Source organism: Zingiber officinale, chromosome 4A, assembly GCF_018446385.1.
Source record: "Zingiber officinale cultivar Zhangliang chromosome 4A, Zo_v1.1, whole genome shotgun sequence".
Classification (NCBI taxonomy): domain Eukaryota; kingdom Viridiplantae; phylum Streptophyta; class Magnoliopsida; order Zingiberales; family Zingiberaceae; genus Zingiber; species Zingiber officinale.
The window spans coordinates 97,014,685-97,077,132 of NC_055992.1; the positions used below are offsets into that span (position 1 = coordinate 97,014,685).

General features: G+C 37.6%; 2 protein-coding genes across 2 annotated transcripts; one reads left to right on the plus strand and one right to left on the minus strand.

Moving 5' to 3' along the window:
- Positions 1-18,186: 18,186 nt before the first annotated feature.
- On the plus strand, positions 18,187-60,373 carry LOC121970268 (transformation/transcription domain-associated protein-like). The gene is made up of 36 exons (XM_042520864.1): positions 18,187-18,382; positions 18,490-19,295; positions 19,383-19,508; positions 19,592-19,677; positions 25,215-25,323; positions 36,357-36,452; positions 36,580-36,642; positions 36,739-36,798; positions 37,925-37,993; positions 38,450-38,531; positions 40,751-40,803; positions 40,882-40,980; positions 41,044-42,276; positions 43,259-44,257; positions 44,337-44,672; positions 44,814-45,072; positions 45,151-45,373; positions 45,464-45,827; positions 46,970-47,119; positions 47,199-47,420; positions 47,516-47,737; positions 48,453-49,103; positions 50,213-50,479; positions 50,554-50,910; positions 52,679-53,085; positions 53,162-53,588; positions 53,728-55,023; positions 55,099-55,359; positions 55,429-55,719; positions 55,820-56,290; positions 58,001-58,432; positions 58,534-58,812; positions 58,995-59,397; positions 59,485-59,633; positions 59,731-59,937; positions 60,033-60,373. The coding sequence occupies exons 1-36, from the start codon at positions 18,325-18,327 to the stop codon at positions 60,150-60,152; spliced, it is 11,733 nt and encodes a 3,910-aa protein (XP_042376798.1). The 5' UTR covers positions 18,187-18,324; the 3' UTR covers positions 60,153-60,373.
- Positions 21,596-23,962, minus strand: LOC121970269. Its single transcript, XM_042520865.1, has 2 exons — positions 22,183-23,962; positions 21,596-22,096 (listed from the first exon to the last, which is right to left on the minus strand). The coding sequence occupies exons 1-2, from the start codon at positions 23,697-23,699 to the stop codon at positions 21,676-21,678; spliced, it is 1,938 nt and encodes a 645-aa protein (XP_042376799.1). The 5' UTR covers positions 23,700-23,962; the 3' UTR covers positions 21,596-21,675.
- Positions 60,374-62,448: the final 2,075 nt, after the last annotated feature.

The window sequence follows — 62,448 nt, forward strand, 5'->3', positions numbered from 1 at the left end:
AATCTATCTAAGTATCCTTAATTCTTAGCTATACCTTAAAATTAAATCCTAGATTGCCCAATTTCATCAAGAAAGTGCCAAACCCAATTTTGACATGTCTTTTTCCCTTTCTAAATTTGTGCCATTTTTAAATTAAACAAATTCCTCAAAGTATGACACATTGTATTCTTTCAAAGAGTATATGAAATCAAATTAAGGCTTAGATTCACCTTTAACCTTCTAAGAAAATGCCAAAACCCCCAACTTGGCATTTCTTATCCTTTTCCAAATGTATCAATTTAAATTAGATTTAACTCCTCAAATTTTGACACATTTTTGCTCTTCAAGGCTTTAAGCACATTTGATTAAAGCATGGGTTTTCTCTTAATTCCTTAAGAAAGTATCAAAATTTTAACTTGATTTTTCTTATACTTTTCTTAAGTGTGCCAAGTTAGATTAAGTTCAACTATTCAAATTTTGGCACATATATTACTCTCTCAAAGAGTAACCCAATAACCTTTTTCTTTTTCAAAGGTTAACAATAACCTTGAAAATGCTCTCAAGTGTCAACTTTACAAAGTTTGGGTTAACTACCTTTCCAATTGGAGTTGACACTCTCTAACCTATCTAGAGTGTAGAGAATATGCTCCTAGGAACCCAAAACCTATTGGTGCTCCTTGGATGCTCTAGGTACTCACTAGGGATGACTTCCATAGATACCTTCCTAAGGACCTTTCTAGGCTTCTTAGAAGCCTTGGTCACTTCCACTAGGTCACTTCTAGGGCTAACTCCCCTTGTAACCTTATTTGTGACTTTGTTTGGCCTTTTTGGAGCCTTAGTCACCTTTACTAAGTCAACTCTAGGGATGCCCTCCCTTGTGACCTTCTTTGTGACATTATTAGACTTCTTAGAAGTCTTAGTCACATTGGTCTTTGCAAAAGTACTCTTAGGGACAACTTCCCTTGTACTTTTAGCTTGACCACTAAACCTAGTGTTGGTCCCATAACTATATGGAACCCTATGAAAGGAAGTCACATCCTTCTTGGCTTTAGGTTTGTATCCCAAACCTATATAGCCATTGGATGGCTCTTGTCTAGCTTTTCCTAGGTTATGCTCATTTTGACCCCTAAGAATATTTTCCATTCTTGCTAGGGTTCTTTCTAAATTATCAAGTCTTGACCTCAAGACTTGGTTTTCCGTCATTGAATCCATAGACTTGGATTTTTCTTGACCCCTATAAGCATTTCTATATCTAGGCATATATCTATAATCCTTAGAGTTATTGCCTAAATTGTTATTTACCTTCCGAGCCTTAGGTGTGATAAATCTAGCATGAGGAGGGATATATTTATCCTTAGATTTATCATGCATTCTATTTTCATGATAAATAACATTATAACGATTTAAATTTGAACTAGCATTCAAGTTAGGGTTTACCTCCCTTACCCTTGAAGCTCTCTTCTTCTCCCACTTCTTCAAATGCACCAATTTCTTGAGCTCTCCTCTCCTTAGGCACTTTGTGTGGTAGTGACCCCACTCACCACATGTAAAGCACCTAATGTGCTTCTTCTCCTCCTTCTTCTTCTTCCTACAACTTACATTAGTTTCTAAATTAACTTTAGTGAGTTTAGGGTTTACCTCCTTTACCTTCTTGAGTGAAGGACACCTACTCTTGTAGTGCCCCATCTTACCACACTCAAAGCATTTGATGTGGTCCTTTGTGCTCTTCTTGGTAGTTGAGGTGGAGGGTTGAGCTTCCAAGATCTCCTCTTCCTTGGATTGCTCTTCTTCCTCTTCACTTGAAGATGTCGTTGATTCCACTTCTTCCTCCCTTGAAGATGTGGATGATACCTCCACATCTTCCTTCTCCTCCTCGGATGTTGACCTTATGTCAACATCGGATTGGTCCTTCTCTTCTTAGACCAATGAGCCCTTCTCCTTGGACTCCTCTACTCCTTGGAATTGTGACGGGTCTTCATGATAGGCAATGATCTTTTTCCAAAGATCACATGCACTTGTGCATTCACCTACACTCACAATGATATTAGAAGGTAGTAAATTATGCAAAATTCTCGTTACCTCCTTGTCCGCCTCCGATTGCTCTCGTTGCTCTTCGGTCCAATGCCGAGGTCGGAGGCGTTTACCCTTCTTGTCCGTAGGAGCTTCAAATGGGTCACTCAAGACAACCCATTTCTTCCAATCCATTTGGAACCATGTCTCCAACCGCTTCCTCCAATAATTGAAGTCTTCTTTGTCATACGGAGGTGGAATTCGGATATCCCATCCGAGCGGTCCTTCGGACTCCATCTTCTTCTTCCTCTAGCTTCTTGCTCTCTTGGCGGTTAGTCCGTAGAAGAGCGACCTCGCTCTGATACCAATTGTTGGAGGATCGGTGGCCGCTAGAGGGGGGGTGAATAGCGTCTCACCCAAATCGATGGCTTCCTACGTATTCGTTAGTGCGCAAGCGGAATAATACAATACAAATTACGAATATGAAAGCTAAAGATAAAGAAAAGAACAAGCAAATCAATGCACGTCGATATAACGTGGTTCGGAGATGATGTTCCTACTCCACGGCTGTCCGTAAGGTGGACGATCCCTCAATCCGTCGGTGGATTAGTCCCCGGAAACTCCGGCTAGCTCAAACCGCTCCTTGTGGTGGAGAAACCTCACCACAATTTCAACCAAGAACACTTGGACACAAGAGATCCTTGATCACTTTGGTGACTACTAATTAGGCTTTAACCAAGTCTAATTTCGTCACCTTGGCCGGCCATACCAAGCTTCTTCTTATAGAGCTTGGAACAAATCAGAACCTGATTTGCCCGTTACCAGTCGACTGGTCCTTGCACCAGTCGACTGGTGCCAGCCCAACGACTATCTCAACGGCTCTGCTACAGTGCATCAGTCGACTGATCCATCACCAGTCGACTGCTATAGTGCGCTACAGTAACTGCTACAGTACGCTACAGTGGCTGCTGCAGTGCCGCTACAGTAAAACCCTAAAACTAAGATTTTGCTCCGAGTACAATCTCTCATGCACTCGTACCCTCACGACTCATTTGACTCTTCTTTGCAACCTTGACCTTTTGCCTTTAAGCCTACTTCCTTTGGCTCTCGTCCCTCGGATGCATCCAAGCCCGCGACTTGTCCCCAATGCCATCCTTCGCGTATGCCTCGAAGTCGCTTCCCTCGACCATTGTCCTTGCTGCCTTGTCCACGGTCCCTCGGATGCTCCATCCTTCACCAGACCCGAAGCCGTCAACCTGAGTCATATGTGTCACCTGCAGTCCTACACAATTCAAATACACATATCAAATAACAAGGGTAAACCTAACTTAAACCCTTTGCCCAAACACCAAAACACATGGTCCCATGGACCATTGGGATTGCTCCAACAATCTCCCCCTTTTTGGTGTTTGGCAATACGTTTAAGTTAGGGAAAACAAATAGCAAATAAACATGCTAATACAATGGACTTACGATGCCAAGGCTACACACTTGGACTTACTCCGCCGAATGGACTTACGATGCCAAGGCTACACACTTGGACTTACTCCGCCGAATGGACTTACGATGCCAAGGCTACACACTTGGACTTATAATGCCGAATGGACTTACGATGCCAAGACTACACACTTGGGCTTACAACGCCGAATGGACTTACATTGCCAAGGCTACACACTTGGCAACCGCCGAATGGACTTACATTGCCAAGACTACACACTTGGACTTACACCACCAAGACTTATCCTTGGACTTTCCTCCTTTGCCAAGATCACACTTGGACTTACGTTGCCAAGACTACATGATTGGACTTACACCGCCAAGACTCACCCTTGGACTTTCCTTGTTGTACCTGTATCCTGCACACTCACAATGCATATCAAATACAACAATAAACCTAACTTAAACCTTTGCCCAAACATCAAAACTTAGGGCACCTAGATTGCTCCAACACATTAGGCGTCGATCCGACCTAGATCCATTTCGGATATCTAAGTCAAGATGGTGACTAGATTCCGGTCTCGAGGAGATGGAACCTAATTACTACTCTATTTCTTTAACTGTGCTAACACTTTATTTTGCAGGGTAGTTTGCATTTTTGCCTTGGACTAACTCTTTTTTGCAGGTTGCTGAAAAGTGGAGGTCCGAGCGCTCGGAAGGGATCCAGGCGCTTGGAGGTCCGGGCGCCCGGAATGCAAAATCTATCTCCAACGAGCTTCACCACGTGGAGCGCCCTGGTTGGCTCAGCTACGTCATATTCAGGGCGCCCAAAGGGATCCAGGCGCCCTGAACCTCCTATATAAGGAGAGTAAAGGTTAGAGTCCAAGATCAACAACCACGAGATCTTCCAAGCTTGCTCTGCTATGTTGTACTCCTGCGACACTGCGAGGCTACTCCGACAAAGCACTCCCTTTTTGTATTCCTTACTTTTGTCGGTATATTTTTGTTATTAGCATTCTTGTAACTCGATTGTGTAATCATTTCGAATTGCTAGTGATTTGCTTAACGAAAGCACTCAACGAGTGCGAGCCTTGGAGTAGGAGTCGACAAAGGCTCCGAACCAAGTAAATTGACCCTTGTTAGCATTGTTTTTCGCTTATTCCGTTGCGTATTTACTCGCTTAAATTTTTAAGTCGATATTCACCCCCCTCTATCGAATTCACGATCCAATAGCTACTACTCTAATCAAATGTTGATGATCTACAACACTTCTTAAATTGTTCGGTATATTTTTTATTTAGCTTGCTTTGTACTTAATTTCAAGTAAGATAGTAGGTTGTTACTATCTTATATATTTCATTGTATGAATTGCTTCTTTTTGGAAATTTCGAAAAGAAGGGTTTTAGTGAATTGCCCAACTGTGCGATAATGGATCGCGGGGCTTAGAGTAGGAGTTGACCTAGGCTCTAAACCAAGTAACCGAAATGAGTTTTTTATTTTCCACTGCACTACTTGTGTCTTAAACGTTTCAAAAGAAAAGTTTTTAAAAAACGATATTCACCCTCTCCCTCTATCACATCTTTCGATCCTTCAATTTGCATAGACGAATCATCATAAGGGTTGTACTGGGCTATACTAGGCTGTAGCCCAGCCCAGTTGCCTAGCCAACTCTGTTACCCAATCCATTTTCTTAATAATGTTTTAGGTTTTTTTTCCCTTCGCCGCTTTCTCTCCACAACGTACCTATGATAAAGGGTGACAACAAGCGAGCAACGACAACGATCTCCACAGCGAGTTGATGACAATGAATCTAGATCTCAAGTAGTTCTTCGATTCTCTCTAGACTATAGTTTTCTTCTGTTCTCAGTTGTTCTGTTAAGACTTAAAATCATGTATCAGTAGATCACCATTCACCTCTGTCCTCTTAGCCTCTCTCGCGGATGGACGACTCTTGCGAAAAGAATAGTTAGTTGCCAATTGCTAGACTATGAAACTACCAAAGGCCCAACTAGTATCATTTTAATGATGGTTTTAAATTTCGATTGGCTGCTTTGTTTGTTGTTTTTCCATACTTGAAATAGAACTCAGAAAGCTTCATATTTTCTTTTTTTATGCAAAAAATCTTCACCTTTTCTATTTGATGTCCAATTGCCTATCTTTTATTTTCGTATGTTTGCTTCTATTCACTTTTGACCAATTAACTAATCAACTATTAATTTCTAGAACGTATTATTAAAGAGCATGATTATTATAGAGTTTGTTTTACCAATTAAATCCTAAAAATCTACTCTCATTGTCGAGTAATCTATTAAATGAATAAGAGACGCTGACACTTTTTTTTACTGTACTTAGTGGAGTTGTTACCCAAAAAAAAACTGAATTGAAATTATTAGTATGCCTTATTGTCTACTTGAATTTTTGTTTCTTGCACTCATCTTTGTCTCTTGTATTGTAGATTTAAAATTATAAACATTAGTGTGATCTTAATTTGGCATCGAGATATTCTTACTTTAGATGTTAACCTCAAGAAAGCAAGTTCTTTTATCTTTTTCATCCATTGTTTGTAATTTTGTTATTTTCTAGTATGAGTTGTAATCAATTATTATTTTAAAGTTGCTCTCTTGGTAGATTATGTTATTTTTTTAGCTCTATAACTTTAGGGTTTTATTGATGTAAAAAATTGTAATTTATAATTTATCTTAAGATATGCGTATACAATTCATTGTACTTTGATTTATTACTTGTTTATTTATATGATTGTTATTTTATTACTTATTTAGGGATATACCTTGAACTATTTTAAAACAGAACATCAATCTGCTGCAAAGAAAGGAAAGATATCCTCTTTTTTTTTAAGAGGAGAGATTGTCAAACTAGTGAAAACACTTCAATTCCTATCGTCTCTAAAATGCAACTTTAATATAGTGAAAGTCTTCCAATTTTTAGTATCCAAATTCCTACTATTTCCTCTCCTAGTAATGACCATTAGTCATCCTCTATTTGTATTTAACGAGATCCAGGAAAAAGAAAGCAGATATGTGAATATAATGTTAATGTACGAGATGAGATAAGACGCTCGTATCTAAAGACGGAGCCTTATCAACTAGACATGTTAGAGTATCTGGCTATAAAATTTGGAAGTCAAAATCGTCGATTTAAAAAAAAAATGTTCCAAAAATTTTATTGGTTAGAATATTCGCCTTCAACAAATAAGACATATTGCTTTTATTGTTTTCTTTTTTTGAATGATGTTACCTCGTCTAATATCTCAGCATTGCTCAATGAAAGATTTGACAATTAGAAAAGGGTAAATAAAAAAAACATGTGCATTTCTTGCCCATATTGGTTCTGCAACCTCTTCGCCTCATACTATGTGTGAGAGAAGGGTTGAAAATTTGATGAAGCCCTCGCAACATATTGATAGTGTGATGCATGCCCAATCTCAAGAGGAAAAGGAGAAAAATCGTTTGCGTTTAAAGACCTTAATTATAACTGTTCGTTGGCTAGCACTTCAAGATTATGCTTTTAGAGGTAATGATGAATCTCTATCTTCATCTAATCATGGAAAATTTCTTTAATTGGTGAAGGCTTTTGCAAAAATAAGTACACAAATTGATGAAGTTATACTTGAGAATGCTCCAAAAAATGCTCAATATATCGCTCCAGAAATTTAAAAAGAAATTTTACATATTATGGTCAATAGAGTACAAAAGATGGTTCGTGAAGAAGTTGAAGATAAATGCTTATGTTTTCTTGTTGATGAAGCACGAGATATATCTAAACGGGAGCAAATGACCATTATCTTGAGGTTTGTGAACAATCATGGGATTTTGATAGAAAGATTTTTACCATCAAAAGTATTAGTGATACTACCTCATTGAATCTTAAAAAAGGGATACTGAATGTTCTTGTTCATCATGACCTCTATGTTAAGAAAATTAGAGACTAAGGATATGATGGTGCTAGCAATATGCATGGCCCATGGAATGAACTTCAGACATTATTTCTCAGAGATTGTCCATATGCATATCATATTTACTATTTTGGCCATCGATTACAACTAATATTGGTTTCTGCACCTAATTCGGCGGGAAGAGCAGGGGACCCCGTTCTGTGGAGTCAACGCCACGTGGGAGTCAAAAGGGCAGGTGGCCGGCCGGAGAGAGAGATGGGTCGACCGGCCGACCGGCCGGCCGGCCGGTATCTAGTTTATGGTTAAAGGCACCCTGACGAAAGTCAGGGTTTCGGCGCTCATCGGACAATATCACAAAGCCGAGCGGATGACACGCTTGGCCGAATACATGAGGTAGCCTACTGCTAACAGTCCCCATAAAGCACATGATTGAGAATCTCCCAAGTAAACCATCATATATGTCCGGCCGGATGTCGGTGGAGGTTGGCCGGCCGGACGCCCGGCAGGGAGTAAAGGCAAAAGGACAAGGGACATTTTTTTCTAACAGCCGTCAAGTCCTGCGACTAGGCCATACTCCAAATCTGGCGGCAAGGTGTTCTGCTGTCCCATCGAAGACGTGCCGGGACTGTAGCGGTATGGTGTCAGGTAAGCTCTCTGACAAACACCTACCGATGTATGGGCTAGGGACACGTATTTACCTCGGTAGGTGTGCGTGAGCTCTTTCACCGCTCTATATAAGGAGCCCTATACTTCGCCGGAGGTACGCATTCTACGATTCTTGGAGCCACTTTCTGGTTGAGCTTTGCCTGACAAACATACAGGGGTCGTCGCCGAGAACCCCTTCCCGGCCTGACTTCTGTGCAGGTTCACCGGAGGTCCGTGCGGACAGTCAGGAGATCGACGTCAGCCGTTTGGAGAGCGCCACGTGCCCAGCGTCCGTTGATTCAGTTTTCGGACAGGATCAGCACCTAAGGATGTCAGTATTATTTAGTAATTCTTTTCTCATTTGGATAATATTATTAATATTGTCACTTCGCTACTAAGCACATTGTTGAGTTACATGTTGCACAGAAAAATGAAATTGAGTATATGTTGGCAATTGGAGAATGTGTTTCTGGAAGTCAGGCCAATCAGATTGGTAATTTATAACGAGTAGGAACTACTCATTGGAGTTCTCACTATGACTTAGTAAAATACTTGATAGGTATGCATGCTGCAACTTGTAAAATTTTTGAAATTCTTAGTGAACATTCTTTAAATAGAAGAGCTAAGACTGAAGTTCAGAGGATTTACAGAAATATGGCAAGCTTTGAATTTGTGCTCATTTTACACTTAATGCATAAAATTATGAGAACAACATATACTCTTTGTCAATTTCTTTAAAGAAAATCTCAAGATATTTTGACTGCTATTGCATTTGTCTCTACTACGAAAACTATCCTTTAAGAACTTAGAAAATATAGATGGGAAGAATTTTTTTTATGAAGTAAAAAGTTTTTTGTTCGAGAAATGAAATTGATATAGCTAACCTTGATTGTCCATATAAGATCGGTCGTTTTCATCAGCAAACTACAATTGAACATCATTACTACTTTGATGTTTTTAATGTAGCAATAGATTTCATCTTAATGGAGTTAAATGCTCAGTTCAATGAGTCATTAGTGAAACTTCTTTCTCTTAGTGCAGCTTTAAATTTGAAAAATTCATTTGAATCAATTAATAGTGATGATATTTGTAAACTTGCAAAGAAATTTTATCCTGAAGATTTCACAGATCAAGACATCATTTTTTTTAGTATGACTTAGCACATTATAAACTTGATGTGATGAATAATTTGAAGGTTTATACACTTGTTGAGTTATATTAGCAATTGACTGAGAATGGACAGTCAAAAGTTTATGTTATATTAAATAGATTGATTCATCTTATTTTAATATTACATGTTTCTATTGCCACTACTAAGAGAGCCTTTTCAGCAATGAAATATGTGGAAACTGTCACGCCTCGAGAGGAGTCCCTACCGATAAAATTTTGGCAGTATCTCCCCTGTATCAATGACAATATGAAATATAAGTACATATAACCACATACATACTCATCAGCAGAATACAACAGCCCACACAGCTGGATAAATAACACAACCACGCAATTTTAATAGTAGCCCACACGGCTGAAACATAACACAGCGGAAATCACAAAACAAGGAACATAAAACAACAGAACAACTAACTGCGAGTCGGCTTAGCTTGACACAATATTAACATACCAAATACAAGATACCACAAACGATACTCCAAATAACAGAATACACAAGTACAAGAACAAGTACAAAACCAAATACAAATAGCGTAAGGAATACCAAAATCATAAGATTGTCCTCGAATGTGACGTGGGATTGGCGGACAGGTTCTCCATGCGACTCCATGAATCATTTACCTGCTACTTGGTGAAATAACCAATTTACGGGGTGGTGAGTATAAACACTCAATGGGTAATAGACAGATGGTGCATGAGTATAATAAAGAACTAGAGATACAAAGGTATACAGTCTCGTAGGAAAAATAACAGATACTACAGTGATAACCTAATAAGTGTCCATACCTGAAGTCATATCCTAGGCTAGTAATAGAAGGTAAGGTGTAGCAAAGACCTGCTACAGTATTGCTCATATCTACATGGGTAACATGTGAGGTATATACATAATAATCATAGGTAAGCCAATGTCTAAACACATATCACAGGTATAGATCTCAACCTATGTAAGCATAACAGTATAAGTAAGCAACAACAACATAAATAAGCAATAACAGCATAAGTAAACAGCAGTAACAGCATATATAATAATAACAACGTATGCACGGATGGTCACCCCACCCACCTCTCTGCACCACGACCCCTGTATGGTTGAGAGGCTGGTACAATGACAGACTGTACACCACTCCAGCTACCACTGCTCTCGAGTGACCGAGGGGATAATTGCATAGTAGCTGAATAGCTACGTCTGTGACGGGGGTCCCTGCTGCTCGCGACTCCAGCTATCACTACCCATGAGTGTGCGAGTGGGGGGTAAGACAGGACAAGCGACACGCTCCAACTACCACTACCCATGAGTGGCAGAGCATGCGACCCAGGCTAACGACCATCTTAACCACAAGGGAGCCAAAGTCGCCGACAATGCATGCAATGACATGATGCAAATAATGTAACAGTCATCATATATATAAATGCTACATAAAGCCAGCATGCTCAATAAGAAACAGATATAAAATAGCAGTCAAAGTAAGTAAGCATGGTATCTGATATCTATATATCCAGTATCTGGTATCTGGTGTCTAGTATCTGCTAAATATCATATGGACAACAACGAGAAACTGTATAGATACAAAAATGAGTAGCTCAAAGATTGAGTGGATGTATCAAACGCAGGAAAAATAAGAGTGGAGTCAAGATGAACACAGTAACTATCTGAATATAAAGCTCATGCACTAGGGTCAAAGTGTTGGAACTCATTTTGATGTGATCAAACAAGTTAAGTTAGGTTATGTTTGTTTTAACCCTTGTGTCTAAATGTACAGGAGATTAGGAACACAGGAAGTCAAGTGGAAGACGCGGCTAGCGAGAAGGACGGCACGGGGAGAGAGCTGACGGGCTCGGTGCATCCGAGGGACGAGGTGACCGCAGAAGAGTACACCGGTGGATAAGAAGAACGTACACGACATTCGATGGATGAGAAACCAGGGAGGAAGGCTATTCGAAGAGAAGGTCGGAACTTGGGTTCGGGTGAGTCCTATTTCGGATGGCCGAGATCACCCAAGCTAGTGGAGCCGGAGCGAAAGACCCAGACCAAGACGAGCTGAACCGGAGCAGAGGTCCCAAACCGAGAAAAGTCAACATTGTTGACTTTCCTAGTCCGGGCGCCCAGGATATTTCTGGGCGCTCGGACCCGACTTTTGACCAGATCGAGTTTTAACTCAATCTAAACGTTGGAGGATAAAGTTTATCCCCCCAGGGCACCCGAAACCCTTCGGGGTGCCCCGAATAATGCTATAAATAGATCACTGATTTCCACAGTTTAGAACAACAACTTGTAATCCAGTTCTTTCATTTCTGCTTTTTCTTTTGTGCTGTCAACGCTGTAAGAAGCTACTCCGCCCAAAGGAGATCATCAGATACTGTGCCATATTTTCCTTGGATTAACAATCCTCTGATTGTAACTCAAGTAAATCCTCTGTATCTGTTTGCTTTTTATTAGTCTTTTTATTTTGACTACAAGTTTTATTATTAGTTGAAAATCCGAAAAAAGTTGTTTTATTTTTTTCAGGGCAATTCACCTCTCCTCTCTTACCGGCCTCCAAAGGGACCAACAAGTGGTATCAGAGCAAGGACGCTTCAGGAGGACTAATCGCCGATCGAAGCAATGAGATGGTCGGACCAAGCATCGTTCCACCAAAATTCGAGGGGGGCTTCGCACACTGGAAGCGTCGTATGGAGGTATTTCTGAAAATCGATTTCGAAATTTCTCTAATTATAAAATATGATTTTGTAGCTCCTACTAATCAAAATGGAGAAGAAAAAGAAGAGAGTCTCTGGACGAAGAAGGAGCAAAATGATTCCGTAGTGAACAACCGAGCGGAGTATCACCTACTGAGTGTGCTGCCGCCTCAAGAAGTCAACCACGTCGGAAGCTACTCGTCGATCAAAGAACTCTGGGAAAAATTCCTGGAGTTCATGAAGGCACGTTCGAAGCCAAACTAGCAAGAAGAGACATCCTTCAGAACAAACTGACGAACATCCGTTTGGAAAAAGGTGAGAAGGTAGCCGATCTACACGCGAAGGTAAAGTAATTAATTATCGATCTAGAGAACCTCGGTGAAACGGTAACCAACCGGGACACCATACACTATGCACTCAACGCGTTTCCTAGAACTCCAGAATGGACGTCAATCATCGACGTCTACTACATTTCAAAAGACCTGGAGGTAAGTACCTTAGAAGAGTTATTTTCTACTTTTGAATTACATGAAACCAGATGTGCAGGGACAACAAAGGAATCAAGCTAGATTATGGCGCTACGCACAACAAAAAAGGATAAACCCGAGTCAGACTCAGAAGAAGATCAAGAAGCGTATATGGTAAGAAACTTTAGAAAATTCTTTCGATCTAATAAATTTAAAGAAATGCAGAATAAGAAGAATCCGAGAAATAGAAGAAGGGTTCGTTGCTACCAGTGTCAAAAGGAATGACACTTAAAAGAAGATTGTCAATAATTAAAGAAGGATAAAGACAAGATACCAAAGAAGCACAAGATACTAAAAGCCACTTGGGACAACACTTCATCATCTGAATCTGAAGCACAAAAATATGCCGGACTAGCACTGATGGCGAGCTATGAAGGGCAAAGTACATCGGAACCCAACATCAATGAAGGGGGAGTGACTTCAGACGAATACAGCGAAACAGGGGAAGAGTCAGGCTTCAAGTCTGATATGGTAAGTGAGGTATGCCTCTTACCTCCTGATCAGCTTTACTTTGGTATTAAGGCTATGACAAAATCCATGTACAAATTAGAAAATCAAAATACCAAATTAAAAAATAAAATTTTAGAAATAAAAAGAATTTTGGCAAAATCCTGTCTAATAGAAGACATTGATAAAATAAAATTTAAAAATGTTAAATTAAAAGAAGAAATAGAAAATTTGAAAAAGCCTACCTATTCAAATATTTCTGTTTTTAAAAATTATAGAGGATTAAACTGGTACTATATGTTTCATCAAAATTAAATCAGAAAAATATCAAAAGCCTATGTGCCTAGAAAATACTTAATTAAGCCTGTAGGAAGGAACCTCTATTATGTTCCAAAAACTTGTTTAATTTAAAAATCAAAATTAGACTTGAGATTTTCAGTAAGAAAATTAAACATTTAATTTCTTTATGCGACTTTGTCTAAAAAAGTGGTTGTTGCTTCAATAACCAAGAAGACCTAGTGTCTCGCCACTGCCTGGAAGCCAAGTATCGAAATAAGAGTTTAATTGACTAACTGAAAAAACATTAAATTTTTTTAAATACTTTAAAGGGCTACTCAATTTGTTTTGAAAAATATTTTTTAAAAAATATTTAAAATTTTTGGAAACTCTTCCAAATGCTTAAACATTTTTCATTTTAAAAATTCAATAGTTTCTATTAAAATATTTTTGCCTTAGAAATTTTGCCTTAGACATTTTTTTTATTTAGAAATTCTTTTTCAACACTTATGAAAATTTCTTCTGTTGAAAATATGTTTCTAACTTAGAAATTTAACATAGAATTTTTTTTGAAAGTTACTTCGACCTTGAATATTAAATTTTATTTTTTTACTTAAAATTATTTTTAAATTTTTTTAAAAAGTTAACCTTAGACCTGTTAAGGAACCCCAATTTTTTTTATGTGATCAAAGGGGGAGAAGAATGTTAAGTCTAGGGGGAGATATACTTTTTTATTGAAAAATCATATTTGCACTGATTTGCAAACTTAATTGTTTTTACTTTATGTTTGTGTTACCCTAGCTTAACTTAGGGTTGCTCACATAAAAAGCGGGAGATTGTTGGAACCCCAAGGTGTTTTGATGTGATCAAACAAGTTAAGTTAGGTCATGCTTGTTTTAATCCTTGTGTCTAAATGTGCAAGAGCTTAGGAATATAGGAAGTCGAGTGGAAGACGCAGCTAGCGAGAAGGACGACACGGGGAGAGAGCCGACGGGCTCGGTGCGTCCGAGGGACGAGGTGACCGCGGAAGAGTACACAGGTGGATGAGAAGAACGTACGCGACGTTCGAGGGACGAGAAATCGGAGAGGAAGGCTGCTCGAAGAGAAAGTCGGAACTTGGGTTCGGGTGAGCCCTATTCCGGATGGACGAGATCACCTAAGCTAGCGGAGCCGGAGCGAAAGACCCAGACCGAGATGAACTGAACCAGAGTAGAGGTCTCGGACCGAGAAAAGTCAACACTGTTGACTTTCTTGGTCCGGGCGCTCGGAACCATTCCGGGCGCCCGGACCTGTCCGGGGCGCCTGGGATGTTTTCAGGCGCCCAGACCCGACTTTTGACCATATCGAGTTTTGACTCGATCTGAATGTTGGGGAATAAAGTTTATCCCCCTCAGGGTGCCCAGAACCCTTTGGGGCGCCCCGAACAGTACTATAAATAGAGCATTAATTTCCACAGTTTAGAACAATAACTTGTAATCCAGTTCTTTCATTTCTACCTTTTCTTTTGTGTTATCAACGCTATAAGAGACTACTCCGCCCAAAGGAGAACATCAGGTACCGCGCCATATTTTCCTTGAATTAACAATCCTCTGATTGCAAACCAAGTAAATCCTCTGTGTTTGTTTGTTTTTTATTAGTCTCTTTATTTTGATTATAAATTTTATTATTATTTGAAAATCCGAGAAAGGTTATTTTATTTTTTTAGGGCAATTCACCCCTCCCCTCTTGCCGGCATCCAAAGAGACCAACACGAAGTACTAAAGAGATAAAGTAAGAAATATCCGCCTTTATACGTCGATTGTGTCAAACAATCCCACGTTGAGACGCTTATCTTGAACCAACGACCTACAAATCATATATTGTATAGTTTAGCTAATCACATCTACGACAACTAGCTAAACCCAAACTCAATCCTAATTCGATTAGGTAATTTCATTTAATTTCACCTGATGATTCAAGTCCAATTAACAACGGTCTATTCAAAAACTCACCAAATTTATCCATTAATTAATCCAATGCTATTTAATCACACATCACAACCGAATTCATAACTTCTAGTCAATTATCAAGCTAAACATCATAAATCCAATACAACTTAAGAGTTAATCTTCTTGTGAATTACTCCAATTCAATTAGGAAACCCTTCTTGTTAACATACTTCAATTATCCGACAAGACATGAACTAGTAATCCAACTAATTAATTATCCCAAGAATCAATCTGCTTATTTAACAATCAACACATTATGAAATCAACTCTAAAACTTATCCAAATCTGGATGCACTTCTGTTGATTCACAACCCAAAGAAGCTAGCTGTCAGGAACTTCAACCGAAGGGTCTCACTGCCGGAACGATGGTCGAAGAAGATGAAGCCACTATCCCTTCAAATCGTTCCAATCATAATCCACAACTCATTCAAATGATCCTATCAGCAAACATGAAATCATCAAAATCAACCGACCATCTATTAACCAAGCTACAACAGATTATGAACTTAAACCTCCATCATCAACAGATTACTCCATTTAATTACAGAAATGAAATCCAATATGTATTAACCCAATATCGAATGTCTCTTACCTTAGTTCGACCTACCATCGCTTAATGAACCCGAAGCAACTAAGGACCAAGGGTGACCGTAACAATGGCAACAGTTCACGGGCGGCAGCACAGTTCTTCTGGCGATGGCTCACAATGATCTGCGGTGGTACACAAGCTGGGTGTAGTTGTTGGTGGCTACAGGTGGAATCAACAATTGGGGTTGTCGGATCTTGTGAAGAAGAAGAGGCGGTAGGCCTCTCTGACGTAAGATCCGTAACTCCTCTCGACTCCACCAGCAAGGGGAAAGGATTGCCCTAATCCTTCATCAATTCTCCTTCTCCCAGCGACGACAACACACAATAGCTAACAACTTCATTAGGGCTCGAATAGAAGGTAAGGCAATAGCAACTCTAGGGCACGACGCGGACGACGGCGTTGTGGTGTCGCGTGAGGAGGAGGGCAGGTGGTTGTGGCTAGAAAGAAGAAGAAGGTCGGCGACGTCCAGGGGTGCTCGTGAGAGGGAGAGAGGACGGCGGGGTGTGGGAACTCGTGAGAGGGAAGGAAGGCCCGAGAGGGCGTCGTCGCGAGGTGAAGACTCTGGGAAGGAATTCGGCGCAATGAAGGAGAGGAGAGAAAGAAAATCGGGGGAAGGAAAAGGAATTAGCGAATAAAATTTAGGATTTGCTCAATTAAAGCCTAAGTTGATTCCTCAATTAACTCTCACTTTAATTGGGTATTATAAACAGACCTCCTCTAAGCTTAACTAATTTATTCTCATAAACTTGTCATACGAACTCTGTAAAAATTCAGAAAAATTTCAAAAAATTCCGATAAGGTTTTTCATCCATTAAACCTTAGTATTTAATTGCGGGATCTCACAGAAACTGTTAGGGTCGTTTGGTGCTAGAGGAGGGGGGGGGGAGGGTGAATAGTTCATTGCATGTTCGTTGCTTGCTTCGTGACGATGATGTGTAGCGGAAAGAACACGAAACACAATACAACGCTACCAAGTAGGATTTACTTGGTATCTACCTCAAAAAGAGGTGACTAATCCAATGATCCACATGAGACACACACTCCACTAACGAAAATACTCCTTCTTGGTAACTACTAGAGGTGGAGAAACTTCGTACAAGACTCACCTAAGCATACAACTCAACACAAGAAGAAAATACAAATAATACAATTGAAAAACCTTTCTTCTTTCTCACTTGATGTTTGTAGATGCCTCTTGAACCTTGGAAGTGCAACAACACTTGTCTCCAAGAGCTTCCAAGAACTGACAGCGAGTAGTCGGAGAAGTTGTGTGTACATCGGGAGAAGAGATGCGAAGAAGAAGCTAGCCAATGACTATATACTTTGCGCTCCTAGGGTTCCCAATCGATTGGGCATGCTCCCAATCGATTATCACGTAAGATCCGTGCCATCCCAGCCGTCCATCGCTTGCTACCTGTGCAATGGTCACATCCCAATAGATCGACCGATCGATTGGGGAGGCTTGAATTAATCGATCGATCGATTCAGAGCACCTCTATGCTCTTTGCAGAAAATCCGGAATCGATTCCGTCTACCTCGCGTTCTCGCGAGAAAAATTGAGTTCTATCGATCGGCTAATTGATTGGCAGCTTCTGAATCGATCAGTTGATTCACTCACTAGGTCTTTCACCTGACTTCACTCGCAAGAATTTTCCAACTGTCTCGCTTCACTCACTAGGACTTTCAACTGCCTAACCTCCAGTTAGGACTTTTCCAGTTAAGTATCCGATCAATCTTTTGACCTACTTGACTCTTTTTCACATCTAACTGGTCAACCTTGATCAGAGGGGAATTGTATCAACAATCTCCCCAAACGAACGATTGCATCTACAATCTTCATGTATTGTTAAACATCGAAATATAAACATCAAGACTCAAGCTTAAGCCAACTCTAGCTTAGTTAATCAGGTCAACCTTGACCTAGGGATATTGCACCAACAAAGACGATACTTCACAATAAAATGGAGGATGTCTTCTTGAAGATTACTTGATACTCTATATTAGACGAGATTTAACAAATGATATAGATATAGATTCTATTATAGATGAATTTTATGTTTCAAAATCTTATAAGGCACAACTCTGTTGGATAATATATTGTAAATGACTTTTTTTTATTATATATATATATTATATTAAGTCTAGCCCCCTTAACTCTAATTTCTAGACGTGTCTTTATTTATTTATTTAATTAATTTAATTTAACATGTTATTCGAATTTATTTATTTAATCCATCTTATATATATTTTAAATGAATATGAATAAACTCTAATTCTAAACTTATTCGTAAACATGGGATTGATTTATAGCTTTAACGGTCAGGTCAACGTTCTTATGCTCATTTTTAATTTTAAAAAAAATCTTATAATACACGCTGTTGAAATCCAAATATTAAATCCTTTAGTTATCTCTCAGAGAAATCCAATCATGGTAAATTCTAAATTGAGCCCGAAGAACCTTTAGTCGAACGGAAGACGTATTTAACAATTTGGGTTTGGGCCGAAGAAGGCAAACATTTTGGGTCCAAATCCATGACCAGCATTGTCCCGTACCTCTCTCGCCTGAACTCGTTGTCTCCGGAAGATCGAAGAAACCTCCGAAGTCCCCTCCCCCCTTCCGTTTAAACCCTACTGGCCCTTCCTCTCTAGGGTTTCGAAACGACGAAGATGGCGCCCATTCTCAACTACGAGCAGCACGCGCAGCGCCTCATCGAGCCGGATCTGTGTACGTATTTTCTTTGTGTTTTTTCCCCTTACATCGATTTCGGTGTGGTCGGAGAGGAAAAAGATGGTTTGTTCATGGAGGTTTCTGCTGTTTCTTGGCTTTCGCAGCGGTGCAGATGCGGCTGCAGATGGTGATGGAGGTGAGGGATAGCCTAGAGATCGCGCACACTGCGGAGTATCTGAACTTCCTCAGGTGCTACTTCCGCGCCTTCACGGTGATCCTCACACAACTGACGTCGCCTCAGACCACCGAGAGCGTTGAGCACAAGCTTCGCAACGTAGTGGTGGAGATCCTCAACCGCCTTCCTCACAGCGAGGTGCTCCGCCCCTTCGTCCAGGACCTTCTCAAGCTTTCTCTGGCCGTGCTCACGAACGATAACGAGGATAACGCTTTCATTTCTGTTCGCATCATCTTCGATTTACTTCGCAACTTCCGCCCCACCGTCGAGGCTGAGGTCCAGCCCTTCATCGATTTTGTCTGCTCCATCTACCGTAACTTCCCTGCCACCGTATCCCACATTTTCAACTCGAACAGCAGCCCCAGCACATCTTCTTCCACCGGGCCTACTGTCGCCTCCCCTTCCCCACCGCCACCTCCATCTTCCCATCTATTGGGAAGCAGGGGGGATGATGGCAGTGGACTCGATGCGCCACCTGGGCACGGTGGCATTGGCGGGGTGGTGTCGCCCTACTCAGGGACCGGGCAGTTGAACCCTAGCACGAGGTCGTTCAAGATAGTCACGGAGAGCCCCCTGGTAGTGATGTTTCTGTTCCAGCTCTACCCGAAGCTCGTGCAGACGAATATCCCTTACCTTTTGCCACTTTTGGTTTCTTCCATCTCCATAACTGGGCCAGAGAAGGTCTCCAACAATCAGAAGCCCCAGTTTGTGGAACTAAAAGGAGCACAAGTCAAGGTCTTCCCCTCTGTCTTTCTCCCTCTATCATTATAATTCTAATCAGCTTGTCGATTTGATGTCATACTTTATTTCCTTGTGATCCAGACTTTGTCATTCTTAACTTATCTGTTGAAGACCCATGCTGATTATATAAAACCTCACGAGGAGAGTATTTGCAAGAGTATAGTGAATTTGCTTGTAACTTGTCCAGATTCTGTCTCCATTAGAAAGGTGGGTTGTCTGCTGAGTAAGAACACATTTTTGTTAATTTTGGTTTATCTTGTTTCAAAGGTACGTTCTCTCCCATTTTCCAGGAAATGTTGATTGCTTTAAAGCATGTTCTCAGCTCTGACATTAGGAGAGGATTGTTCCCTCTTATCGACACACTTTTAGATGAAAGGTGCCAGCATCTTATATTTGTTTTGGAGTTCAATTTCCCTCTTTGTTTTCTCTCATGTAGCTTGCTTTCAGTCTGGGGATGATTTGGTTTCCTCCCTTGTACTATGATAAGGTGCAATTATATTTTTGCTTATGTTATTTTGTAGTTGGAAAAAACAAAACTTGCCTCTGATAATTATGTAGCCATGTAATCTTAACTTTGTTCTTATCTGAGATTCAACACAAGGGATATTTATAGTCCAACACCTTCCATGTAATAAACATTTGAGTTTACCAATTAGGCTTAAGCTATAAAGTTGCCAGCTACATGAAAGCAATGGAGCACTATACAATATCATATGCAAAAAGTGGATATTTTCATTATTACGGCAGTAGGGAAAGACACTTGTCTTATTTAAGTTAATAAACTATCATCTAGATAATTGATATTTAATTTATGGATAATTTGCTCATTATATTATTGAAGCATAATGCTAGTAGCCTAATACTATGTGGATAATGTGTTAAAAATGGTCCTAGTTGGTAGATGATTGGCCGGATGCATACTGCCTAGGCAGTCAACAATTGTGCAATTCTATTCTTCTACAAGTCGATTTATTTTGATATTATTTTTTTTATAATTGACATAAAGAAGTAAAATACCAAAATATTTATAAATTTATAATACACTAGTTGAAATGTTTCATGGGCATCTCAACTTGAAAGGGTAACATGAAAGGATTACTCAACTTGAAAGTTTCATCGAAATTCAATAAAAATGTTGTGGAAGGAACAACTCAGTCACAATGAAAGGAACAAATCTTCATGATGCAAGAAATAAACTAAGTGACCTGGAAATGAGAATAGAGAAGAACGACCACGGAAATGAAATGCCAAATCAATAGAAGCTTGATGTCACATGGAATAATGGTGGATAAGAGCTTTGTCAAGAACACAAGAGAAGGTCGAATAGTGTTTCGGAGAGAGAATCTTGGTGTTTGGTTGGGTATCATTGCCTTTTCAGTTCCCTCTTGAAGTCCTCCTAAGTGTCTATTGAGTGAAGACCCTTATTCCTATGGTGAAACTTACAACGCCACTACATTTGCACAACCTCTTTTAAATAGATGGATGCACCATTAATCTTCGAAGTGTCATCCTATTTGCCCTTAAAGTAAAAAAAAAAAAAACTCTCAAGGTTGTACAAGAAACTATCAACCTCTTTGGCATTGTAGTCATCTTATAGATGGCTATTATTGACATTGGGATAGAGTTGTGGTTCCTCACACTTATACCTTGAACTAGTCCCACACAAGGTTGTCAAAATCGAGATTCTACGTTGAAACGGAAGGGAGTTGTAGAATCGTAAACTCGTAGTATCGTAACACGAATCGTAAGTTTCTACCAAAATGTAAAATTATATATAAACATATATATACTCATAGAAAATAACATAGATAAGATTAATAACCTCAAAAACACATTAAACATTTGATTAAACTAAACATTTATAAGGTCTTCTACAATCCACACATAAAATAAGTCATAAGTCACAAATTTTAGATAACATATAAGTCTACAACATGAAAAATAATAGTCAAGTTCTAAGCTTCATAAATTCATGAATTCATAATCATCCTCCATGTGTTCTTCATCTCCAGCATCCTCCATGGCATCTCCACCTTCTTCAACTTCATCATCATCATAACTAGGCAGCTCCAAATCATTATGAGGTGCTCCACTACTAGGTCCTTCTTCAACTGAAACCAAATCTTCATTGAAGCATCCAAATCTAAATTTTCACTATCATCCACAATCCAATCATCATCAGAAGCTAGGTCATCAATGCTATAGTCATTGACTTTCCTCAATTCCTTCTTCTTGGCTAATTTTGAATTAGCCATCACAAAGACTACGTCATTCATCGTTTTTGCCTTCAAACGATTTCTTCTCTTAGTGTGGACCTAAATAATAACAAAATCAATTAACACATACTCATATAATCACATACAACTAGGTAATTTCATTCAAGAATGAAATGCAATACCATCTCAAATGCACTCCAATTCCTCTCACAGCCAGATGAGCTGCATGTCAAGCTCAAAACACGAATAGCAAACTTTTGCAACTCAGGATGTTCATAACCATATGATTCCCACCATTGTGCTGGAGTTTTGGTTTCAATTCCACAAGTGGCTACTGCACTACCAAAGAATTTCTTTCGATATTTGAAGTCTTCCAGTTGAGCATCAATCTTCTTTACTTCTTCCATACTTTCAACCATCCTTTGTAGACAATCATATATTCCTCTTTTCACTTCAAAGTCAGCTTTAAAATTAGGACTGTAATGAAATTGAGGGTTAAGGTAATAGCCTGCAGCATGCAAAGGCCGATGTAGTTGATTATCCCATCTTGCATCTATAATTTCCCATAGAGGCAAGTAACTAAAGAGTGAGAAAAAATTTGAATTAGTTTCCAAGAAATTATAAATTTATACGAGTATTTAATAATTAGTAATAAATTAAGTTACCTTTTCTTAATACCATTAAAGGCAGCTTGTATCTTTTCTTTGGCCCTGTCCATTTCCTCATAAATGAACCCCATGGCAGGCTTCTCATCTGAGTCTACCAAACGAAGGACTTTGATCAAAGGATAAGCACTCCTCAAGCATGTAATAATGCTTTTCCAGAAGTCCTTATCCATTACCACATTTTCAATAACCTTTCCATCTTTAGTCTTTGCAAATTGACTAGATTTCCATTCTTTGGATGTAAACATTCTAATCAATGCTCCCTTATTGTCATTCAAGCAACCCAAAGTCAAGTAAGATGTGGCAAAACGGGTAGTGGCTGGTCTAATCAAATCCTTTTCTTTGGTAAAATGATGCAATAGAGAAATAAGCGCAGTCCTTGAATAGATGTAAGTTGTGATCTTTTTACCTCGTGCAATTGTCTCTTTATGTATTGGTATCTTTTTTTCAAAATCCTCCAACATTAAATCGATGCAATGAGCTGCACAAGGCGTCCAATATAGCCTCTTTCTCTTCCCCATCAACATCTCCCCGGCTGCTTTGTAGTTTGCTGCATTGTCTGTGACAATTTGCACTACATTCTCTTCACCAACTTCTTCAACAATTTCATCCATCAACTTGAAAATCTTGTCAGCTGTTTTAGATATATCAGATGCATCAATTGACTTCAAAAAAATGGTTCCCATAGGACTATTAACCAAGAAGTTTAATATAGTCCTCCTCCTCTTATCTGTCCACCCATCAGTCATAATTGTGCATCCCATTTTCTTCCAAAATGCTTTGTGCTGCTCTATAACTTCTTTGGTGCAATCAACTTGTTGTTTCAAATACTTGACTCTAATCTCATGGTAGGATGGAGGCTTAAAGCCAATACCATGTCTTGCAACCAAGTCTAGCATCTTCTTGAATTCATCACTTTTTGCCACATGAAAAGGTATAGCATTATTGTAGAAAAAAGAGGCAATCCCTTGGCAAGCTTCCTCCCTCAAATTCTTCTTGAAAATGCCATTGATGGTAGTTTGACTACTCACACCCCTTTTCTTGAATAGATCAGCAGGATTCTTTGCAATTTCTCGCCTTTGTCTTTTTGCACCCTCCACCTCCTCATCTTCATATTGGCCAAGAGGACTTGAATCACTTGATCTTCCTTCAATCTCCTTTGCCCTCTTTATTAAATTTTCTTGCAATGAGGATACAATTTTCCACATTTCCTTCCTTACATCATCACTAACAGCCTTGCATGCTCCAACATCCTTTTGTGTTCCTGCCAAATGATGCTTGAGTCTATAAATCCCTCCATTTATCACCTTTTGACAGTATTTGCATTGCACTTTCTTTGGATTTTCATCAACTGCAATTCCATGTTTCCAACCTGGATCAGATCTATTTCCAGGAGCATTCACTGCCAATCTTTTGGAATATGAAGTTCCACTAGTTGTGGAAGCTACGCTTGGAGTGGCTGCACCACTATTGGAGCTTGCTTCACCAGACCCACCAACACTAGCTTCTCTACTCATTTTCGTGAAATTAAAGAAGAACAAGAACACCACCACGCAGCTTCAGCTTCACCAACGACACTGCAACTCTGCAACAGCAGCTCGCGAACCACAGACGTGGCCAACAACCTTCAGAGATGCAGACGGGACAGAGACGGCCAAAGAAGTAAAGAACAGAGACCCACAGATGAGATAGATGGAGAAGGGACAGAGGCGGATGGTGGCGTACCTTTAATCGAAGTCAGTCACAGTGCCGGTCGACGCACACCGGACGCACAGGGAGGAGGAGACAGGCGCGTACGTGAAGGAGACGATGGTTGCTGAAGAAGAACGAAGCACAACAGTTGCGACAACGATGGCTCGCGACGCGACTTAGGAAAGTTAGGGTTTCTTGGACCCGTGTTTGATCGATCGCTGCGATCGACCTTCCGGTCTTGGAAAACCAACGGACATTTCGCATAGAATCGCTGGACTCTTACGAGTCTACGATTTCCGCTACGCTTCCACGCGATTCTGCACGATTCCACCCGATTCCGCTTCCGCCTGGGCACGCAACGCGGAAGGCCACCAAAAACGCGTAGAATCGTGCGATTCTACGTTCAACATTGGTCCCACATGTGTGCCTATCACTCTCCTTGTGTGTGCCCGTGTTCATTTTTGCCTATATGTTTGTAATTTCTACTGCATAAATGCTTAAGTTTGACAAGCTCTTGACTGGCAGCTTGCAACTCCACATGGTAAGTATTCTTCCAATCGTGCATGACTTTCTTGGTGGCGACACCTAAGTCTCCACACTTCGTCTCTACCCCATCTAAACAATTGGTGAAATCCCAATAATGAACTTTACCTAGAAGCAACCTGCCTTGTAGATAACTTTCTTCAAGGTAGCAACTCGTGCTTCACTACATCCACCTCTGTTGCCTTAGCCTTGTTACATCTTCCTTGTATGTGCTACTTCTCTAGGGCACAAGATTGATTTCTCAAAGTTTCAGTGTCCAACACCATTTCTCTTAAACATAATAATTAGCTGCAAAATGATGGGAACCTAACTTGGATACCATTTGTCACTGGCCTAATTTAATTTTAGCAGCATTCGCTAGTGCGACACTTTGATAACTTATTTCCGCAAAGTTGCTAAGTAAGCCTAACTCGCTAGTGACCTACACAAGAGAAGCTAAGAGGGATCGATAGGGCTTGAGTGATTAGTAATTAAAGAGTACTTTTAATTCTCGAGGATGATTTACAAGTGAAGGGAGGTAGTTATAGGCATCTTCCTCCTAAATAGAGTTAGGATCGATTTGATCTTATGGTATACATTACGCATTTAGAAATATCCTATAAATATTTAGATATTTTTATGATTTGTCAATATTTTCATGGTAAGAAAATCTTAGAGATGCTATTTTCATGGTATTTTCGTTGTCATCGTCGTTGCTGGTGCTTTTATCTTGAACTCTGTTTATGAGATTTGCAATGTTCTTCACTATACTCTTAGGAAATGATTCTGACTATTTACTTTGACTTTGTAATTGCTAGAGTTTTAATTGGGACCGGACGGGTTTGTATTGAGACATTGAGACCATTAGCTTATAGCCTTCTTGCAGAAATGGTACACTATGTTCGGGGGGAGCTTTCTCTTGCTCAGGTTTGTTAGTCTGTTCAACTTGTATTACCTTTGCATACTCGCTAATGTTTTATTTATCGCAATATTTCTCATGCGAGGAGAGATACCCAATTGGTGAGGGGAAAAAATCCACAACCCTTTACTAATTGATAATGAGTAGTTTTATCATGATGAGAAGCAATTGTGCCATGGCATCCAAACCAATTCTGCTAGTTTTGTTTGTCGTCCCTAGTAGTATTTGGCCAAAACCACGATGGGAGCTCTAGTTATAATTCATAAATTATTCATTGAAATTTAGTGACTAGCTTTCTATATAAAAGGAAAATGGCCTAGATAAAAGCTATCCAAGATGCTATTTACTGGCATTTCCTGGAGTGGAAATCACAGGATGCAGGGAAGCCATTGGGAAGTTATTACCTCAGTTACATTCCTTTTTGCTTCTGCCCAAATCAGGTCTGAAATGTTAATCTTGTGTGTTTGACAAGCTTTGCCTCAATTTTATATCGCCAAACACTTTTTCGGGTGTTTTAAAGCATTCAATTTCAGAAAATAAAAATTTTCCTTTCTCTTTCCTGCTAAGGAATTACAGATTAGGAAAATACTTCCCTATGCAATTTTCCAATCTCTTTTCCCTGTCTCATTTCTTTCCCTAACTTTTGCTCTTGCTCGTATGAATCTGATCCTAGAAAAAATGTTCTGAAGAAATTCAATGAGATATACTGATAATCCCATTATAAAGCCAGCAAGTTGTCAATGTAATTGATATTCCTTTTTTTTAATAAAGTCAGGAGCTAGATTGTTGTTATTTTATGTGGTGTATCTCATCTCATCATATAAAAAATTACTAATCCTTCATATGTAAAAATATAAGGAAGCATTTAATAAAAAAATTACCTTTTTTGATATTTCCATTTCTTCAAGATGTTCATCCTATATTCCTGTACAGTTATTTTAGTACAATGACATACTTCTGTATAGAGAATTATACCAGCTTCAGATCTTTTTTTTTCCCCAAATTTGTTTCAAATTTAAACTTTAATTTTCTTAAAGGATATTTCTCGAAAGTTGGTGTATGTATTTAGGGATGTAAACGAGCCGAGCTCGAGCTTGTTCGGCTCGGTTTGACTTGTTTAAGTTATATTCGGGCTCGAGCTTGGCTCGAGCTCGAATCGAACTTTTATTACAAGGTTCGAGCTCGGCTCGTTTTGGAATTATTAAGCTCGCAAACAGTTCGAGCTCGGCTCGTTATTAGCTCGATAATCATAGTTAACGAGCCTAATTCGTTAAGCGAGCTCGGGCTCGTTTTCGGGCTCATTTTAGAACTCGTTTTTTTGGCTCGTTTTAAAGCTCGTTTTAAGGTTCATTTTAGAACTCGTTTTTTTGGCTCGTTTTAGAGCTCGTTTTTTTGGCTCGATTTAAGGCTCGTTTTACGGCTCGTTTTTTGGCTCGTGAGCCTACAAACAAACATGTTCGCGAGCTCACGAGCCGAATATCCTTAAGCTCGAGCTCGGCTCGATAAAACTGTCGAGCTCGAAATCGAGCTCAAGCTCGGCTCGATAAGATAAACGAACGAACTCGAACGAGCTTTTTATCGAACCGAGCTCCGAATAGCTCACGAACCATTTGGTTCATTTACATCCCTATATGTATTGATTCATTAGCATTGATTTAGTGCTCTCTTATTCTGATTTCCTGAGAGCCACTAGCAGCATAGCCAAGAGCAAACGGTTTACCTACTCCTACTTTTTTACCTAATTCCGTTGTACATTCTTTTAGTAAGAATGAAATCTAATCTGCACAAGTTGGATTGAAACCTGCAATCAGTCAGTTAATAGCAGACCACTCTGTCACCGAGCTACTGAGAAAAACAGAAGATTCGACTTGATAGAGTGTCTCACATTCTGAACCCATGAAGATTATAAATCTCAAGCTTCCTTATATCATTTCAGTGAATGGTTATGTAGATTTTTGTCTCGTCTTCTTGCTGTGTCTCATATGACATATATGACTATCCCAATAACTATATCAGAATGCAATTATCTAGTAAATGATGTTTTTTTTACATGAGCTTTTACAACCATTTTTTCACAAAATATTTCTGGCACTTGCTACCCCCATATGATAGTTCATAATCCTCTTACAAAGAAAATCATCTGAATTTTTTCGTATAGGGAAGTTTCATCACTAAATTTTCATTTGAACAGACAAATTTGCAGCCTTTGAAATCAAATTGATATTGATTAACTTGGCTTGCTGCTGATCTCTTTCTTACCATGAAAACTTATTTTTGAGCAATTTTGATTTAACTAGGTCTATCGATTATTCAAAAGAATAACTGATTCTGTCAATTTAGTAAAGCAACATAAAATCCTCATTGACACTGACTTATGCTGATCTGACTAAAACTGAGAAAGCCAATGCTTGTAAATTCCTGGAAAGTATTGTCAAAATTGCTAAATATTTATTCATCAATTTCAAAATGAACATTTCTTGATTTGGATGTCTAATTGGATTGGGATTGACGAACACTCGAATAGTCTGAAATTTGCCAATGAATTGGAAAACTCGTTGAAATCACGTAGAATTCCATTGTGAGATTGATAATCATGTGAAATTCATCTGGAGGCAACCAAAAAACTGCTAATAATTAAATCAATTTGAGTGGACCAGTCAACTAGTAATATATGCCCAGAATTACAGTTGTACTATGGCATTTTGGGGAACACAATAGGGTTTGAAGCCAAGGTGAAGGCTGATAAGTAGCTGACAGAAGAGAGGGGATGCCTGGAGATTATACTGATATGTAAGACAACACTCAAGCTACACTAAAATGCTCAAGAAGTGAAGTTAGTAACTATTAACTTGAGTGATACCATGGATTGAAATACTGAGCCGTGGCACCCGGAACATGTGGTATTTATTGTTCCAACGCGGGATTGGGAATGGTACATACCGGCACCACGACCGCGAAGCTGTCGCTAGGTCGTGACAACCTTGTGAGGTCGTAGCGAGGTTGCAGAGGGTGTTGCAACCTCAAGGAGGCCTTCCGCGCCCTTGCGGAGGGTGCCACGACCCTACAGCTTCCCTCCGTTGAGGCGAAGGGTGCTGCGTTGGGCGGCGACCCTCTGCGAGGGGCACAGGGACACTGTGCCTTCGCAGAGGCCCTCTGCAGGGGCACGGAGTGCTGCGACCTTTGCGGGTGGTGGCCGGGATGCTCACACGATGCCCACAAAAGAAAAAATAAATAAATTAGAACTTAAGTTAATAATTTCAATCAACTTCCAGTTATGAATATGATAATTTAAATAGGCTTCATTAAAGCCCCCATGGGTATGGTGAAGTGGTTAAGGCGTAATGAGGATTCTCAAGGTGTCGTGGTTCAATACTTTGTTGGGACATGTTTGATGCTGAATTTAGTGGAAAACTTGGGCTAGGTGGTCGTGTACCTAAGTACGCATGGGTGGAAGCCCATGAGTTTGTCTTCACAAGCTGAGTACTGATTCGGCGTTAGATGGTCTTATAGGGATGTCGAAGACTGCGAGGGTTGGCTGCTGACGACCTGATGCTGCGCTTCTGTGATTTAGACTCGGGATTGGTGGGAAACTTATGTGGGGTTAGGCGGTTCATTTCTAGGATTAGTTGGATTGTAAGAACTGGACATATGGGTTATCCAAAAAAAAAACTTCATCAAAGGCTAATAAAATTATCTCATTAATTTAATATATATTTTATTTATTTATTTATTTTAATTTCAAAAATATATAATAATTTTTTATTTACTAAATAGTGATGCAATGATTTTTTTTAAAAATATTTTATTTTTATTTTTTAATATTTAAATTAAATTATTTATTTTTACTAATATATTTATATTTTAAAAATACCAAAACCATATTGACACGGGTCATAAATCAAAACTCCGATACGATTCGAGATTTTAAACCGGGAGCAATACTTATTGTTAAGAAAAGTAATACTGATATTATTTTAAGGATGGAAAAGATATCTAAGGATGACAATGGGGCAGGGCGGGGGTGGGTTTGTCATCCGATCCCCGCCCTTGAATTATATCCCTGCCCTCATCCTCATCCCCAACCACGCCCCCAAACCCGATTTTTTCTAATCGGGGAATCCTCGGCCCCAGCCCTGTAGGGATTAAATCCTCATCCTCGCCCCCGTCCCCGCCCTCATCCCCAAGTTTTTTGATCGGGGAATCCCATCCCAATTTTTTTTGATCGAGGAAACCCCAATTTGTGAACATTGTTTAGGGAGAAAAAGAATGACAATTTTTTCTAATCCATGATTTGAGGGAGAAAAAGAAGCCCCAAAACCAAAGCTAACCTCACAAACAAATAAAATATTACATTCAAGAATGACAATTACTTCTGCCATGATAAAAAATGATATGTTATGTTTCAAAAAGCTTATGCCATGATAAAAATGTTAATAACTCAAAGTGTGTTCTTCCAACATAAACAACAAGAAAGGCAATTGCTTTTGAAAATGAAATAAACCAACAAGGAACAAAAACAAAGAAGGGAACCAACAAGGGGAATTATAGATGACTAAAAATATCTGGAGAATACATATTAAAATCATAAGGACCAAATCAGCAAGGAAATTATAGATGCTGATCAGCTGACTTCTGGAACGTCACAATTATCTCCACGTATCCACATGGAGAAAAAACTTGCTGCAACACCTCCACTGTGATGGGATAAAGCATTTGATGAATTGTAACTAAGTGAATTCGATTGGGTGGTGAATCCTGAATGTTCAACAACAATTCATTAAGACAATGGAACAATGAAAGAATGAAGTAAACAGAAAAAGTTGTGTATTCCTAGACAGATATTATGGTAAGCATATTTGACAGTGTAATAGAGAAGTTGGAAAACAAGATAGTATACATAAGAACAAACATTTGTTAATGACTTATTGGTGAGATAACTGTGCTTAAATTTAAAGAAATTAAATATTATCCCATAAAATTAAAATACGTTTGATTGATAATGTAAAATTTAGAGCGAATTTGAACACAAAATGTGAATAATATAAGTGGAAAGTGTGAGACAAAAATCATACACTATTTTTATAGTGCAATTATGCAACTTGATTGAAAAAACAACCAACTTATTCTAACCATAAGAAACTTGAAGAATGTCACATTTGCAAAACCTTTAACCATAAGTGTAGTAGCATAAACAAGACTATAAAGTTTTTAGCATCCTTAACATTCATATGACACAAACTGGTAATTAATCAACTCAACCTAACTCTACCTCTTGTCTTGCACCAATCATTTTCACTATTTGCTAAAACCCATAGGCCTATATATTTTTCTCATGTCACAAAGGCCTATATATTTTTCTCATGTCACAAAGTCAGCTCATCATTTTTTCCCCAATTCTTCCAATCAAAGGGGCACAAAAATACAAGTAAGTTATTTCAAGAAAATGACAAATTTGAATTCTAATCAGAAACCAATTGAGATTTGAATTATAATTAGAAACCAAATGACGTCAGAGTTACTTCTAACATTCTATGGAGTTATTGTCGGTGACTGTGCATGAGTAAGACTCCGGCTCCTACAAAATAATAAGACATATAGAAAAAAAGATTAATTAAATTTAAAACACTTTAATACAATAATAAAAATAACTTACCTCTATATCATAATCATTGTCAAACTTTTGATCATTTGAAATTGTAGAATCTAATAAGACAAAATAAATAACAAATATTTAATGAAAAACAATATAGAAAGTATTAGAAATAATTTCATTTGAAAGCTAATTAATACCTTGAATTTCACTCCATAACCAATCTCGAGTACACATCAAAGCCTTGACAGTTTTATAATAAAGTCTATTATGTGAGCACTTAAAACTCTCCCACTAGTACTGAATGTTGATTTGGAAGCAACGGTCGTCACGGGAATGGCCAGCACATCCTTAGCAATATCATGCAAAATGGGATATTTGATTCCATTTGTCTTCCACCAACATAAGATATCAAACTCACTTGTTCTTGGCAAAAGGGACTCTTCTAAATAATAATCCAAGTCCGACTTCTCATGTTCAGTACTAGTATTAGAATCCATGAACATCTCAAATTTATAAGCGTAACTACCACGCGGTCCATGCTTAGGAAATGGAGGCCTTAAAGAAGAAGAAGATTGTGAATTTTTCACTTCCTGCGATTGTTTGGATTTCTTCTCATGCTCTTCAATCACATCACACAACTTTTTCTTTAGTTTTTCAATCTCATATGAAGACATATCACCATAAACAAGAGGATAATAGAATTGAACGATCTTCTACCTCAGATCTAAAATACTCCCAATTGTCAATAAACAATTCATCACTTCCCAATACTTTTCAAACTTTAATTTCATATTTGTTGCCATTGTTTTCACCACATTTTCATCCGAGAGAAGCTAATCACCAATTGCCAACTTAATATCACAAATAGTTGAGAATAAAAGATTTATAGTGGGATACTTCGTATAGGAAAACAACTCTGTGGCATCAAAAAACATCTCCAATTTAGAAGAAATATCTCTCACTTTTGACCAATCTTCTTGTGTGGGAACTCTTTTATATAAAGCCACACATTGTTTCAAACGAGCAAACACAACTTCATATTCCAATGCAATGTTAAGCATTAAATATGTAGAGTTCCATCGTGTTTTGCAATCAAGTTCCAGTTTCTTTGTGCTTGGAACCTTCAATTGTCAAGTTGTTTCAATAAATTTTTCATCTCTTTTTGGAGTTGATGTCCAAAATGCGACACTATAACGAATTGTTTCAATGCTATCATTGATTAATTCTAGTCCATCCCTCACAATCAAATTCAAAATATAGGCACAACCAAGGTTTGCAAAATCGCGATTCGGATGGTAGGATCGTACGATCCTACGATCCGGAAATCTAAAATCGATCTAGGATTGTGCAGAATTGAGTTTTGCAGTAGGATCACAACAGGATCGGTAGGATCGGAACAGAATCGATAGGATTGTAACAGGATCGGAGCAGAATCGGAGCAGGATCAGTGGAAGTTTTGAGAGGTCATAATGTTTGACTTGGATTGAACTACGGGGCCTATAATATATCAAATCAAAGCTCGTTCAGAGATCTTTAATAAATTTCAAAGTTTATCCTTAATCACTCTATTTCAAAACAAAAAAATATCATTTAAATCCTTTTCGGATGCCCAGAAGATTTAATCTTTTTTTATTATTTTTTCTTCTTGTTGTTAGGGTTTTAAATTATTTAAACATATGTTTAATTATTTTTGAGTTAGTTTTTATCAATAATATTCTGTCATTTCTTTTCCTCAAAATGATGAGTTTTTGGATGCCTATTGTCTAGTATTGACATCAATCAGTCTTTAGAAGATTATTTCCGGCGTTCATATTTGAATCAAAGGATTCAATATCTTTTGTTATGTATGTTAGGTGTTTTGTTGGCCGTTAAATTGGATCATCTTATAAACTAAGGAAATATTTTTGACGTTGAATGTGTTATTATTATTGTTTTAATAGAAATTTTATATTCTTTTATTTTATGATATGAAAATATAAATGTTGTTACTATGCGAGAATGGTAGTGAAATTACTAGTTAATTTAAATTTGTACATGTAGTAATGTAATCTGAGGTGTTGAGTGTAAATTATTGTATATATATGCAAAATTAGTTATCTATTTATATGTAAATAATTTTTTTAGGTATTTTTTCTAATTATTAATCATATATGATAAGATTTTAAGGGTTTTTGGTAGGAACGTATGATTCTACGATCCGATTCCGATTGATCCGATCCTGACCTTAAATCGATTCTATGTAGGATCACGATTCTACAAATTATGGGCACAACACTGCATGTGAAATAATTTTCCTTCTAAGATAAGTGAACTTGGAGGAAGCTTGTACAGAATAAGCTCAATCATAGCGTCATTAGTTGTGCAATTATCAACAATTAAAGTAGATAACTTATGATCCAAGTTCCAATTTAAGAGGCAATCAACAAGTGCATTTGTGAGGACCTCAGTATGTGGACACGACACATATATAAACCTAGCAAAAAAACAAAGAAATATAATAAATTTTAATGATAATAGTAATACTATTAATGGTAAATACAAGTATAAAGTTAAAGAGAAAAAAATTTACTTGACGAGACGACTGTGTAATTTCCATGAAACATCGATGAAGTGTGAAGTGATGGCCATGAATCCTCTTTTCTGATTACTTCGTCCACATATCAGTTGTCAACGCAATCCGACTAGCCTTAGAGTCTAATAATTTCATTGTTTTATTTCTTTCATACTAGAATATCTTCATGATGCGAGTCTTGATCGTGTTCCGGGAAACAACTTTAAATATTGGTTGCAAGGCATGAGAGTACATTCTAAAACCCACATGATCAACCATAGATAACGGATACTCATGCAATATAATCATATTTGCAAGCTCTGCCCTCGCTTGATCTTGGTTGAAATGGTATGTCCCAAGTTGCATTGTTCCATCATTGGATTTTGTTGGCTGTAATAGAGATTGTTTTATGGTCTTCTATTTTTTGTGCAAGCATGTTTTTATGTGGTCAAGTAAATGGTTGGTACCATTCTTAGTATCACCATGTAAGGTCTTCTTACCATCATTGCAGACCAGTTTCCATTTTCCTCCAATTAGCTTTTTCTCAAAATGATCCCATGCAATAGATCTAAATTTGCTTTTCATTCCACCATCTGTATCCACAATTTCAACATCCAAAGTCTTATTTAGAGTTGCTTCGTTTGCCTCGATTGGAACACCCTCATTTTGTGAATGCGATGCTGTCGATGCATAGAAGAACAGGCAAATAATGACAGAAGACCTGTTTGAAGCAAATTCATTCCTACGACATCCACTACTAGAATGAGATCGCATCATCAATAGCTACACCTGATCGACCGAGCTTAAAGAGAAGAGAGGGGTGGTTCACGAGTCTCCAACAGACAGGTTCTCCACTAGAAGAGAGTTGCCCTCCTATACTAAAGGAAAGACCAATCTAGGGGCTAGGTCATCCATTCCACTTCAACTAGAACCTCCTTCAAAGCAATCGAGTGAAGCCTTGAATGAGAATACTTCAGTAGTCCACCAGAGCTAGCCAGCTAGCCATCCAACCAAGCTCAAGCAATCAAAGAGCAAGCTCCACCATCTCCCCAGTAGAGGAAGCGAAGTAGAATTCATGAATCCAGGAAGAGAAAGAGAAGAGAGAAATTGACACAAACAAAAACTTGAAATATGGCTCACCTCACTTACCGGAGCAACCTTTGAAATGTTAAACTGCGGTGGAAATTGAGTGGGGATGTGATGAACGACGATGGATACGACAGGCAAGAGCCGATGGGAGATGTAGATTGCAGAGTCCAGTGATCGATGACATACGAGGATGTGTAGGCTAATGCCGATGATGGTAGACTAGAGAGGCACAGGGCAAAGATCGAACTTGGAAGGGAGCGACGACGGGAGATTAGAGAGGCGTCGAAGGGAGCGGCGTCGGCGGAGATCGACGCAAGCGAAGGGTAGAACGGCAGAGGGATTTTTATCTGACTTTTATTATTATTATTATTATTATTATTAAAACCGGGACGGATTCGAGGATGGGGATAACATCTTCATACCGCCTTGGTTTAACTTCGGGGATTTTAAAAATCCTTGAACCTGAACCCATACCCGAAACAACTCCCCGAACCCTCTCCCATTTTGGGTTTTTCCTACGGGACCTTGAACCCGTAGGGAAAATTGCCATCCCTACTGACATCAACCCAAATAATGCTCTATATTATTGGTTTATTGGGCCAGTGGTCAGTGGGTTCATGTTGGAATACATGACGACCTGGACATCTATCTGGTTGAACTTACCTAGGTAATATATATTAGAGAAAATATTTTAAATTATTTATATTAATTCAGGGTAAATCTACAAACCTTGAACTTGAAATCACATTCTTAATTTTAATCTGGCAATTGTCACTTTATTCTGTTAAATTCTAAAAAAAGTAAAGATGCAATATATTGCACAGGTGTGTAGGATAGATAAAAGTAGCATTATACAAGACAAGAAAATTCAAGTAAATTTGATCATTCAAAACATTGGCAATTGGTATTTAGTCAGAAAATCAAGATCATAATTTCAAAATATTTTGACTATGCCTTGAGCAAACCTGTTTAAGATTTTTAGTTCTGCAATCTTCATTCACTTTTGAAGCTACTGCTATATGCAACAGAATAAGTACATGCATAATCTTCCTGAGAAAATGATGTTAGTTAATATTTTTTTCATTTTGATCTTTTCTTTCCTTGTTTGATAGTTGATCCAATTTCCAGATGGTACATGTTATTTAAACTTTGGATGAATTCACTCTTAGCCGGTCTCAAGTCCGGATAAAGGAGGAGGGTTGCATAATTGCCAGCTAGCGTTAAACTAAGACAAATGTTCAAATGGATCCATTAAACAACAACAACAATGCCAACCCCACCTAGTGGGATAAGGTTTGGTTGTTGTTGTAGTAGTATATGTTATTTAAACTTTGCCACACAATTCTGTTTTTGCCTCCACAATTAATATACATTCATATAACACATGGGTGTTAAGCATGATTTATAATGTATATGTTAGAACAAATTTGTTAATATAAAAATTTTTAGCACAAAGCCACACACATGTACTAGATCATTTTTTTTAGTTAACATATTCATTGTTGTTCTCATTAGATGCTTGGGTAGAGTTAAAATATTTGGTTTTGAGCAAGGAATACTTGGCATGGGAAATGTCTTGTTAACCAATAGAATTTCCTTTTGGAATGTTAATTTATGTGATTTTTTTGTTATGAGTGCTAGGCCAATTTGATTTGACATGAAATCCACTAAGAACTTTGTTGCTACATATTTACACTAAGGGATTATTGAGCATCAGTTTTATCTCTTCAAGTTGTTTGACTAGCCAAGTATATTGTTATTTTCTTTTGCATTTGCAATCAATACTGCTTGATATTTCTTTCATGCAGTTGTCGCGGATTATCTATCTGTTCTCAAGAAATATGCATGACTCATCTTTAACCCTGGTCATTCACACAACCTGTGCCCGCCTGATGCTTAATCTGGTTTGAAACTTTGTTTCCCTGAAGAAAGTTGAATCAACTTAAATTCTTACATACTATTTTTGAATAATCTGAAAATAATTTTCCTAATACATATATTTTATCATTGACTGACTATTTTGGGCCTTAGGTGGAGCCAATATATGACAAGGGAGTCGACCTTCAGAGCATGGATGAAGCACGAGTTTTATTGGTACAAATTGTTATGTTTTTGATCTAGGTTATTTTGTCCATAAAAAAAAATATTTTTCACACGTTTTTTTTGGTTCTTATTGTTTTTCATGTTTAGGGTCGCATTCTGGACACTTTTGTTGGAAAATTTGGATCCTTCAAACGCATTGTACCTCAGGTACTTTGACTCTCTGTTGATTCAAACCTACCTCTACTGTGTTACATATGGTTATATCAATATATGTAACTTTGTATAATAGTTAAGCTGTAGTTTTCTATATTTCCTTTTTTATGTTTGCTTCTGTTACCTATTGATAAAATCTATCGTAGTTTGTTGTTATAGGTGATAAGTAATAGTTTGGTACAGTCGTGGAATCTCTTCCTGGTGCTTGCAAATGGAAGGATTATTTAGTTTCCAATGAGCACTGATTTAGTAATTACTGAACCACAATATATAAAATGTGCATATACTTTTTGTCCTTGTTTATGCATGTATCAGCAAGATGTCAAGAGTAGGTCCTCATGAAATTTGTTGCGTCTTGTAATGTATTGCATCTGTTTTATCACTTTTTGTTTCATACGTACAGCAACTTTTCAATCAAGGCTGCAATGATGCAAGATTATATCCTTGATTCACAAGTAAAATAATAACTGAACAAGGGCAGAGTTAGGAAATTGCAATCCTCTTGATAATTTTGATTCTCTATATTGTTGCACTTGTGAGATTTTCTTCTTACCACTGCGGTTGTGCTCATACTGGAGTTCTATCGGGGCAAGGTGTATATGTGGCACAAACATGGCCACGGTTCTGCAGTAATGCAGCTGAGTGTTTATAGTGGAGGTTTGCTATACTTGTGTTGGAATTTCAATTTTCTTGTCCACTAATAAATTGGTGCAGTACTGTATTGGAAAGTGTGTGTGGGTAAGGGGTGCGAAGGAAACTCTACGTAACTTTAAAGGAGATTAAAATAATATGGGATCACTAAATCCTAATGATGTACAAAACCTAGGTAATCTCCAATAAGTCAGGACAGAAGAGCTAATTTTTTTTTTTTTATTGTTTTCATAGTTTGTTCCACTTCTGCAGCCCGGCTAGGTGCTCTCTCCGATAATTCATTTGTTCTTGCATAGTTAAATCTTCTGGTTATATTCACATACACATTGGAGCATTTTTTTGTCTGTGTTAATTGTTATTACATGTGCATGTTCCTAGTTTTGCAATTTACTTTCTCATCAAGTGTGTCTAGATTGGGTTTGTCTTGTTTAGCATCTATCTTCTTACTACATTTTGCACACTGCTGCAGCTCTTGGAAGATGGAGAGGAAGGAAGAGAATATTCTTCCTTGAGGTCAAAACTTGAAGTTCCCATTCAGGTACTGAAATACATTTGTTCCTCTAAAACTTCCTGGTGCTCTTCTGAGGACTTCCTTGATGTTTTACTAATACTCAGCGTCTGTTGGGTCTTTGCTCCATTTTCTTCCTTCGACGTTTTTTTTTTCTGTAGTTGTGTTATCTTGGTGTTGTTTTACTTCATTTTGTTTCATTCACTTCCATCATATACCAAGGAACATTTTTCTGAAAGTTAGCCCTAAAAGCTCTGAAGTAAAAAATACCAAAATTACCAATAACACTTATCTATATATTTCTGGCTGCTCCAAAAACAACAGTTTCTACCTTTTGTTTCTGCTTTGTCATATTACATTGCATACCTATCTTTTCATTCTTGATTCATGCTTTGTTGTAGTTTAGAATTGGTCAGTACATTCGTAGAAATTTAATCGGTATTCTCGTGCTTTATTAATCTGTTTTTTTTTTCACTCTTCCTGTAGGCTGTTCTTAACTTTCAGACTCCATTGGAATATGCCAAAGAAGTCGGTGATTACAAAAATTTAATTAAAACATTGGTGATTGGTACTGACTTTACTACTAGACCCTTGAATTTAATATTATTTATCTAATGCACTGCAGTTATTTTGTCCTTTTTCCCATCTGAAGAAACTTATGGGTCATAATTGTACAATTACGATTTGTCTAAAGACCAATTTGTTTGTGGTCTTTCTTTTCTTGGGTCTTGTTGTGAGAGTCCTGTGTTTGATGATCATATCCTTCACTTGGGCCCTGTATGCAAATCTAAATAGATGAACAAAGATGATCTCCTAGTATATGTAATTGGCACAATCAACTCAATTAAGATCAAGAAGATACTGTAAAACAATTTTGATTGATTCCACAATGACAAACAAAATTACAATGAAGAGAATTTCTGGCTATTGTGTTGTCTTTGTGTGCTATCTTGTTTCTTGGGAAATATTTTTCCTATGATCTCTGATGCAATGTAAAGTCAGGCTTGAAGAAAATTTTAATATTAAGTCTGTGAAAGGACCTACAATGGAAGTTATAGACATTTTGGAGGAAAATGACCTCCCAAAATGAGTGACAGTTATCTGTCCCCATCCATTTGCAAGCCTTCTGCCTTGATCGGTGAGTGCCCCTTTGATCAGCGACAAACCTCTCCTCTGCCTACTGTCCTCATCTGCATACTCTCCACAATCCTCCCTTGTCAGTTTGTCAGAGAAGAGGGAGAATATTTTCCTCTCCATTCAAACACAAAATCTCCTCTATAAACCATGGAAAGTACATTATACAGAATATACCTATGTGAAACAACTAGGCTGTTAAAGACAAATCTTACATGTTTTCTGAATTAATGTTACATGACACTGCGACTTCGACTGATGTAATTATGAAAAATGTTAGCACTATTGTCAGCTTATTAATTAATTGTTAGTTTTAAGCTTTGAATATTGTTGTGAATTTCTTGGATTCCAAAGTTATGGCAAATTAAAATTTGTGATCGTGGTAATATTCCAATTGAATGTTGAACAGTTGAAGGACATAAAGCCATTTAGGATGTTTTAGACATGTTTAGATGATACCTTTAGATGCATAGTTGAGTTTGGGGGCACATAGTTTAACCCTCATATGTAAATTTTGTACAATACACAGTCCAGTATTTCAGTGATTATGAATCATTGTTTCCTAAAAATATTGCTGACAAGTTGTTGGATAGATGTTAGGGGTTATTATAAATGCTAACATTTGCTTTTATGTTAAGAGTTAGCTAAGTGAGTAAGTGTTGAATTGGTCAAGTCTATGAGTATTGTTTGTAATGCCCAAAAGAGACCTATGCATGGTTTAAAATCTTGACCCGTGCCGAGGTTTCCTTCTCGGACTGGAATGATACAGTTTTGGTATATCGTATCATGTTGATATGATTTTGGTATTTTTTAAATATAAAATATATTAACTAAAAATAAAAATTTAATCTCTCTCTCTCTCTCTCTCTATATATATATATAATGGGATAGTTTTATTAGACTTTAATTAAACTAAATTATACGCTTTGTTTCTGTTCCGTGCAGGGTCGCGCGTGTCGCGGCGGCTGCGGGCCTCTTTAACGTGTCTACGGGCTTGCGCTAAGCGTCCGTAGTCTCCGTGGGCCCACGTGACATATCCGTAGGGCCTCAGAGCGTGTTAGTATCCGAGGCATGTTAGTTTCGGTCGTGGGCGGAATGAAATATTTCGTTCGTACTTGACGAAACGACACGATATTTTAAACTGTGGACCTATGTAAATCACTTTTTGGCAATTATGTCTGTGTTGTGGACTATGCGTTCGGATGGTATTTACCATGCTGGCATGGAATCAGCATCATGATCGCGAGGCCGTTGCGAGGTTGCTGATGGTGCCCTGATCTCGCAGCGGCCCTTCGTGAGGTCACAAAGGGTGTCGTGAGGTCATGGCGGCCCATCACGGGTGCTCCGGGACCAAAACTCTAACACTGGTCGAAATTTTAAATACAAGAGCTTGATTAGGAAAGTATAAAAGAACATTTGGCTGTATATGCTGTATAGTTCTAGTAGTGATCTTTCATTAAAATCAGATCTGAATATATCTGAAAAGGATCCATGGACCATACCCTTATCAGCTGTGATCTATTATCTGTCATTAGGCATCTTTTTTTAAGCCTTTCAATCATGATGCGCTAGTGAGGTTTATTTCCTTTCTTAAACTTTGGATGTCAGTACTCCATTGTGTTTTATAATATTGATTTGCTGATAATTACACAGGAATGAAGACTATAATTTGGAGCATTACAAATGCTCATATGCCACGCTCACAGGTTTAGATATTTTTATTTTAACTGTGGAACCCAATAGGATATTTGTAATGATATTCTGATCTCAATTTCTTCACATAGGTGTCATCATCATCACATGGTGCTCAACAGCAAATGCAGGCCTCCCCATCAACTAATGTTCCACTTCCTCAAACATTTAAAGGGATGCGAGAAGATGAGGTATTTCGGGTTGTCTTTTCTTTTTGGCCTCATGTCTTTTATCCTGACTTTCTGTTGAAATAGGTTAGGAAGGCAACTGGGGTTCTGAAGAGTGGAGTTCACTGCTTGGCACTATATAAGGAAAAGGATGAGGAAAGGGAAATGCTCCAGCATTTTTCACAGATTCTAGTTATAATTGAACCTAGAGACCTCATGGACATATTTTCTCTTTGTATGCCTGAACTTTTTGAATGCATGATAAACAACACTCAGTTGCTTCACATATTTTCTACACTCTTGCAAAATCCTAAAGTACTCCGCCCCTTTATGGATGTCTTGATTCATTTCCTTGTTAATAGCAAACTTGATGCTCTAAAGCAACCAGATACTCCTGCAGCTAAGCTTGTTTTGCAACTCTTCCGATTTTTGTTTATGGCCGCTGCAAAGGCTCCTGCAGATAGTGAACGAATACTTCAGCCTCATATACCTGTCATAATGGAAGTTTGCATGAAGAATGCTACTGAAAGTGACAAACCTCTTGGCTACATGCATCTTCTTCGTTATATTTTTCGGTCAATGAATGGTGCAAAATTTGATACCCTTCTACGAGATCTTATTCCTTGTTTGCAACCTTGCTTAAATATGTTGCTATTGATGCTTGAAGGACCTACTGCTGAGGATATGAGGGATCTTATCTTAGAACTCTGTTTAACATTACCTGCACGTTTAAGTTCTTTGCTTCCACACATTCCTCGTCTTACAAAACCTCTTGTTCTTGCTCTTAAAGGAAGTGACGATCTTGTAAGCTTAGGGCTCCGGACTCTTGAATTTTGGATCGACAGTTTGAATCCTGATTTCTTGGAGCCTAGCATGGCGAATGTTCTGTCAGAGGTTATACTTGCTTTATGGTCTCACTTAAGACCCCTACCTTATCCATGGGGGACGAAAGCATTACAACTTCTTGGTAAGTTAGGTGGTAGAAATAGGCGTTTTCTTAGGGAACCCCTTGCTCTTGAATGCAAAGAGAATCCTGAACATGGTCTCCGCCTGATTCTTACATTTGAGCCTTCTACACCATTTTTAGTACCTTTGGATCGGTGCATATATCTTGCTGTTGCTGCTGTTACACAAAACAATGGTGGCATGGAAGCTTTTTACAGGAAACAGGCTTTGAAATTTCTTCAAGCATGCTTAGCATCACTTCTGAACTTCCGAGGAAATGTGCCAGGCGAGGGAGTTTCTGCTGGTCTCCTTGGAACACAGTTGGTATCTTCAGTGGATCCTTCTAGGCGTCGTACTGAGAGTTCAGAGATCAAGGTTAGCTTGATGTTTCCTGCATTCCCTAGTAATTCTTTATTTTTTTTCTTATTTTAATCTACTTCTCGATGCTTTAACATAAGGAAAATTAATCTGATGCTTTTCTTTGAATAAACTTTTCATTTATATTACTTGTTCATGTTATGAAGTTAATTGATCAAAGCATGAAACCTATAAAAGTTTGATTAATGATTGATACTTTCAAAACTAAAGGTTTTAAGTTAAGTAGAATCAAACTCAATGTATATGTTGCAGTTTCAGTAAAAAGAAAAGAATTGCTGGAATACTTATTTAACTTAAAATGAATGGACATGAAATTGTTGCGAGAGTTGCTTAGATATTTATAAAGATGTTATTGATAACATAAAAGTGGACATTGAATTGGAAGAATCTTTTAAAGTCTTGTATGATTATCGTGCACCCTTACGTCTAAGAGGAAATCTAATAATTCAACTATACGATCCATCCTACTTTCTGAATTAGAGTTTTGGGCAGTTAGGAAGTAATAGCTTACAAAGACGTTTAATATGAATCTGTGGAGTTAGAAGGAAAAATACTTTCTTCTTGAAGCAATTAGGAGCAGCTCTAATATACAATAAATTATGATTGTATGAACATGTTTAAGATCCATTAAAGTTGAAGGTGTGAACGAGAGAAGAGAGACAAAGAACCCAATTAACATGGTAAAAAGTTAAAGATGATTTAAAATATCTTAATTTTAAGATAATTTTGCATGGATCTTAATGGAGGGATAATTCATGATAGAGTCTCATGAATTTATATTATTTAAGTACACAATCACTAAGCTTAGCTTAACTATGATGAAATTTGAGGATTTTCTATAGTTTTTTTAATGAGATTTTGGTTCTCTGAAGGATTTTGCTAAAGTTAGAAGTAAATTAAAAGTGTAGACTATACTCCTTCCTTTTCATGTGATTAACTATATACTGTTTCTTCCCAACTAAGGATTCTTCATCTTCAGGTTGATCTTGGTGTGAAGACAAAGACTCAGCTTATGGCTGAGAAATCTATTTTTAAGACATTACTTATGACAATCATTGCTGCTAGTGCGGATCCTGATCTTAATGATGAGAAAAATGAATTCCTTGGTAATATTTGTCATCATTTTGCATTGCTTTTCCATGTGGAGAGTTCTTCGTCCAATTTGTCTGTGGTATCGGGGCAGCATGTTGGTTCCATGATATCATCAAGCAATAGCATGAGTTCAAGATCAAGAGTTAGTAATTCCAATCTAAAGGAGCTGGATCCTCTAATCTTTTTGGATGCGCTGGTGGAAGTTCTTTCTAGTGAAAACAGGCTCCATGCCAAGGCTGCTCTAAATGCCTTAAGTGTGTTCGCTGAAACACTTCTTTTTCTTGCATGTGCCCAGCATAATGCTGTACCAAATTCAAGAGGTGGTCCTGGTACTCCAATGATGGTCTCAAGTCCATCCTTGAATCCTGTGTATTCACCACCTCCGAGTGTTCGAGTACCTGTATTTGAGCAGCTTTTGCCTCGCCTTTTGCATTGTTGTTATGGAAGCACATGGCAAGCTCAAATTGGAGGTGTCATGGGACTTGGGTCTTTAGTTGGCAAAGTTTCTGTTGAGACTTTATGCATTTTCCAAGTGAAAATTGTGAGGGGCCTTATATATGTTCTCAAAAGCTTACCTGTTCATGCTAATAAAGAGCAGGAAGAGACTAGCCAGGTCCTCAATCAAGTTCTACGTGCAGTAAATAATGTTGATGAGGCAAATAATGACAACCGTCGACAGAGTTTCCAGGGAGTGGTTGAATTTCTTGCTTTGGAGCTTTTCAATCCAAATGCATCCATTGTTGTTAGAAAGGCTGTGCAATCATGCTTGGCTCTTTTGGCTAGCAGGACTGGCAGTGAGGTTTCTGAGTTGCTTGAGCCTCTATATCTACCTCTTCTCCAGCCTCTCATAATGAGGCCACTTCGTACCAAAAATGTTGAGCAACAGGTTGAGTATTAGTGTAAGATTGCTAACTACAATATTTTCTTTTTTGATTATTGTATTGATCTCTTACCTCCTCTGCTAGGTTGGAACTGTTTCTGCTTTGAACTTTTGCCTTGCATTGAGACCTCCTCTTCTCAAATTATCCCCCGAGTTAGTTAACTTTTTGCAAGAAGCATTACAAATCGCTGAGGCTGATGAGACTGTGTGGGTCACAAAATTAATGAACCCTAAGGTGGTCACCACATTAAACAAGCTTCGTACAGCATGCATTGAACTTCTTTGCACTGCAATGGCTTGGGCAGATCTCAAAACACCTAATCATACAGAGTTGCGTGCTAAAATCATTTCTATGTTTTTCAAGTCTCTGACTTGTCGAACACCGGAGATTGTCTCCGTCGCAAAGGAAGGGCTTCGTCAGGTACTTCAATTCTAATTGCTTTATCCATATTTTGGTTAAGTGGTTTGGAATTGATTCTTCTAAAGATAAGGAAATCAAGAAACGTATGTCTATTTCCGTTGTATGGGGTCACAATGTTGCCTCTGCAAACTTTGGTTTTAGGTTGTTCAGCAGCAAAGATTGCCGAAGGAACTTCTTCAGGGCAGCCTGAGACCTATACTGGTTAACTTGGCACATACAAAAAGCCTTACTATGCCTTTATTACAAGGACTTGCTCGCCTTCTTGAACTTTTGTCGAATTGGTTCAATGTCCAGTTGGGTGTGAAGTTGTTGGATCACTTAAGGAAATGGCTTGAACCAGAAAAGCTTCCTCAAACTCAAAAGTCCTGGAAAGCTGGAGATGAGCCGAAGGTTGCAGCAGGTACACTACGAACTGTAGTTTTTGGGATTTCTCATGCTCTGATCCTGGATTGACTAACTACAGAACTTCATTTTGCAGCCATGATTGAGCTCTTCCATCTACTTCCTCAGGCTGCTGGGAAATTTTTAGACGAACTTGTAACTATAATTATTGATTTGGAAGGGGCACTTCCTCCAGGGCAATTTTATAGTGAAATTAACAGTCCATATCGGCTTCCCCTCACTAAGTATTTAAACCGTTATGCAACAGAAGCTGTGGATTATTTCCTTGACAAATTAAGCAATCCAAAATATTTCAGAAGGTTAGCAAATGCTGGTAATTTAATAAATTAAGATGTTCCTTTGCTTGACTTTATTAGATGATGAACTCCTGATCAGATCTTATCTTTTAGGTTTATGTACATAATCTGTTCAGATATCGGGCAACCTTTAAGAGAAGAACTTGCAAAGTCACCACATAAAATACTTGCAAATGCCTTTCCTCAATTCGTTCAGCATTCGGATGGGACTAATATTCAATCTTTAACCTCTTCAATTGCTGATGAAAGTCTTACTTCAGACAACTCTACTGATCCGTCTTTATCTGTGTGCTCTGATGGCTATTTTCATGGGCTGGAGCTTATTTCCACTCTAGTCAAGTTGATGCCAGACTGGTTGCATGCAAATCCAATTGTATTTGATACATTATTACTTGTTTGGAAATCACCGGCAAGGCTTGACCGCTTGCAAAATGAACAAGTATTGAGCTTACTCCAGGTTTGTTTTCTTTCTTTTATTAATTAATGCTGTTATACTAAAGCTAAGTTTCTTGTGTTATTTTCTGTAGTAGCTCCAAATTGTTTGCCCATTTTGATTTTGCATATCGCTAAGTTATGGTACATTTTTTTAGGTCCGAGGCTGGTTATCCTACTTTGTAGTTGATAATTGTTTCTTTGGTATTAGTACATTATTTTTTCTCCATTGACATTGTTTTATGCATGCTCTTTATTTCTTATACTAAATTCTTATCTTGGTTCAAGTACTGCTTCATGCATTATACACTCCTTCGTTGGTAGAAAGTTATCCTTTTTAATTTGCATCTTGATATCTTCTCTAGTGATTTGGCATTGCATAGAGTTCAATGGAGGGTGTAAGATTTATCTGGTTGCCAGCAAAAAGTAATTGGGATTACCATGGCCTGCACTAGATTTTCAATGCCCCAATAACAGTTTATTGCATATGAACTTCCCTCTCATTTAACTTTTCATTTCTGTTAAACATACGTATCCACTGGAAAAATTGTTTTTTATTTCCTATTTTTCTCTCTGAGTTTTCTCAGAATGCAAATTTTAATTTTATTAATCCTGTGTTTCTTGTACTTCTAAGATTGGCAGGAGGCTAGTGCATTCTTTCTAATCTTCGAAGTTACCAAGGGATTACATTATTGAAAGCTATCTTCTATATTGTTTGTCTTAGATTGGCCCATGTTTCTTCAATTATTTTGTATATTTGCAGGGTAGAGTTATTTCTAGAAGTAGCTACAGGTGCAGATTGTAACAGCACTTAGTGCCTTGGTATAATAAAAGATCATTATTAGAATACCTGGCTTTTGTTCTCAGTTGGAGGACTTCTAAAAGATTTTTTGATTGTTTTCTTGATTCATGCTACTCTTGAGAGTTTATATGGTTTTCTTCTAGTTGCAGTGCTTTTTCAGTTACAGATTCATAGTGTACCTTGATTTCAGTTTACTATAACAATCACAGATTTTATTCTGATATTGAAGATGGTTTACTCCATCTTTGAATTACAGAAGACAGGGAGCTTATCTTTTTATTTTTACATCCTAGAGTCTGGGTAGACATGGAACTTGTCATAAGTTTTTCTTAATATTTAAGGGCATCAATCTTCTTGATCTGCAGGTAAAGGAAAGCAAGCAGCTTGTTAAGTGTTTTCTGAATTACTTGAGGCATGATAAATCTGAAGTTGGTGTGCTCTTTGATATGCTGTCAATTTTCTTATTCCGAACTCGCATTGATTATATGTTTTTGAAGGAGTTTTATATAATTGAGGTAAGCAAATTCTTCTGTCCATCTTGGCAAATCGACACTACTTGTTAGTGATGTTCTAACCAATCTACTCGCAAACTAGGTTGCAGAAGGATATGCTCCCAACTTAAAAAAAGCAATTCTTCTGCATTTCTTGAATATCTTCCAGTCAAAACAATTTGGTCAAGATCACTTGGTCATCACCATGCAAATTCTTATCCTTCCCATGTTGGCGCACTCTTTTCAAAATGGTCAGAGTTGGGAAGTTGTTGACCAGTCAATAATAAAAACAATTGTTGACAAACTTCTTGACCCTCCTGAAGAGGTGACAATTTCATGTGTTTGATCATTTCTGATTATTCATTTTTCTGTGAACCAATGTTAGTTTTGGATTGACTTTCATTCTAATTAAACTGACAGATTACTGCTGAATACGATGAGCCTTTGAGGATAGAACTTCTACAGCTTGCTACATTGCTGTTGAAGTACCTGCAGATTGATCTTGTTCAACATCGCAAAGAGCTTATTAAGTTTGGTTGGAATCATCTTAAGCGTGAAGATAATTCCAGTAAACAGTGGGCGTTTGTGAATGTATGCCACTTCCTAGAAGCCTATCAAGCTCCTGAAAAAATCATCCTTCAGGTAGAGATTTTTCTTCTTATCAAGGCAATCTTAATCCTGTTATTTCTGTTCCTTTTTTAATATACTTGAGTGAAGTTTGCTTTCATTTGAATCTTGATAAAGAAAATTTGCAATTCAGAAGGTATAATTGGAGCTTCTGATAAGGCTCAAACCTACAGATCTTATTCCATGCTGTTGTGTATTAGATTGTTTGAATGCATGCATGGAGGTGTGTGCTTGGTTCCTCTTGAGTTCAGTTTAAAATTTTGCACTGCTTGATACAAAATGCTCATACCTAATTGTATGTCATATAGGATTAGTAGTGACAGCAAAAGTTGCGGATGAGTTTCTCACATAATTGTATATATAAAGCTCTCCAACATTCCCACCTATCTTGGTGCTTGTATTATCCTGTATGATGGTTATCAGCATGATAATTTGAAATCATTGTTCAAAGTGATATCAGATGCAATAAGAGTACTAGTATTTGTCAATAAAAATGGTGTTTTGACTTAAATAGTCTCTATTAGATGCTACTTTAAGTGATGAATCCTAGATAAAGACTTTCTATCCTACTAAACCATTCAATGTATCTTACTTTTGATGTTTTTGTGACAATTATGTTTTTGTTGTGTTTATACATGATGGAACCTTCTAATCTGAGACTTTAGTGAATTCTGGTATAAGCTAAATCACTATTACAAACATTAATTATCTGAAACTTTTCTCCTTTCAGGTTTTCATTGCCTTGTTGCGAACTTGCCAACCAGAAAATAAGCTTCTAGTTAAACAAGCCCTTGACATCTTGATGCCTGCACTTCCTCGGAGGCTACCTCCTGGAGAAAGTCGTGTACCGATATGGATCCGTTATACTAAGAAAATACTTGTCGAGGAAGGTCATTCAATTCCTAATATGATACACATTTTTCAGTTGATTGTACGACATGCTGATCTCTTTTATAGCTGCCGAGCACAATTTGTTCCTCAGATGGTAAACTCTTTAAGTCGGCTAGGTCTGCCATTCAACACTCCTCCAGAAAACAGGCGCCTTGCTATTGAACTGGCTGGCTTAGTTGTTGCTTGGGAAAGGCAAAGACAAAACGAAATGAAAGTTGCACCAGGTTCTGAGGGCTATAATCAGATGAGTGATTCATTGAATCCAGTTGCTATAGGTGCTGACTCAAAGCGCTCTTCAGATACTTCTGTATTTCCTGATGATATAACCAAGCGAGTGAAGGTTGAACCAGGACTCCAGTCTCTTTATGTTGTGTCACCTGGTGGAGCATCCATACCAAACATTGAGACACCTGGAGCTGCTGGCCAACCTGATGAGGAGTATAAGCCAAATGCAGCAATGGAAGAGATGATAATCACATTTCTTATCAGGGTGAGGATATATATATTTTTTCTTTCCATATCTAATATGCTCAATATCTTAGAGTTTTTCAAATTTGAACTTCATTGCTAATTAAATTATGGAGCAACCAACCGCGGTCCTAGATTTTCATGTATTTTTTTGTTTGTAACAAGTTTCCTCTGATGTGACTTGCCTATCTGCATATAATCTTTATATACTCCTTTCAACCACCAATGTACTTTTGATGTTCAATTTGATGAGCAAATCCTTATGGTTATAATCATCCTTCTTCTCTTGGCTTGCCATTCCATTATAAAAACTCTCCAACTACTTCTGTCTAGACAAGTCCATTCTAACATTATTCTTGTGTACCAGGGCACACCTGTTCATATTACATCGTTTCTAAACAGATCAAGTTGTTGACAATTCTGCTCTTTGGCATAATTTAAGCAGTAGATGGCAAAAATATCTCTCTGGTTTTTCTTTGAAGTGTCCTCATGTTACTTCTCTTAGTTTTTTTAAGGCTCTTTTATGTATTCATTGGTCTATCAGATACTAATCTTTTTTTACCACGTGCAGAGTATACTCTTTTGTTTATTGAATCTAGCTATTGAATTTGCTATTGTTCCAGTGTCTTATTGTAGTGAGTATTTATTGATAGTTAACATATGGATTATTAACCGACAGCTACGTAAATATATTCAACAAATTTAAGTACATGTTTGTGTCGTCTCACATATGCTTGGTTGACTAGTGTTTGACTTTTGTACACTATACTTTGAAATGAAGCGAGAGAACAATTTATTTTGCTAATGCTGTCAGTTGAAAGGTGCATCTAGAAAAGAAAATGAAGTGTATCAAGAAATCAATGCATTCTACAATTTGTGTAACTCTAGTTGAAGAATTGACAAATCTTATCAAGCAGTTGAACTGTAATATTTTGTGATGCAATTGATTCCAATCTTGCCTTCCGATGTGTATGATAAATTAATGAATGTGTAGGATTGACCACATGGCTGTTTTTCAAATACAAGGTTGTTGTACTAATAGTATTAAGTTGTAGGGTAGCTGCAAAACATGTCCACTACAGATGCTCTCATTTTTAAACTCAATTTCTTATCCATTTTATCTATAAATAGGTTGCCTTGGTGATAGAATCTAAGGATAAAGAATCGACATCTATGTATAAACAAGCTCTGGAATTACTGACTCAAGCTTTGGAGGTATGGTCAAATGCAAATGTCAAGTTCAACTATTTAGAGAAGTTGCTTGGTCAACTTCCGCCTCAGGCTCCTCAATCGAAAGACCCTGCAGCAGCTCTTGCACAGGGTCTTGATGTCATGAACAAGGTCTTGGAGAAGCAGCCGCGCCTATTCATTCGTAACAACATAAATCACATTTCACAGGTATGTCACTGCTGTAGTATTTAAGTTGAATTAAACTTGTTAGAAGTGCTAAACTTATTCAATTTGTCTTACAGATTCTGGAGCCTTGCTTCAACAGCAAAACATTGGATGCTGGAAAATCACTTTGTTCTTTGCTGAAAATGGTATTTACTACATTTCCACTTGAAGCGGCTGGCACACCACAAGAGGTGAAATTACTATATCAAAGGGTTGGAGAGATTCTGCACAAACATCTTGCTGCTGCTACAGCTCCTCAAATATCTCTAGAGACCAGCAATGCTAACTCAATGATTACCTTTGCTCTACTTGTTGTTAAGTCATTGACTGAAGTTCAGAAGAACTTTATCGATCCCTTTATTCCGTTGTTACTTCGTGTACTTCAGCGTCTAGCACGAGATATGGGAAGCACTTCCAGTTCACATATCAGACAAGTATGCCATTTGTGAAAGTGATTTGCTAATACTTTAGTAGCATTTTCTGATTTACTCATTATAGCATCTTTATGTTGGACTATATCTTATTTAACCGATACCAGATGTCATTCTTTTCAAGCTTAGAAATGGAACTCATATTTGGTAGGTTTATTATTTTCAGTGGGGCTATTCCATTTGCACAATCTGATTTAATCATTTTTTACTAAACCAAAATGCTTTTTATCATTCTTTTTGCCATATATCTCTCTATTTGTATTGACTGGTACATCTCAATCTCTTTTTTTTTATGCCGCTCTTAACACCCGTCCAGTCCATTCCCATCACAGCACTGTGCAGTAGATTCTGCACATGCCATTGTAAATGCTTTGGCTGCCCATAATCGAATGATGATGCCTTCACTGTTTCCTGCTCTGCTAGGCAGTGTTGGAAGAGAATCAGTAACGCAGGATATGGTTACTTTCTGGCCAGCTTGTGGATTGCCTATTCCTCTTCAAATCTTTCATTTAAATGCCATGTTTTTTGCCTGACAAGGCACGGGCTGGTAGAAACTGATCGTTGTACTTGTAACTTCTCTGCTGTTAGAAGACCCTGCCTTACTATATATTTAGAAATACAAGAAAACTGATAGATTTTGGTCTGGAAGAATTGGCTGTGTTGCTTTTCATCATGATTTTCTATCTTCCAAATTTTGTTGAAGGGTGGCGTTCATGATCTCTAATCTGCTTTTAGAGCTTGGAATTTGTTTATTTCAAGTATGCTCACAGTCATGGTCACGTTAACGAACTTATGCATAGTTAACTTCAAGGAATTTATGTTAATTTACATGGTTGTAAAGGCAATTATCTTTCCTTATGAAATGCTTGAAACTCATTTCATGGCAATTCATGCATTACCAATTCCTTGGCTCTCTGCATGAATAGTTAATGAGAACTTTAATAAACTTAAATTTTTTTGTAAAAGGTATGCATTAACGATCTTAAGTATCATTGCATATAAACTTAAATTTTTTTTGTAAAAGGTATGCATTAACAATCTTAAGTATTATTGCATCTTGAATTTAGAGATTGTGTATAGTCAATCATTTTCCTTAGATAATGTACATGTGTTATGTAGCTTACTTGCTAACTTTTTCTTGGTTAATTATGGACATGCATAACAGCTTTTTCACTGAGCTTCAGTTTATTATAACTTGTCTAACTCTTGACCAGTTTATTAAGCCCTTTTTAGCTAGACTGGAATTTGTATAATCTAAAAATATGTTTCTCAGTCAAAAGCTGCTTTAAGGTATGTGGTTGCTATTTTATTGTAGTTCTCAATAATGGTTTACTTACCTTTTTTCTTAAGAATGACCTATGAGACAATGATGGACCTGAAACTGACCAGTAGCCTCCACTTCATGAATTTGTTGTTACTTGCAATGTACCCTAAACAGTCGATGCAGCCTGAAGATTGTGGCTCTTATTTTAAGAATTTACATTTAATTAACTACTTTACATTTGATTTATACCCCCTTTAAGTGTTGGCTCTGTTCTTATGGTATTCCATATCTAAAGGGTTATTGTGCTGCTGTTTAGCTTCTGTAGAAATTGCTAGAGAAAGCAAAGAGGTTAGGCTATCAAATCATATTAGATTTCCCTCATTACTTGATTAGAAAGTGCTACATTACTTGAATGTGTGATGATCCCTTGGATAAGAATGAATTGATTAGAGTCGATTCTTCTGACCTTACTGATCTTGATAAAAAAGAATGTGGCCTATTTTTCAGGGACAGCGGACAGATGTCGACCCATTAATCAATGCACGTTCAACACCTGACTCGTCTTCTGTCATTTCAAATATAAAATGTGTCTTGAACCTTGTAACAGAAAGAGTCATGCAGTCACATGAATGGAAAAGGTTAATAGGACAAATTTTGCAAGCTCTGCTTTCTGAGAAGTCTACAGATTTCAGTGTGCTTTTGTGTGTTCTTGACACGGTAAAGGTGTGGATTGAAGATGATTACAGATATTCTTCCTCTGGTGCATCAAGTTCTGCTCTAACTCAGAAGGAGATAGTGTCCTATCTGCAAAAGCTATCATTAGTTGAATGGAAAAACTTTCCTGCAGTTGCACAAGAAGAATGGGATAGGAAATATTTACAACTTCTCTATGAACTTTGTGCAGACTCGAACAAGTATGGACTCACAATTTCTTCACTTGTCCATATCCATTATGCATTTGTTGTTGCCTAATTTTTTGATTCTTAGCAGATATCCTTTGCCCCTTTGCCAGGAAGTTTTCCAGAAGGTTGAAAGACAGTTCATGTTGGGTTTAAGAGCAAAAGATCCAGAAATCAGACAAAATTTTTTCATGTTATACCATGAATCACTTCCTAAAACACTATTTAGCAGATTACACTTTATCATCCAAAATCAGGATTGGGAAGCTGCAAGTGATGTTTTTTGGTTAAAACAGGGACTTGACCTTCTGTTAGCTATCTTAGTAGAGAAAGAGCCTATCATGCTAGCCCCAAATTCTGCACGAGTGCCACCAGTAATGGCATCAGGAAGTTTTCCCGAGACATATGCAGTTCAGCACACATCTGATCTGTCAGATTATACGGATGGGGGTTCCCTTACTTTTGACTCTCTTGTGTGTAGACATGCACAGTTTTTGTCTGAAATGTGTAGACTTCAGGTTTGTTTTGATTATGGGCAACTTCACATTTTGCTTATTTGTTTGTTGATGTTTTGTACCTTCGACTTTGTAAGGCACTATAATACTTATTTGGACCCCCTTGTTCTATATTTGTTTCATCCGTAACTTTCTTGTGTAGGTGGCTGATCTTGTCATCCCCCTAAGAGAATTATCATATGCAGATGCTAATGTTGCATATCACATGTGGGTCTTAATTTTCCCCATTGTCTGGGTGACTTTACAGAAAGATGAACAAGTTGCTCTTGCCAAGCCAATGATTACTCTGTTGTCAAAAGATTACCACAAAAAGCAACAAGGTAGCAGACCTAATGTTGTGCAAGCCTTACTTGAAGGGCTGCATCTGAGCCACCCACAACCACGGATGCCAAGTGAGCTTATCAAATATATTGGCAAAACTTACAATGCATGGCATATTTCACTTAATTTACTAGAGAGTCATGTCATGCTGTTCATGAATGAAGCTAAATGCTCTGAATCACTGGCAGAGCTTTATCGACTTCTTAATGAAGAAGATATGAGGTGTGGATTGTGGAAAAGAAGATCAATTACTTCTGAAACAAGAGCAGGATTATCACTGGTTCAACATGGTTATTGGCAGCGGGCCCAAAATCTTTTTCATCAGGCAATGATCAAAGCAACACAAGGTACATACAACAATACAGTTCCTAAGGCAGAGATGTGTCTTTGGGAAGAGCAATGGCTTTACTGTGCAAGTCAGCTAAGTCAATGGGATGCCTTGGCCGATTTTGGCAAGAGCATAGAGAATTATGAAATTCTTCTTGATTGCCTGTGGAAGGTTCCTGACTGGACTTATTTGAAAGAGAGTGTTATCTCTAAGGCTCAAGTAGAGGAGACTCCTAAGTATCGCCTAGCTCAAGCCTTCTTTGCTCTCCATGACCGCAATGCTAATGGTGCCAGCGAAGCTGAAAACATCGTGGCCAAAGGAGTTGAGCTTGCATTGGAGCAATGGTGGCAGTTGCCTGAATTTTCTGTTCAATCTCGAACACCTCTGTTGCAGCAATTTCATCAATTGGTAGAGGTTCAAGAATCTGCAAGAATACTGTTGGACATTGCAAATGGGAACAAACAACCCTCAGGTAGCTCAGGTGGGAATGTAAATGCATATGGTGAGCTCAAAGACATCCTTGAGACTTGGAGACTACGTACTCCCAATGAATGGGATAATATGTCTGTTTGGTATGATCTACAGCAGTGGAGAAATGAGATGTACAATGTTGTCATAGATGCATTTAAAGATTATGGTCAAACCAATCCACAACTTCATCATCTTGGTTATCGTGATAAGGCTTGGAATGTTAATAAACTCGCTCATGTAGCTCGCAAGCAAGGCCTATATGATGTTTGTGTAAAAATATTGGAGAAAATGTACGGACATTCTACAATGGAAGTGCAGGTAATTTTCTGAAATGATTGTTATGATATTCTTACAATCACTTCTAGTGTCAAACTGTCTTTTCAAATTTTTCAGGAAGCATTTGTTAAAATAAGAGAGCAAGCAAAGGCTTACTTGGAAATGAAAGGGGAACTAATCAGTGGTCTTAATTTGATCAACAATACTAACCTTGAATATTTTCCTGTAAAACACAAAGCAGAAATATTTCGCATCAAAGGTGATTTCTTATCGAAAATGAATGACTGTGAAAACGCCAATCTTGCATATTCTAATGCAATAAGTCTATTTAAGCATTTGCCAAAAGGTTGGATAAGTTGGGGAAACCACTGTGACATGGTATGTCAACTTTGTGTTTTTATTTATGCATAGATATTGTGAGAATAGTTACAGTCTTTCCTTCTTCAGGTTTACAAAGAGACACATGACGAGTTGTGGTTAGAATATGCTGTGAGCTGCTTCTTTCAAGGCATAAGATATGGTGTTTCCAATTCGAGGAGTCATTTGGCGCGTGTTCTATACCTTCTTAGTTTTGATACACCAAATGAATCTGTTGGGAAGGTATTGGATAAGTATTTGGACCAGTTACCACATTGGGTTTGGCTTTCTTGGATACCACAACTTTTGCTTTCTTTACAAAGAAGTGAAGCTCCGCATTGCAAGCTAGTTCTTCTTAAAGTTGCTCAAGTTTATCCTCAGGTTGACTCCAAATGAAATGCACAGTTTTTGGCATTGATAATTTTTCCTTGATCAATATTACATTTTATTTTTTGTAATTTTGTCTTGAAATCTTTTGAAGGCCTTGTATTACTGGTTACGTACCTATCTTATGGAGCGTCGTGATGTTGCTAATAAATCTGATTATGGAAGGCTACAATTAGCTCAGCAGCGTGTGCAACAAGCTGCAACAGCAAATAATGCTTGTTCCCATAACTTGGTTGATGGAAGTCAACGAGGAGCCTCTCACCTTGGTGTTACTTCAGAAACTCAGGTGCATCAAGGTTCCCAGTCGGCTGCTAGTGTTGGTTCACATGAAGGTGCAAATTCTCAAGGACAAGAATCTGAAAGATCTGGAACGATGGAAGGTAATGCCAACAGTGTGCAGGACCAACCTCCACAAAATCCAGCTTCTGCTGAAGGTGCTCATATTCCTTTAAGACGCAATGGTGGACTTGGCTGGGTGGCTTCCGTTGCAAGTGCTTTTGATGCAGCAAAAGATATAATGGAGACTCTTAGGAACAAACATCAAAATTTGGCCAGTGAACTAGAGGTAAGAGATAACTCTGATCATTCTTAAAGTATGCTCTATGTTTGTCTTCCACCTTTTCTTCTCAAGTATGTCATATCCGTGATGGAATGACACTGACAGTTGGACCCAATTTGTAGTGTTATATTTAAATCATAATTTAAAGGAAGGATGATGCTCAATTTTATTTAATAGCTTCGATACATTATAATTTAAAGATTTTGAGAAAAGAAAGAAAAAACACATTTAATCAAAGCTGACCCATGAAATAAATGCAACCAATTGAAAACTTTGTCCCTAACACCATTCCATTGTAAATGAAACCCAATGCATTATAAAATGAACACTAAAGAAAACCTTCTTTGCATGGGAATGGAGAGGTTTGGGAGGGTTCAAAACAGAAGGGATCTTGTTGTATGGAGATCTATTTATTTGGATGAAATTAGGCAGTGAAAGAAATTTGACCGCTCTGTTCTCTCCTGACCAATCTGTTCAAATTGAGTGAAAAATGACCTCATGTGAACCAATGTCCATTTTACCCCTGCTCGACATAGAACTTCCACATTCATTCTTTCATTTTCAGCCTCTACATTGTCATAATTATTTCTGACCTTTTTGTTATGAAGCATTTCTTTTCATATTTCTCTTTTGTCGAGGGGAAAAAACAAGAAAGAACTCTCTTGTTTTCTTAACTTCTCATTTTCCAGCTCTACCATTCTTTCTTTCTTTCCTATTTCTCTCTCAAAGAAAATGCAGCTTAAAGGTCTCTTTGATGTCAAGTCCTCTTTAATATAGTCAAGTAAAAAAGACTTGTTGTATTGATGCAAGATTACCTACATTTGGCAGGCCATGAGAATTTGATTTGAGAACCATGCTATATTTTGTCGCGGTGAGCAATGAATCTGATTTTCAGAACCTTATCACAGTTGTTTTTTGGTTAGCCATTTCTATTCTTATTTTTAGAAGCTCTGTTATGTTACATTGTGGATTTTAGTTAGCAATGGTCATCAAGGCAGTCTGAATTCTTTAATTTTTACTCCACATGCTCACCTGCTTGTTAAGCTATCAATTTTAGTAGCAACTTGGTATGTCCACATCAACTTCCCTAAACACAAAATTGACCTTAAATTTTACATTTTACTTAAAACCTTTGCATTAGCTACCCTATCTATTCTCTAAATTTATATTTCATGAATAGTACTTCTCTAAATTTAAGGAATGAAATACATTCCTTTAATATTAAAATATCATTTAATTTGAGAGAGAGAAAAAAATAAAGGGAATGAATTGGGTAATGAAAAGTAGATATTACATTAGGGAGAGAGAAAAAATAATAAAAAATAAAGATAGGGTAAATTATAGGGAAGTTGATGTACTATGTAGTGAAAAATAGATATCTAAATTAATAAAGTAATTCTACCCTAAATTTTAAATTTTGGATACGGAATCTAATCTGGATGCTCTTAGAATGGCATGCAATATATTAGCTATTGACTTTTTGCAATGTATGAAACTGATATACTTCTTGCATTACCAAGCACCATGTTTTTTGGGAATCATTATCCACTTCCTTAAAGATAATCCTTTGATTATTTTGATGGAAAGGTATGATTATTTTGATGGAAAGGTATGTCTATCACAGTTTTGAGATGATTACGTAAGTTTATTTTACTAAGATTTAAACAGGTTGGAGTAATTTGATTTGGTTTATTCTGATTATGGCATTTTGTTCAGGTTTTACTATCTGAAATTGGTTCAAGATTTGTCACGCTTCCTGAAGAGCGGCTTCTTGCAGTGGTTAATGCATTGCTTCATCGTTGTTACAAATATCCTACTGCTACCACTGGTGAGGTGCCACAGTCTTTGAAGAAGGAGCTTTCTGGTGTATGTAGAGCCTGTTTTTCAGCAGATGCTGTTAACAAACATGTTGAATTTGTAAAAGAGTATAAACAGGAATTTGAGCGGGATCTTGATCCAGAGAGAGCGGCAACCTTTCCCGCTACTCTCTCTGAATTAACAGAACGCTTGAAGCATTGGAAGAATATTCTTCAGAGTAATGTTGAAGACAGATTTCCTGCGGCCTTGAAACTTGAAGAAGAAAGCAAAGTATTGCATGACTACCATGTCATTGATGTTGAAATGCCAGGCCAGTATTTCACGGACCAGGTTTGTATGAATTTGCTAAGATTACTTTAATGTTTATTAACTCAGTTTGTAGTATCACCTATCTTTTGCAGCATATATTTAAATATTGTTTTCTGTTACAGGAAGTTGCACCTGATCATACAGTTAAGTTAGACAGGGTTGGAGCAGATATTCCAATTGTGCGTAGGCATGGTAGCAGTTGCCGTCGCTTGACTCTAATAGGATCTGATGGTTTCCAACGCCATTTCATTGTTCAGACATCACTGACTCCAAACGCTCGGAGTGATGAGCGCATGCTTCAGCTATTTCGTGTGCTTAATCGGATGTTTGACAAGCACAAGGAATCAAGGCGCCGTCATCTCACTCTCCATACGCCAATAATAATACCTGTTTGGTCACAGGTGAAACAGCTAGTTGTGCATTTCATTTCTTACTTTCCATGAACAATTAAAGTGATGCAGTTTCATGACTTTTGGTACTTGTTTTGATCAATCTTCTCATGTTATTATGTGATTTTTTTGCGTTATCTGGCATACAAACAAGTTGCAGCATACATGTACAAGAACTGACTCTTGCTTTTCAGGTAAGGATGGTGGAGGATGATTTGATGTACAGTACATTTCTCGAGGTCTATGAGATTAATTGTGCACGCCATAATAGGGAGGCTGATATCCCCATCACTCTTTTTAAGGAACATCTTAACCAAGCCATTTCTGGGCAACTCACACCTGAAGCAGTTCTCGAGTTGCGTTTACAGGCTTATCATGAAATTACCAAAAATGTGGTGAATGATAACATTTTTTCTCAATACATGTACAAAACCCTCCCAAGTGGCAACCATCTTTGGACATTCAAGAAACAATTTGCTGTCCAGCTGGCGCTCTCATGCTTTATATCATACATGTTACAGATTGGGGGCAGATCTCCCAATAAGATTCTCTTTGCTAAAAACACTGGCAAGATTTTTCAAATTGATTTTCATCCTGGTAAGATTCAAGTCATTCAACTTTACAGAAATGACTAAACCTCAATATTGCTTGAACTGATCTGTTTTCCACTTCATGGCCTTGAAGCTTACGATGTGAATGGGATGATCGAGTTCAATGAGCCAGTACCCTTCAGACTGACCAGAAACATGCAAACTTTCTTCTCTCAGTTTGGGGTGGAGGGTCCTATCATATCTGCAATTTGTGCGGCTGCACAGTCAGTAATTTCACCAAAGGTAGCTAGCTCCTTTCATCCCAATGCTTTGCATATATATAGATGGATTCCTCTCTCTTTGTGTCAATTCTATAAATTTGTTAATTTTCGTTGTGCAGCAAACCCAACATATATGGCATCATCTTGCTATGTTCTTTAGAGATGAGCTGCTTTCTTGGTCATGGAGAAGGCCGCTTGGAATTCCACCTGCACCAGTTGCTGCAGGAGGAATCAACCCACTGGACTTCGAGCAGAAAGTGGCTACCAACGTAGAGAATGCTGTTTCACGTATTAAATCAATAGCACCACAATGTTTCCCCGAAGAGGTATACATTTTAAGTCTGTCATTTTAAGTTGAGGTCTTTAGCCTTTGACCTCAACTTAATGACTTCATTTCACGACGAACTGCACTCTTTTGTAGGACGACAACACAACTGACCCCCCGCAGTCTGTACAAAGAGGCGTCACTGATTTAGTAGAAGCAGCCTTGGAACCGAGGAACCTTTGCATGATGGATCCAACATGGCACCCATGGTTCTAACTTCTCATTCCAATTTTTCTAATTCACAACTCAGTAAGCAAGCCGAATTTGTAGGTAATGGGCAACATGAAATTATTTTGTAAATATTTTTATGCAAAAGATTTTATAGTAGATCAAGTTGCTACTGTGTATAATTTTAATCGTCTGTATATAAATTACACAGTAAGTATCGTTCTATAAATAAGTCTAACAAGATTCGATGAGATTCTGAATTTTTTTTAGTGATACTTTAACCCTGAGTTATTATCATGATTTTGTTCCATGTGAAATAATTTTATAGTGCTAAATTTGGCGCATTAGATTAAGATCCATTACTCAACAGATGAATTAGGAGAAAAACTTTATGATCAATCAAAACCCTAATCCCATTATTTAAATGCCTTAGCACTAGTACAAGGCAACTCAAAAGTACCAAACCTTTTTTGAACCTAACGAATGAGTAATAAATCTAATCATCTTTAAGTTTTATCCACACTCTAGGAAGAATCATCTTTAAATTTTATCCATACCGTTGTGTATGAGCGAATATTGACAAGGTGTTCCAAAGTTGATCAAACTCTTACTAACCTCACATTGTGGCCATTAGCCTCAATGAAAAGGCTACTAATGAATGCAAAGAAAGCATCAAGCCGGTGAAAGTTCGACTCGAGAATAAAAATAGTTTTGAAGGTTGAAAAGAATCTATGCTATTGCCTTATGTGCTTTCCCAATTCAATTTGACATTTCAACTTTGGGACTTGTTTACTCATGCAAAGTCGCGATTATTTATTTGTATATTATTATTATTTTTGTAATCAAATCAATTAATCTTTAAGGTGACCAATCTAATTTTACGAAATTTTTTTACTAATCATCATGATAAATTGAGAAGTATTCGTGATGATGACCAACATTCTAATTCCTCATTGATCGTCAAGATAAATTCAAAAGTACTCGTAATGACCCTTTTGAAATGACAAATGTTCTTAAATTTGTCATTCCATTGTAGTAAATTTTTTAATTGATAATGTAAAGTCTTGATTATGATGAATGAGTGTTTTTTTTTCATTTGTGTGATTAGCTTTTTTTTGTTTTTGTTTTTGTTTTTGTTTTTGTTTTGAACACCTATATGAAAAGTTAGTTTGATACAGTTTCAACTAATGAGGGGTTTAAAAAAAAAGGATTAGATCATATTAATCTATTATACATAGTTTTACTATGTATTGCAACAGGATATTTTTGTGATTGGGGCTTAAAAAAGATTAGGTTATATTGGTCCATTATACATAATTTTACTCTGTATTATAAAAGGATATTTTCATAATTCAAATATGTGACCTCAAGGTCACATGATAATAACTTTACGTTGCGCATAAGGATGAACAATCAATTCAAAATCAAACTAATCAAACCAAACAAATTGAAATTGATTAAATCACAATTCGATCCCCAACTATGATGAATTTGTAGGAATTTTTCCTTCAAATAAGACGTGCAACCAAAGGATGCTATGATAGTTCTTGTAAACCTAAGCCACATGAATTTTAAAACATAAAGAACTAAAATACAGAAAATACAAGAACAAGAAGATCTAGTTTCATTAATTAAACATGACATAAGAAAGTAAATACATAAACATAATGACAAAGAATCATATTCAAGAGTCATGTCTTTCTCCTTTAGCGTCGTCTAGAAGATCTTGAGGAAGAAGAAGTGGGGATGACGGCGCCATAAAGCTTCTTATCAATAGGGACCAACCCTACATATAGTGGACATCTATTATCAGCCCATAGATAATAATAGATGCGAGACTATATGTCCCTATATATAGTGGACATTTATTATCAACGCATAGATAATAGAACAGTACATGTCAATTTTCAACTGATCTTAAGATGACCTCAAAAGAGGTCATATCATATATGCAAAATACTTTATGCTACACTGTAATAGCAAATCATGATCAACTTTATGTTTCCAAAAGGAATCTGTATTATATTTATAAACACCAAATAATAAACAACAGTAGTAAATGATGATATCACAGTCAAAGTGTCAAATAAACATATAAATTTTCATTAATATTTTGAACTTTAAATACGTATAATAATCAAAATAAAATGTTTGTCTTTATTATCAAATATAGAATAAATAAATACAAACTCCCACTAGCTGAGTTTTTCTTCAATGAGTAGGGCTCTCATATCCACAACATGCATATGAAACACCTTAGGCACCAATCCTTTGGTGAGTGGATTGACCAACATGGAATCTGTGCTAATGTGCTCTACCATGATCTAACAACTCTAAACTCTTT

Bases quoted from the DNA above. Each gene is read 5' to 3' on its own strand.
- LOC121970268 (XM_042520864.1), top strand. From the start codon at position 18,325: ATGGCGCCCATTCTCAACTACGAGCAGCACGCGCAGCGCCTCATCGAG. The intron at 19,296-19,382 runs GTCTTCCCCTCT...CTTGTGATCCAG, and splicing joins TAAAAGGAGCACAAGTCAAG to ACTTTGTCATTCTTAACTTA. The intron at 58,433-58,533 runs GTTTGTATGAAT...TTTCTGTTACAG, and splicing joins GCCAGTATTTCACGGACCAG to GAAGTTGCACCTGATCATAC.
- LOC121970269 (XM_042520865.1), bottom strand. From the start codon at position 23,699: ATGAGTAGAGAAGCTAGTGTTGGTGGGTCTGGTGAAGCAAGCTCCAAT. The intron at 22,097-22,182 runs GTAACTTAATTT...CTCACTCTTTAG, and splicing joins TTTAATGGTATTAAGAAAAG to TTACTTGCCTCTATGGGAAA.